Source organism: Capsicum annuum, chromosome 8, assembly GCF_002878395.1.
Source record: "Capsicum annuum cultivar UCD-10X-F1 chromosome 8, UCD10Xv1.1, whole genome shotgun sequence".
Classification (NCBI taxonomy): domain Eukaryota; kingdom Viridiplantae; phylum Streptophyta; class Magnoliopsida; order Solanales; family Solanaceae; genus Capsicum; species Capsicum annuum.
Genome location: NC_061118.1, coordinates 162,429,919 through 162,496,033, shown reverse-complemented (window position 1 = coordinate 162,496,033; position 66,115 = coordinate 162,429,919). Strand labels below are relative to the sequence as shown.

The window sequence follows — 66,115 nt, the reverse complement described above, 5'->3', positions numbered from 1 at the left end:
TTTCTCAAAGCCTGAGACTCCAGCAGCCCCAAAGCCCGAGATTCCTAGTTTCTCAAATCCTGAGACTCCAGCAGCCCTAAAGCCCGAGATTCCTAGTTTCTCAAAGCCTGAGACTCCATCAACCCCAAAGCCTGAGATTCCTAGTGTCTTAAAGCCAAAGCCCGAGACCCCTAGTTTCTCAAAGCCTGACACTCCAGCAGCATCAAAGCCCGAGATTCCTAGTTTCTCAAAGCCAAAGCCTGAAACTCCAGCAGCCCCAAAGCCCGAGATTCCTAGTTTCTCAAAACCTGAGACTCCAACAACCCAAAATCCCGAGACTCCTAGTTTCTCAAAGCCTGAGACTCCAGAAGCTCCAAAGCCTGAGATTCCTAGTTTCTACAAGCCTGAGACTCCAGCAGCTTTAAAGCCCGGAATTCCTAGTTTCTCCAAGCCTGACACTCCAGTAGCTCCAAAGCCCGAGATTCCTAGTTTCTCCAAGCCTGAGACTCCAGCAGCCTCAAAACCCGAGACTCCTAGCTTCTCAAAGCCTGAGACTCCAGTAGCCTCAAAGCCCAAGACTCCTAGTTTCTCAAAGCCTGAGACACCATCAACCTCAAAGCCCGAGATGCCTAACTTCTCAAATCCTGAGACTCCAACACCATCAAAGCCCGAGACGCCTAGTTTCTCGAAGCCTGAAACTCCAGCAGCCCCAAAGACCGAGACTCCTAGCTTCTCGAAGCCTGAGACTCCATCAGCTTCAAAGCCCGCGACTCCTCACTTCTCGAAGCCTAAGATTTCAGAAGCCCCAAAGCCCGAGACACCTAGCTCTTCAAAGCCAGAGACTCCAGCAGCCCCAAAGCCCGAGACACCTAGCTCCTCAAAGCCTGAGACTCCAGCAGCCTCAAAGCCCGAGACTCCTAGCTCTTCAAAGCCTGAGACTCCAGCAGCCCTAAAGCCTCAGACTCCTAGCTTCTCAAAGCCCGAGACTCCTAATTTCTCAAAACCTGAAACTCCATCAGCCTCAAAGCCCGAGACCCCTAGTTTCGCAAAGCCTGAGATTCCAGCAACCCCAAAGCCCAAAGTTCCTAGTTTCTCAAGTCCCCAGATTCCCAGTTTCAGAAAGCCTGAAAGGCCAAGTGCACCAAAGCATGAGCTAGCACCTGCGCCATCACCCGAACTGGTAGAACTACCGGTTTTGTCAAAGCCTCAGATCCCAAGTGTGCCAAAGTCAGAAATTTCAAAATTGTTTAAACAAGCATTTTCAACTTATCCGTGAGTACTATGGTGTTGTTCATGTGCCATGACTCATGTTGGCTAACGTACGAGTTAGATCGCATATGAGTGGATTGAAAATTGTCTAGATACGAATGGATAAATTATTCGACTCGCTGGTACTTCATAAGAATGAATAATGGATTGAATGATGGATAATATGAATATCCACATATCATCTACTCATATATTGTACAAGACTGAATTTGCTATCAAATAAAGCCAACCGCTTTCTTTTTCTTGTTATATTTTGATAAGCCAGCTTACATTGTTTTCCTCACTCTCTTTAATATTTGCTCTTTTTTTAAGTCATATCCAAAAGCTATAGTTTCTAATTAATTTTGGTAAGAAGTTCTTGGATGATACAACTGTCGATGCTAAAATTAGAGATCTTTTAATAGAATTAGAAAATAAATTACATTATATATACTCTTAGAATTTGGTAAATTAGACGCCCGCATAGTGGCAATAAACTAGAAGAATATATATATATATATATATATATATCTGCAAATTTGAATGCAGAAATAATAAAAAAGGAATTCTTAAAATCATGTATGAATTTGCTTTACTTTTACAATAACCAGTATATGCTCCCGCGCGATGCACGGTTATTTTACGTGAAAATGAATCATTAAAATATTTTATGCAGATAAAAATAACATTAGAGAATAAATATGATTTACACGACAATGTTCTCGGTATAAATAAAATTATATGTATTATATTTCTAAGTTGTCTAAGTTATTCCTTTTTTAATAAAAAATTTCATTATGTTACTTAAGTTTTAAATGGATTGTAAGTACAAATATTTTTACTTTGTCTCTTAACACTTTTTGTAAATCATTTTCTATTGCAATATTTTTATTAGTTTTCCTCATATAGAAGCTTACATGTAATTGAAATAATAAGATTATATTAATAGTGTTAAATTTGAGATTTGAATTTATCCAAAATACAAAAAGTGAAGCTTCTATTTAGATTTTTTTGTTTATTAAAAATCTACCAATTTCATATGCAATAAGATACTAAGATCTTCTTCCAATATAGAATTTGAGATTTAATTTATTTAAGTTAATTTTTAAAATTTACTAATAAATTTCCTACGGGCTACGGCAAATAAGAAAGAGTGATCCCCTATTGAAATTTATTGCTATAATAGCACCAAGTTCATTTGATATGTTTAATACAATTCATTAATTTATCAGGCCTGAAATACGCAAATAATATTATTACATATTATATTAAGTCATCAATAATATCTAAAGAAGATCATTTAGTAATTAAAAAAAAAATATAGGATATATCTTCTAGCATGCATGATTACATTCGTGTGTGGTATTGCCACAGCCATCACTGTTTCGCTTCTCAACGATTTATGACTAACGAAAGAGATTGTTTATTTGGGAAATTATTTACCATTTCTTTTTATTCCTTTGTCTTTTTGGTATTAATATTAAAGAAAAAAATAGATTAGTTAACTATTTTTAGAAAAAGAAGAAAATTAAATGATAAAATTTAAACTTTCCTTTCAATTATAAAAATATATAATTGAAAGGAATTGAAATATGATTTCTAAAACAATTTCTAAACAATTTAATAATGTACAAAATTTCCCTCTCTATATATAAACAATTTCTCTCTCTATATATAAACAATTTCTAAAATTTCTATATATACAAGATTTCTCTCTCTATATATATATAAACAATTTCTAAAATTTAATGTACAAAATTCGCAATAATTTAATAATGGTTTCTTTAGTAATATAAATTTAATACATTCGTATTAATATTTTCCATCTTTTCTTTTTTATTCCTTTGTCTTTTTTTTTTTTTTTGTCTTTTTAGGAGGGTGTAAATTGTGTATATGAATTTTTGTGGGGAAATAGAGTGCAACAGGGGAGAGAAACAACTTAGTTTCCTTAGTTGTATGGGAAGTGATCATTTTCTTGTACTAAATATTTAATAATCTACATTTTGATTTTCCTATAAATAAGGAGTAGTTGAAAATGGATATAAAAAAAAGGAAAAGAGGGAAAAAATTATAAAAAACCGAACAAATCAAAGTTGCTACTACATGAAAGTTGAAAGTATCCAATAATATATACTTGTGTGTGAATGTGATCACGCAGAAGTAAAATGAGGAAGTTACAAATGCGGGATTTTGAGATTAGTTTTCATATAGCTTTTTTTTTTTGGTCTATAATTCTTTCAATTACCTATTTTGAAAGCTTTCAAACGTAGGGGTTCAGTTTAGTAAAAGACTTCAATTTGCATTGTTAAGTAATTTTTCTATCAAAAGACTTCAATCATTTATTTATTTTACTTCAAAATGAATCACCATAAAAGATTAAAATTTGATAGTAATTAATTGAAGCTCTGAACAATAGTGCACATATTATTTTAGTGGCAACATTCATTTTTGAATCTATGTTTCTTGCATTTTCCTCGCCTCGTATATGATAAAGTTGCATATATTGACAACATGAATAGAAATTAAATGAACTGACTAATTCCAACATATGAAAAATAGAAAACACATTTTAACAGCAAACAAATAAACAACAATCACAAATGTTGCGAGAGAAATCTTAAGAGCTTAGTTGGTTAGTTGTATGAACAATTACAAATGAATTATTGTGTCTTTTATGAAAATAGATGTCTTTTTAGATTGAAGGTTGTGTCCTTTCATTACCATTTATGTTTAAATCAATTTTCTAAAAAGATGATTAAGTTTATCGAGATATAACTTTTCCCAAAAACTTTTTTCTTCTCAACTCTCTACAAATATTTTTTTTTCTTCCCTATGTGAGATCAAGTATTAGAGTTCTTGTTTTCAAATAAGATTATCTTCACTATTTGCTTGGTGCAGAAATTTAAAGGTTTATCATATCTACTAAAATTATTTGCGTGAAATCTCATAGCAATCTCGTAGAGGAGAGAGAACAAATATTGTTTTCAGAAAAACGTTTCGGGCGTGTTTCAAGCCTCAAATCTATTTTTGGTGTTCATATTATTAACCGTTTATCTTGTTTTCTTCTTCGTATATTTTTGTATGTGTTCATGGAACATATTTTCCAACACTTTTTTCTCATATTACCCTCAATATTAAATAATAAAAAAAAATAATAATAGTTAAATTTATAGTTTAAAGGCATCATTAATAGGGTTAATTGTGTAAAATATAATTTTAATTAATATTTTCTTAATAGGTGTGTTAAGTCAAAAAAAGCCAAATAAAATAAAATGAAGGGAGTATTTAAATGGCATTAAACATCAACAAATTTGTTATTTGAAAATACATTAAATTTAAAATGAAACGAAAAGAAACTAAATATTAAAATTTACTTTTGAAGCTCTAAACTTCTTTTAAAATTTATTTGAGTTTTTAAAAATAGAATATATTTAGTACTCCCTCTGTTTCAAAATAGTTGGTCCTTTTTGACTTGACACTCTCCTTAAGAAAGTATTTATTAGGTGTTTATTTTATCAAATTAGCCTTATTACTTATGATTTGAAAATATAAATTTGAGTAAATATACTTTGTTTAGTCATTTAATGTTGAGGGTAGTATTGAAAAAATATAATAAAATACTATTGATTTCATCAAAAGGAACAACTAAATTGAAATAAATATTTTTAGAAAGAGGGTCAACTAAAATGAAATGGAAGGAGTAATTTAATGCTCGAACATCTTTTAGATTACTTTTTGTCTTTTAGCCATTAAATTTGGTTATTACTTCTAAATAAATCTTAGGATTTGGAAAAAATTAAAAATGCCAAGACTTTTTAAAAAAAATTAGGGGTACTTTCGAAAGCAATTCCTTCCTTTTTTAATGTGAAAAACTAAACTTCATTTTCTTGCTTTATATGGCAAAATTTTTTTAAGTAACCCTTCAAACTTAAGTCTTTTTTTTTTTTTTTTAGGGAATGTTGTTTTTATGTTCTACGAATTATTTAACTTTCAATTGATTTTTTAATCTTTTAAACGTTATGTTCCATAGTTCAAAAACTCAATCAGTCCAGTAACTCTTGTAACTTAAGTGATCATATTTTTTACATAATTTAGAAAAGAAAAAAAAAATTAGATATATAGAAAAAAACTTAACATATTGCAAGCTATATTCGGATCACTAAATTGGTTGGATAACAATAATAGTCTAAAAAGAAAATGAGATTATGTTATCATGCATTTAATTAAAATTTTAATTAGTTGTAGGATCATTTATTTTATATCATAACTATTTGTACAAATTATTAGGACTGACTATTTTAGATATCCAAAACTATCACAATTCACATCCCACTAAGTAAAATGATTAAATTCATAAATGCTTAATTAAGAAAATAAGATGAAAAGAATTGCATTTGTTTTTTTAGAATTTTAGAAGGTATTATTAAGAGATCAACATAGTAAGGAGATAATCCATCAAAAAACAAAATCTATAATGATGAAAGCTTCCAAAAGTGGCTCAGTCAACACTAAGTTGTATGTCTTTCATGTAAATATTTCAGTTATGTCAATTTCTGTTGAAAACATCTGTGAGGTTCTTGAGAAACTGTTACTCAATAAATTGATTTATAATCCACACATGTTTAACTATAAAAATAAAATTGATTAATAAAAAATATTGACATAGAAAAATAAAATATAAGGGAATAACAGTAAGGCCTAGACTATAAAATGATCTACAAAAAATATCTTTTTACTAAATCATAAACTTTATTTATTGCAGCTTTATAGTTAAAATGAAAATAATACCTAATGAGACTATTTTAAGAAAATCGCAATACAAACATAAAATAAGAAAAGAACAAAAAAAATAAAATAAAATAATTGAATAAACGGTGAATGCAAAACATATCCTTATTAATGAAAGGATAAATAAATTCCTCGTTTGATTAATAATGAATGTTCCATCTTCCTTCCAAAAGGACACAAAAAATATTATTGAAGAATAAAAAAATCAATAAGAAAAGGAATTCACAATTTCTTCAGTATAAAACAATTAAAAAATATATTTTATTAAACAATGAATGCTCATTACAACATAACTTATTAATGAAAGGAGAATTAAAGCACTAACCATTAAGGTTCCGCATTTCTCAGAAACTATTAAAAAATATATATTATCATAATAATGTAGTTAAGGGATAAATGTTAAAATATAGAAGCAAGAGATTAATAAAACATACATAAATACGATAAATTCAATTGTTAGACAACGTTTTTAATTTGACGGCATAGTTGCTTTCTAGTTTATCATCCGAAAAATACACACTAATAATTGATGCATCATATTGCTTTGAAAATCAAGAACGAAAAAGAACTTAGAAATAAATTATTGAAGAGTAAATTAATCATATAAAAAATAAAAATAAAATTTACATTATTGTGATGAATAGCTTATCTCCATTAGTTTCGTTCTTGATTTTTTCTCTGTAAATATATTCACATATAAAAAAAATTATCAAGAACAAAAGTGCTTTTACCTTTACATGCTTGAATCTTATGAAGTCATTTTTGCTAAGTAAAGACTATTAATACGGTTATGAGGGGGGAAAAGTGGAGAGGAGAGAAAAACCTTAGAGGTACTAAGAATAAAGTAAAAAATTGAAAAGAAGAGTGAAAAAAGTTCAGAAATTATAACCATTTGAAATTCAAACGTATAATTAAAATTTATTTTAATTTTAAAAAAATAGTGTAAATCGTCTGTAACTTCTTTGTTATAATTGTGCAAAGATCTCAAAAATACTTATAATTTTTTACGAATTTTTAATACAAAGATTGTGATAAAAATATTTTCTTGAAGATTAATAGAAAGTGTACGCACCTTAACTTCGTTTCAATAAGATCATAGTTTCAATAAGATCATAAACTTCAAGGTAAAATGGCTATTTGAAGATAAAGAAAATAGAACATTCGAAACTCGAAAGTGTGTGCTTCATTGGGGTATTGTGTCTTTGTGCTTGTGTGTTATGTGAGTGTGTATTTAAAGGTGATTTTATGCCCTTTGATAGTGGAACTAGAGGTTAAGGGATGTGGGTCATTTTGGCGGATGAAATGGAGTTGTGGGAGAAATACGATAGTTTTGTTACCTTTTTTTCTTTGTTTTAATTTATAATATTCTTTTAAAGATAAATAATAAAAATACAAAGATACGAAAATAAATGAAATTAAGACCAAATATGCTTAAGTAGCATATCTCTTCTTCGTAATTATTATTTCATTTTATTAAAATATTACTTATTTTATTTGATGTTTTATCAATTTTGCAAAATGATGCTAATTCAATAATTTGCCGTGACATAAGTAATCAAGATTCATGTTCACAATTACTCCTCAAAGAAGGAGGCTATTTCACTTTATTCAAATTGCTTATATTAGTTTTTATTGGTTTTATTTTAAATAGTTTTCAATGTTGTTTATTCTTGTTAAATTAATTTTATTATTTTTCAGATAAACTTATTCAATTATTACCCCACCACTTTGTTATCGGACTTGCACGTTCCCCTAGCTTGTCATCCTACTTTTTTTTTTCCTTTTCTATGCTATTTTTACTCAAAAATAATTAATTATTTTAAATTTAAAATAAAAAGTTAACTAATACGTAACTAATTAAAACCTAAGTTTAACTAATTTGTCCTAAAAAGTAACACATGTCATCATCTTAGGCTACCACTTGGCAACAATCTAAGCAAGACTTTCTTGCTATTTAGTATATATAGATGAGAAAAACAATTTTTTTTTGTTCGCAAGAAGAATAACCCATGTATGTAAAATCGGGCAAACCAAAAATTATGTTCCACTTTTCACATACCAGATTAGTTCAGGAGCAATAACAATGATTTAATCTATATTTATAATCTATAATCTATAACTACAATATATTGAAAGTGTGAAAACCCTTAGAAAAATGATTTGAACATTTTACCCTTCATTAAAATACATCACAATAGACAAAATCGTCATTTTGCTATTTTTCTAATAGTTTTTAAAACTAAAAAGTTTATTAAAATTTAGTTATTAAACTTTTCCTTATTTGAGTTATACTTAAAATTTAGGCTTCTTTTGGGTTAGTGTTTGTATGAAAAAAGTCAATCATTTAATAGGCACCATACGTCTTTCCTTAAAAAAAAATGTATACTTTTTGAAGAACAATTTTTTTTATATTTTAGGTACCTACTTCTTTAATCTATAATCTATAATCTTTAATCTTTAATCTTTATCACCAACCTCTAATATCAAATATATTAAAAATATAAAGATCCTTACAAAAATTGATTCGAGTTTTTGCCCTTCATTAAAACATTCTGTAATAGATCAAATCATTTTTTCAGTTATGCCTCTAATTATTATTTCATTATTGATGTAATATTTAGGATTTTAAAATTAACTGAAATTGGTTATTAAAGTTTTTCTTATTAGAACTATGTTAAAAGTCCTAAATCTATATCTATAATCTATATCTATATCTATAATATATGAAAAATGTGAAGGCCTTAGAAATGTTGTTTGAACCTTTTGCCCTTCATTAAAAGTCTTTGCTTTAGACAAAATCATCTTTTCACTATTTTTCCTAATATTTAAGAGTTCAAAATAAATTAAATATATTTATGGTAAAACTTTTGCTTATTAGAATTCATCAGAATTAATGACAACTAATACTTTTTTCATTAGTTTAAGAATTCTAAATCAGCTAAAATTGATTTTAAGAAGATTTAAAAAATCTAGAAATAAATATAAAAGCGTTAGAATAATCAAACGTTACACGTACGATTAAACTAGTTTACTAAAAATTACATAAATCAACAACTTAACTATAACTAATTACACAAAATCCCATCTTTTAAAACTTATTATAGAAATTCCATTTTTTCAATTCTCTCTCAAAAAGTTCACATACATAACTTTACCAAAAATTTTTTACGATTTGTTCTCCCTGGAACACGGCTACAATCAAGGAGCCATTAGTAGCGGTTTCTTTTTTTGAATTTTCATCCGTGTTTGACTTCTACTCTTACACATTGGCATTCAATTTTAACAAAATCTCCAAAATTTATGAAATTTTAAGATCTGAGGTTAGTAAACTTTTTTTGTACTAACTCCGACTTTTTATTGTATGAAGGCTACAAATTGGAGTTTTTCGAAGTGAACAAGGTGTTGAATGATGTTCATTTAGTATTTTTTTCTTAGTTTTGGAGTTATATTTTGGTTTTCTACATTACCAATTCATAGATTCCATTGAAATAGTTATTGCATGTAATCTATTTTCTACCTTTTTCTTAGTAAATGGATGATTCTCTGTCTTTTAGTTTAGGATTTACTCAGTCGGATCATAATGAACCAACAAATCGAGGTACTGAGTTTGTTCCTGGAGAGTTTGACTACGAGGACCCTAATTTTGTTGAAAACAGGACAAAACATCGGAACGATCTCATTAAGATGAAACATTAAGATCAAGAAAGTTGCTGAATGAAGTTCAAAAAATCAAATCGAAGAATCGTCAAGAAAGTAAAAAAAAGATGATACTTCAAGGCCACGTTTATCAAAGATTTTTTTCTTTTTTTGTTTTTATTGTGATTTGTACTTGTACTGGGATATAGTATTTTTATCGTTAATGTGAATTTTTTTGAGCTTTTATTTTTGGTTATGGCTGTTAGTTTTTACAGTAGAATATGGTGTTTTCCATGTTTTAATTTGAAGCTGTCGTAATAGCTATCAACACTCATACAAGTAGTAATTATGTATGTGATTCACAAATACATAAGTAATAAGTGTTAGTTATGTGATTTTTTTTGTACTAGAATGTCATTCCACATACAAGCAATACCTTTGTATATGATAGACATTTACATAAATACTGCTATGTAGTTTGCTCAGTTATGATTTCTATAGTTGTTGTACATCCACATACAAGCAACACTTATGTATGTGGCAAACATATACATAAGTCTATCTATATAGTTTATTTGTTAGAAATTTTATATACATAAGTCTATCTATGCATTTTACATGTTATGAAATATGTAGTTAGTGCACATCCACATACATACAATTAGTAACTATGTATGTGTTGGACATATACATAAGTATTGCTATGTATTTATTCGCTTATGAACTCTTTGGTTAATGTACGTTAACATAAAAGCAATAACTATGTATGTGCTAGACATATACATAAGTACTGTTATGTACTTGACCTGTTTTGAAATTTATGGTTCATGTACAAAATAGCAGTTATGAACTGACAATATACTCTAATTTTATGATTTTGTTTTTCATTAAACACAAGGTTTGAAATATAGAATTGTATACATACAGGGACTGTGGAGTTTTTGTTGTTGGTTATGCAGAATACCTAAGTGGAGGAATTGATGTGCCTTCAGGTGATTTTGAAGCTGAATATCATCGTATGCAATATGCATCACTCCTTTGAAATTACGGTCCTCGAAAGGCAAATAAATATTATGTTAGTGACAATAACAACCCTCCAAGACCAAGGACAAAATATGTCCCCCCACCTCATGAATCTGGAATAGTTAGCATTGAATAGTCTCGAAGATGTTTATGGTGGTGATTGTTTTCTTTTCTATGAATTTTTATTGGGTTGAATTAGTAAACTACATATACACATTTTTTTTTTATAACTAACGTTAACATAATGTAATAAACGATTTCATGAAGCAAATTTAATGTACATATTATCATAGACATAGAAATTACATTCATAGTTAATCGAAAAAATATATAAACTATAAATTGGTGTATGTTTACAGTCACTTATAATATATGTTTACATATACATAGATTTTATAAGGAACATTAACTATTAATAGTTGGTCGTAATTTACATATACTTATAAACTCATAATTTCATACGTTTATGATTAAGAAATGTAAAAATCATAACAATTATATAGACTACTCATCAGCAACTGCAATTGCATATCAGTTATGTATATAAACACATATTAACATCAGTTGCAATAGTAAGCTATGTAGACACAAAAATGCACAAAAAAAACTTATTAACGCAATTGTCAAATATATAAGACAAACAATAAATATAAATACATCAAACATAGCTGAAAAAAATGAAGAAAACTGATATTTATTTCAAATTACCTTCATCTAATTCAAATTATTTAACAAATCAAAACATAAAAGTAGAAAATGTTATTTGAGTGATTAATCATCAAGAGTATAGGAAAACTACAAATTAGTTCTGCTTTGGGAAAAAGTTACAGGAACGTCTATTGTTCCCCTCATGTTCACAACGATTTGTACTTGATGAAAGTGTTTCGCTTGATTTTTTCTTTCTCCCTTTCTTAGATCTTCCTGACAGCCTTTTATAAATCGAAGGCAGAACTTCTTCCTTATCTATACTGTTAGGAACATTCCAATATAGCTGAACAATTTACAATCTTCATTGTAACATCTGATAACATAGCTGAAATAAAAAAAAAAGTAATAATATGATTAATATTTGTAGCAATTTATAGGTTTATAAGAGTTGTATGTTACAATTTTGTCGTACTTAAATTTAAAAAAAAGAACATATACAACACAACTCGTCTACTATACATTAAAAACAAATTAAACATATATGATTTTTTGTGTTACACAATTTATAAAAAAACAAACAACAGAGTAAAACCTATATTTTTACACATTTATACAAAATAGTCAATTTATATGTGAATTATTACTGATTTTTTTTTATGTATATACTATTGACGCAATTTTGGGTTTTGTCAGAGTGACATATACATAAAAATGACTATGTATATGTGACCACATAACCACTTCATCTTTTGTAACTGGAAATAAGGTTTTGTTGAATCTGTTTACATTAACATAGATTTACATAGACAAACCACTTTGAATGAATATGTTATATATCAACAAGTTTCTTCACATGAATATGCTATTTCTGTTTTTGCGACTTTATTTCGTGACAACTTTAATCTATAAAAACTTCAAGTTTCTGTTAATTTAATATAACTGTATATAAAATTGTTATAAGAACATGAAAACAATCTATGCAACACAAATATAAACATAATAATAGCATTCACGCTATAATTAACATTATATTAAGTTCGGTTATAAATTCATATATATAGTTATCAAAAATGGTAAAATTAGAATTTATACACATGAAATTTAAATAAATAATTTTATTAACAGAACAAAATAACATAATATCTTTTTTTGTCTAAACATTTTACTTTGCAATTGAATCCATGTGTCACCACATATTTCGACATCAATGAAATGAGCGTCTTTTTATCCTTATACATCTGTTTCACCTTCACATCAATACTCTTGCACATACAAAGCATATTGATTTTGTGTCTCATCTACTGAGAGAGCCATAACATCAGATTCAACACCCTCCATGCAAACAACAACTCTTGTTTCTCTATCAAACTGTATGTCCTCTGCACATTTATCAATTGTTGATATGCACAAAGGGTACATCACGAAGGATGGTTAAGATTTCTTCAACTCGACATACAATCGAACACTATTATCATCCCAGATATGAAAAGGTGATTCATTGTCGTCGACAACATAACGTACATCAATACTTTTTTGAGATTCGTCAATGTTTAATTCAGCAACAACTAATGAAATTAACCTCAAATAATTTATTGATTCTGCGACAATGTTTCCTTTACTTTTTTAATTAACATATTCTGTTTCGGTTCTTCATTGACCAGAGTACCTCAAAAGAATAGCAATATTCATCTTCTTGAATTCCAATTATTTTTTTTTTCCTCAAGAAGATCAATAATCAGTGTTGAAATTATTTTTGATGTTTTTTGTTTGATTTGATTTTTATGTATTTGTTGTTTTCAAAATTTGAATTTCAGTAGCTGTTACATATTTTAAGGAATACAATAATCCACTTATTTAATTAGTTGCGTTAATTACGTCCTTAATAGCAGGGAAATTCGTTATTTTCATTTTTAAAGAAATCCAAAAATTTGTATATACATAGGTTGCTATGTATATGTCAACTGTCTTATGTATATGATTCGGGAGAGAGAGTAAAATAATTAAAAAAAATAAAGGAGTGTAAATACTTCTCATAGGGTTGAGATTTATGTTATTTAAACTTTAATTTATGGGTTGGTCATTTGATTTTTTTCATTTTTGATCCCCTCTTTTATTAATGGATTGATCCATATTTGATTCAAATTGTTTGTCCAACCTGTTTGGAAATTTTATTTAATTAATTGCCAGCATTAATGATACGGGTACGACCACGGAGGTGGGTGAGTGCGAGAGTGAATGAACCCAAGATTTGAAGTGTACACGTAAAGTGCAAAGTAAGGCCTAACTAGGCTCCAAAATCAGTCCATACAATGCACTCCAAGGGAGCCCACTTGAAGACTTTGACTAAGGGACCATTTTGGACATTTCACACTATTCTTGTAATACACTATAAATACAACCTTCTAGGGATTCATTCATTAGATTTTGATGATTATGAATGTTGTATAACATTGAAAGACAAGTCCTCTTTCCTTGAGGCAAAAATTTAAAATTGTAACTAGGGAAATCAACTTGAGTGTGGAATCACTCGTGTTGGATTCAAGCTTGGAAACGTTGGTCCTTGGGAGATCGAGATCCCTCTTGTGCCTACTAGGAGATACGTTAGTGTTGTGTGTAGTATTAAAGGTTCAAGGGTGTAACAATTCTTGGGTTGTTAATATTATTCCCTCATTTGGTCTATCTATCTATCTTGTTCTTATTGCGCTTTGTAGATTCATAGTGGACTATTTTGTGTCCTTCTTGAATCCGAAATTTATTCTCATTGTGTTCATCTTGTTATCATTGTGTTTCTACTGTTTTTGGTGTTAAATGCACCGTTGTTATCTCGTATTGTTGTTGTTGTAGTGAATCCGAGAATGGTCTCCATCTTAGTCCTCAAATCCTTAAGATTAGTGGACTGTTTTGGAGTTGTTTCGTATTTTTCTTGTCTTTATCTTATCATTTGGTATCAAAGCCATCGTTGATTTTGTTCTAACAAGATCAATCTTGGGCTTGAGACGTGAAAACTATAAAAAAAAAAGTTGAAAACTGAAAATTCCAGAAAAGAGAGCAATCTGTCCATTTTGTGTTCTTGGCCGAAAATTGTGTTTTTGTTGTGTCTTGTCCAAGATTTTTATTGGAAGAAAGAATTCCAATATTGAAGTACCCTTCAAAACATCATAATCTTATTAGAAGAACGTATCTCTTGAATGGTCCTTGTCAACCTTGTTTGAAGCCTCATGAGTATCCTCAAACAGATATTTCTAGATCAATGCGGCGTGTCAATCATGAATAGTTTAATGATGTATGTCATGATTGGTTGGAGTATAGTGTTCGTAAAGATGCAGTCTATTATTTGTATTGTTATCTTTTAAAAGACAATAGCATTCATCAGGGTGGAGGTGAAGTATTTTCAACTACGGGATTTAGAATTCGGCATAAAAAGAAGAGTCTTGAAAAATATATTTGTCTACCAAACAGCATACACAATCAATCAAAGAAGAAATTCCAAGATTTATTATGCCAACGACAATCGATTCAATTTGAATTTGATAGGCAATTGAATCTTAAAAAAGGATATTTCATTTGCTTAACTGCTTCGGTTGAGGTAGTAAGACTTCTCATAACTCAGGAGTTTGCATTTTGAGGTCACGATGAATCTAAATCATCACTTAGTAGAGGTAAATTTCTTTAAATACTCTCATGGTATGCAAAAAAGTGTGATAAAATTCGTAACTATGTGCTAGAACATGCTCCTCTAAATGATCAAGTGACTTCTCCAATGATTCAAAAAGACATTGTGACTGCATGTAAAATAGAAACAATTAAAGCTATTCTTGAGGAATTAAATGGTGATTACTTTGCTTTACTAGTTGATGAATCTTTTGATGTATCCCGTAAAGAGCAAATGACTATTGTATTGCGATATATTGATAGAATGGGATTTGTAATGGGGCGACTTATTGAAATTGTTCATGGTCAAGATACTAGTGCTTTATCTCTAAAGGGGGCAATCGTTAATTTACTTGCTCAACATTCCTTGAGTCTATCATCCGTGCGTGGATAATGTTATGATGAGGCAAGTAATATGCAAGGTGAGATAAATGGTATTAAAATGTTGATTAGGCAAGAAAGCAAATCGGCTCATTCTATCCATTGTTTTGCTCATCAACTTCAACTAACTCTTGTTGGAGTCTCAAAAAAGTGTATTGAAGTGGAAAAACTTATAGTGTTAGTTTCAAATATTTTAAATATATTGGGATCTTCCTTTAAGCGCATGGATGAACTTTGAGATTCTCAAAAAGATAAACTTCAAGAGGCATTACATATGGGTGAAGTTACTACCGGTAGAGGATTGAATCAACAACTTGGTCTATCAAGAGCTTGTGATAATCGTTGGGGATCCCATTATAAATCCTTTAGCAATTTTATTTTGATGTTTGGCTCTATTCTTGATGTTCTTGAATCACTTGTTCTTAATGCACGAAATATGGATGAAAGAGCCAAGGCAATGGGACATCTTGAAGCTTGTTGGACATTTGAGGTTGCTTTCATGTTGCACTTGATGAGAGATATTCTGGCTATCACAAATGAACTTAATAAATGCTTACAAAAAAGGAGCAAGACATTGCAAATGCTATGCTACTTGTTGAAGTAGCAAAGAAAAGGTTGCAAGTTTTAAAGAATAATGAATAAGATTCTCTTATTGATAAGGTGTCTATATTTTGTACCCAAAATGATATTTTGATACCTAACTTTGAAGAACCATATGTTAGCTCTTTAAGATCCCGTCGTAAACTTGATAGCTATACAGTCTTACATCATTACCGTGTTGAAGTGTTTTGCAATATTATTGATTGGCAACTTCAAGAACTCAATGATCGTTTTGATGAGGTGTCGACTAATTTGCTCCATGGAATTACTTGTTTGAACCAAATTAATTCATTTTTAAGTTTTGACATCAAAAAAATAATAAGAATGGGGGAGTTATATTCAGACGACTTTGATGAATCTAATATGGGTACTCTTGAGAATCAACTTGCAAGTTACATTATTGATGTTCGTGATGTTGATGAAAGGTTCTCTGATCTCAATGGGCTATGTGAACTTTCCAAAAGATTAGTGTAGACAAAGAAACATTCAAATTATCCTCTAGTGTTTCGCTTAGTGAAACTTGATCTACTTCTACCCGTTGCTACCGCATCTGTTGAAAGAGGCTTTTTGGCAATGAAGTATATCAAGAATGACTTTCGGAGTCAAATGAGTGATGATCTTTTTAGTGGTTGTTTGGTGCCTTATCTAGAAAAAGATGTATTTGATAGTATTTCTAATGATGCTATTATTAAGACATTTCAAGATATGAAACCTCGTAGAGTACAATTGTAAATTGTAATAATGTATGTATTTACATTTTGAATAGTAAAGCTATAATGCTAGCTGAAATTGAACGATGTTCAGGAGAATCTCTTGGCTTCCTTTCTTTTTCTTGTTGTCACCTATTTGTTTAGCATTGTCTTTTGCTGTCATAATATTACTACATTGCCCAGTGTTTGAGCATTATAGGCTCCGGGAGTAATTAGTTGCTTGAATAATTGTGTTTTTTATTCCTGATTGGCTTCATGTGATCATGGGTATATTGGTGTTGACTCTTGGCCAAGATTTGCCTGATGGAAACTGTGGCGCTTTACAGAAGACGGGTAATGTTGCTAAAGATAAATTCGGTAATGTAAGTCCAAATTATACCCAAGACAATATTTTTGTAATTTTGTTTCTTGTTTAGAAGATAATTTTTTCCTAATTCTATCTCTTTCTTAATTTTAGATATTGTAGTATGCTGCTATAAAGTACAAACTACAGGACATGGATTTTGTCCTGCTCTATGAATACTCTACGGGAGTTGAATTGTCCACAGACAACGCGATTGCGGAGTACTTCTTCGACAGGATTGTTTTTTTAAATATATATATATTGACGAACTGTGTTAGAAGCAGAGCCAAGAAATTTGAACTATTTTTACCATTGTAGTGAAAATTTTTCTTATAAGAAGGGATTCATGTGTGCGTATTGAACCTCTTATTGTGACCCGACCCTCTTATTTGTGGATATTAGTAGCATCCTTACTTATGTTAAACCCCTTTGATAAAGATCCTGTCTCCGCCAATGCCTGTAAGAAACAAGCGGACTTAGTAAAGATTGCATAACAATCAAATTGATTTATAAGTTGAAACATGGAAATTAAATTATATTGAAAAAAAGGCACAAGAAGTACATTTTGTAAGATCATATCATGTCTTAAAAATAAGGAACCTGTGGAAGTGGGTTGAAGGTTGTGAAGCAAGTGTTTATGTGGAGTCATGTGATATGTAGCCCCAGAATCTAAAATACAAGGAAATACACCTAAGTGAGATGTTGTACACACATGTAGACCAACAGAATGCATGTTAGGACTACTAAGAATATTATTTAACACACCTGCAAAATTGGCAAACCCAGAATGATCTGCATCTGTGGAAACATTTGATTGTAGATTGGAAGACAAATGAGTCTGGTCAAATTAATTCAGAAGATGATGAAACTGATCATTATTTGATCCATGCTAAGATGGATGTGCAATAGGCTGGTGAATATGATCGAGAGAAGGTGTATCAACTTGGGCACATGCAGCAGATTTCTTGCCCTTAGTAAACTGAAAATTTGGTGGAAATCCATGTAATTTATAACATTTTTCTATGACATGACCATATTTCTTACAATATCTGCAAACAACATGACTATTGTTGGGGTTCTCTGGATCAAAATGAATTTTTTGGGTATATGGTCTTGCACCACTATCTAAAGGACTTGGAACATCTGATGCAATTTTTTGTGAAAGAGAAACTGTTTCCTGATTATACCTCCTACCATAGTTTTGAAAGGGTGAACCTTTACTCACATCACTATATCTAGAAGATGATGCATGGAATGACATTGAGTCATTATAGGAGGATGGAACAGTAGAGTGTTCTTTTTATTGCTCATCATGTTGGATCATAGAATAAGCGAAGCGGACTCATCATAAGTACATTTCTTTGACAAGTAGAATAGACTTCATTAAGCCCACTAACAAACTAAAATAATTTATGTTCCTCAAGGAATTTTGGCAGTGCACCACACATGCAGGTTGGTCCCACATATGCAGTGTTAAGTTCATCCCAAATAGCCCTAAGTCGAGTAAAATAGGAAGCAATATCATAGGTACCCTGTACTGTACTACCTAATTCCTTTTGTAATTGAAGATATTTGGATCCATTAGACTGCCCGTACCTATCATTTATATCATCCCAAATTTTCTTGGCAGTGTCAAACCCTATGACACTCATACCTATATCTCTGGATAGAGAATTTGTTATCCAGGAAATGACCATGTCATTGCATCATTCCCAATATGGGTAATAAGGGGATTCAGGTATAGGTTTAGGGTTTTTACCAGTGAATATCCCTAATTTATTTTTAGCGGAAAGAGAAATCATCATACTTTTCCTCCAACTAACAAAGTCATTTCCATCGAATGGTACAGTTGTGAGTTGAGTACTAGGGTTATCCGATGGATGCACATAAAATGGGTGAGAATAATCGATAGAGAAAGGTGTAAAACCTTCAGTAGATGTGCTACCAAACAAATTATCCAACATTGTTCCACAAACATACACAACCAACAACTAAGAGAAGGATATTACCGTATTTCTTCTCAAAACCCGAAGAACTAGGTCTTGCGCAACTAAAATTAGGGAAATAGTTGATACAAGGTAACACAGTGTTGATTTCACACCGAATAAGGAAAACCTCACGATTTTCATCTCAACACCGCCATCGTAGACCTTAACATCGTCGTAGACCTCAAATCGTCGTCGGAGACCTTAAAATCGCCTTCACAAAGCCCTAAATTCACCAAAACTCGAGTTCCCCTATGTCATTAGCCTCAAGAGCTTGAAACTCTTTACACATGGCATCCTGCCAAGCAGATATAACAGCAACCTAATGATAATGTTGGGGTTCATGCAGGTGAACCTCAGTAGATGAAAACTTGGATGTAGAATTTTCAGGGGCATGGGAATGAATGAAAGAGCAGGCATAATATTTTAAGTAAGCAGGTCTATGAACTGGTCGAGTAGAATGTCTAGTAGGAATAGGAATGAAGGGGGTCAGATTAGTTGGAGGAGGCGAAGTAGAAGGAGGAGTTGGATCAGTAATAAGAGATAAAATTGGAGGAGCTGGATCAGTAATAAGAGATAAATTGGAGGAGAAACAGGAGTTGAGGAAGATATAACAGGAACATCAGAATAAGAAGAAGGAGGGGTAGGAAAGAAAGAAGGAGCAGGGTAGTTGGAGTTGTAGGGGAAGATATGCTCATGGAATACCATATCCCTTGAATTAAAAATAGAATGATTGTTGAGATTTAAAAGTTTATAGACTTTCTTTCCAAAGGGATACCCCAAAAATATAGAAGGGATGGCCCTTATTTGAAATTTGTATCTACCAAATGTGGGAGAAATGGCAAAACATAGACACCCAAAAGATTTTAAGTTCGTATAAGAAGGAGGAGACTGATGAAGCATTTCAAAAGGAGATTTATTACTGAGAACTAGTGAAGGGAATCTATTAATTAGATAAGTTGCAGTCAACACACAATCACCCCAATATTTTTTGGGTAATTTAGATTGAAATAATAAGGCTCTAAATGTCTTAAGAAGGTGTTTGTGTTTTCTCTCAACCACTTCATTTTGTTGTGGAGTGTGAGGGATGGTAGTTTGATGTATAATGCCATTTTCAGAAAAAAAAAATTGAGATGCAGCAACACCACTACCTAATTCAAAAGCATTATCAGATCTAAAACATTGAACAGTAGAATGAAACTGACACTTGACCATTGAGGTAAAAGTCTTAATGACAGTCAAAGCATCACTCTTGGAAGACAGGGGATGAGTCCAAGTAGATCTAGAATAATCATCTACAAAAGTAAGGAAATACCTAAAACCATTGTAAGTTTGGGTATTATATAGGCCCCAAGTATCAATGTAGACTAATTGAAATGGTTTAGTAGTATGAATACTACTTTTCGGAATTAGGAGTCTTTGTTACCTAGCCATGGGGCAAATAGAACAAATAAAAGATTGTTTGGGGGACAACTTATCATATAAGAAAGGAATACTATGCATTTTATAAAAGGGAATATGTCCAAGTCTTTGATGCCAAAACAAATTATTTTTATTGATGTTTGATAGAATAGTACATGAAGAAGTGGGAAATACATCAGGAACATTAGGAACAGTAGCACAAACAGAAGAACTAACAGGCTGAATAGTAAGAGAATGAACTACAGAAACTGAAATATGTGTGGAAGTAGAAACAAAATCTGAAACTGCAGTAATAGAAGTGCTTGGTGAGGAGGTGACAGATGATAAGCCTGGAATGCAGGAAGCATCAGTTGATGAAATGCTCTCTGGACATAGGAAGTACAAGCCTCTCTGCCCGTACCTATCATTTATATCATCCCAAATTTCCTTAGCAGTGTCAAACCCTATGACACTCATAGCTATATTTCTGGATAGAGAATTTGTTATCCAGGAAATGACCATGTCATTGCATCGTTCCCAATATGGGTAATAAGGAGATTCGGGTACATGTTTAGGGTTTTTACCAGTGACTATCCCTAATTTATTTTTAGCGGAAAGAGAAATCATCATACTTTTCCTCCAACTAACAATGTCATTTCCATCGAATGGTACAGTTGTGAGTTGAGTACTAGGGTTATCCGATGGATGCACATAAAATGGGTGAGAATAATCGATAGAGAAAGGTGTAAAACCTTCAGTAGATGTGCTACCAGACAAATTATCTGACATTGTTCCACAAACATACACAACCAGCAACTAAGAGAAGGATATTACCGTATTTCTTCTCAAAACCCAAAGAACTAGGTCTTGCGCAACTAAAATTAAGGAAATAGTTGATACAAGGTAACACAGTGTCGATTTCACACCGAATAAGGAAAACCTCACGATTGCCGTCGCAACGCCGCCATCGTAGACCTTAACACCGTTGGAGACCTCAAAATCGTCGTTGGAGACCTCAAATCGTCGTTGGAGACCTTAAAGCCGTCACAAAGCCCTAAATTCACCAAAACCCGATTTCTGCTGCACTGTTCAAACACTGGAGTACGAAATTGGATCCCCTCTCTGATACCATGTTAGATTTACGAAGAAAACGGAATCTAAAGATCAAGTTGAATTGAGATTAAGATGAGAGAAATGAGAAAAGGTACATATATTTGAAGTTGTACAAATGAAAAATATCTATTCTTCTCTGTTCTAGAGAGCTCTCTCTCTATATATATACATGATTTTATAAAAGGAAAGCAATGTAAAAATATATACAGCATCAACTAAATTGGTTCGGGTCTACGTATCAATAATTGGGCCTGGGCCTCGTGTCCATTATATCGTAACAATTGCTGCTAAAATACATATTTCTTACCGCTAAAACTTACTTACACGCATCCGAGTTTGAACTTAACAATAAAGATGATGAAAATCATAGGGATTATGAGTGATTGGAAGGGGTATAGTTATAGTCTAAACCCTAAGTAACGTCTAGCGCGTATTCCGCCCATCATAATGATCATTGTAATTATCTGCACGTTGAAGTCATTAGTACGTTGGAATATAATCGTTGGTGTAAATTTCCAAAAAAAATTCAAATGGATCATTTGATGAAGCATATTATCAAGACTGGACAGACATCACCTTGCGGTTGCTTTACTCTAGTGTGATGTAATCAACTTCATAATCTAGCTAGTCATATTTTGCTTATACCATATTTGCAGCAATCCTTTTTCTTAGTTTCTCATCGATGTATTGATACAAATCAGTCCATCAAGATGCCAAAACAGTCCACACAAAACATCAGAAGAACAAGCAACACAAAGGGATACAAGATGACAAACACAAAAACACACAGATCTGCAAAATAATGAAAGGATAAATAGTGAAACCAAGATTATTACAAGGTTAAAAAACAAGTATATTTCAACATTAACCTCTAATGAATGTAATAATCAAGACCACACTCTTACGGTGACCGTCAAGGTAATCGACTCACCTCAAAATCCACCGTTTCCAAGCAAAGAACAATATTGGATTTTCCAAGCCCTATACTAAGGATGACTTTTTCAAGTCCTAACTAAGATTATACTAAGGTGGTCTACTCTCAAGAGAGAGGATTTCAAGTGTTTCAATTTTTTATCTTTCATAAATTAACTAGCAAATAAACTATTAGAACCTATTTATAATCTAACTTATTACATAACAAAATGACCACAATACCCTTAATGAAAAGGGGGGGTCATGGAGTGTTACTTGGACAAGGTTAAGTAACCAAAATGTCCTTAATGAAGGCCCAAAATCGTGAGTCTTCAATCTTCAATGCTCCAAGCAATCTTTCACACGTGGGATTGCTCTTTGGTGTACTCAAATCGGCCCCTCCATGTAGGATCCCATTTCCTTAATGCGACCAAAGCTTGATGCCCCACGTACTGACTTCGAATGATGTCATTGAAAGCTAAGGCGGCCATTTGAATCGTATCATGTATGGTACCTGCTTTCAAAGAATGAATATCCTAAATTAATATATATATTCTACGGGTTCAGTGTTAACTACATTTAATCAATCATAATTTTTGAATTTATGTGCTCAAACATGTTATTTATTGAATTTATTCACAAATCTATACTCCACATTATTGAAACTTTGTCCATCCAAATTAATGTCTATCCGTCTGGAACAGTTTGCTTGTCGATCCTCAATGAAGATAGAGGATGGAGACCAGCCATGCATTAACAGATACATAGATACTACTGGTTGGTATATATCCAGGACTTGTTAGATGATCAGCCAAACCCTGCTGATCCTGCCCAAACTGATCAGGGTATCGATCATATATATATATATATATATTTATTCTGGAGTACCGAAAGAGGGTGCATGGGTACATGGAATATAATCTGCCAGCTAGTGATCGATGCTGATCGAATTGTATTTGTTTAAATGGAGAAGTTAATATTTATAACTACACGATTTTATATTTGATAGTACTGCCTTTAATTTCTTTCCTAGTTTCCAGAGAGTATATGTGTAGAACAAGCACAGCTGCAAATTGTTAACTAAATGTTGGAACCATGACAAACAATACCATATAAAATAAGAAAGAGAGTTTATAAATTTTTTTATCTTAAAAAATATTTAGTCAAATATTAAAGTATTTTAGTAATTACATGGAGGAACCATGTCAAGTTCTAGTTTATTTTGATTAACGCATGAAATGTCTCTCCTATACCCACTTCTTATCTGATTTGATTCAAATATATATAAAAGCAACAAATAAAGAAAGGACATAAATTACATTGTGATTGACAATTTAAAGGTATTTAATAAGTTTAGTAAATTTTTGCTTCCTTAATATTGTCAGATAAGCTAGTAGATCAAACCATTCCTTTATTATAGCAATATTCAAGATATTATAACATTGTTATCCTAAGACAAATTCTAGATACTATAATATTGGCAGACAAATAGGTATCAAATATTGAAATCCTCTTTTATGCGTGCTTTTAAAAACCCATATTTAGCCCAATGAAAAACCATTAGAATATCACAATTAAATTTGCCCTCAACAGATTTTTCTCTTATTATCATTTTGCATCGGCAGAAAAATGGCTTGGAATTACAACTTATCCTCCATCTTATTGCTTGCATTTCTCTGCTTTATGCATGAGCAAATGATAACCACTACAATTGCAGAATTCCCAAATGCTCAAACCTGGTCAAGGATCGGGATTCCTAGTTTCTCAAAGCCCTCGACTCCTACTTTTTCAAAACCAGAGATCCCTAATTTCTCAAAGCCCGAGATTCCTAGTTTCTCAAAACCAGCAATCCCTAGTTTCTCCCAGATACCTAGTTTCTCAAAGCCTGAGACCCCTAGTTTTTCGAAACCTGAGATCCCTAGTTTCTCCAAGCCCTCCACCCCTAGTTTCTCAAAGCCACAAACCCCTAGCGTCTCAAAGCCATCGACCCCTGGTTTTTCCATGCCCCAGATTCCTAGTTTCTCAAAGCCGCCGACACCTAGTTTCTCAAAGCCATCGACTCCTAGGTTCTCCATGCCCCGGATAATCCCTAGTTTGTCAAAGCCCGAGACTCCTAATTTTTCAAAACCCCAAACTCCTAGTTTCTCATCAAAGCCCGAGCTACCAGGTGTGTCAAAGCCTCAGATCCCAAGTGTGCAAAAGTCAGAAGTTCCAAAATCGTCTAAACCAACATTGTCAACTTCTCCATGAGTAACTACGGGTGTTCATATGCCATGATTATTGCTGGCTAACAGATGAATTAGATTATGCATATGGGTGGATTGCAAATGGGTTAAATGAGAATGGTAAAATGTTTGGCTCCTCGGTATTTCTTGCGAATAAAAAAATGGGTTGAATGATGGATAATGAGAATATTCATATGTTATCTACTCATATGTTGTACAAGACTAAAATATACCATCAAATAAAGCCAGTTGCTTTCTTTAGTTCTTTTCTAATTTTAATAAGCCAGCTTATTACATTGCTTTTCCTTACTCTCTTTGGTGTTAATTTGCTTTTTCTTTTTTTAAAGTCATGTCCAGAAGCCACGGTTTCTAATTTTGGTTCGAAGTAAGTGGATGCCATAAACCGTAGATGCTAAAATTAGCCATCTTTGAACCAAACAAAAATATAAATTATATTATATGCACTCTATCTTATAATTTGGTATGAATGCACACATGGAAAAAGAAATTCTTAAAATCAAGCATGAATTTGCTTAATTGTTACAACAAAATATATATATATATATATTCTGTCCTTCTTTTGCACATTCCAGACTAGTTCAGGAGCAATAACAAGGACTTATGGATTAATCCACACTTTATCCAAATTGATTATCCAAACAATTTTTAAATGGACAGAAATTTTATCCAATTTGCCAGCATTAACCATGACACATAATTTGTTGGCACGACATATATCAAATACTTTCTGCTAGAACAACATAATTATTCATTGTTTAGTATTTGATACTTTCTTTCATGATTTTTTTAGCATTATTTGATCTCCAATGTACTTTCTTTCATGATTTTTTTTAGTATTTGATCTCCAATGTTCTTTCTTTCATGATTTTTTTTTAGTATTTGATCTCCAATGTACTTTAGTTACTTTGATATATAAAGTTCACCATCATTGTTTGTTATCGCCTCTCACCGTCGTCAGCCACAATCCGGGCAAAGCTCTAATACCTACAAATTAAACATTGCGTCTAAAGTACATGTTTATTTCTACTAAAATATATATATTTATTGTTACTAAAAAGCCTTTTATATTGTAGTGTACTTTAAGGACTTGATTATAATGATAATTGAAATAATAAGCTAATTAAGTAACCAAAAAAAGTTAAATCAACATAGCTAGAGAACAAAGAAATTCTGATTCAGTAATTTGTTGCAATAAAGTTTTCTAGCAGTCTGATCTCGGGAAACTAATTGTTTGTGTGCTTGTTACACAGTATGAGCTAATAAACATTAAATATAATGACAATAAGATGAGTTACAAGTGATTGGAAGGAGTATAATTAGAGTCTAAATCCTAGATAACATCTTACATGTCTTCGACCCTTCAATCTTCATAATGATCATTGTTATCTGTAGGTTGAAGTCATTAGTAAGTTGGTATATAACTATCGGAGTAAATTTCCAAAAAAATTTTGTAATCGATCATTTGGTGTAACTTCATATATATCATCGAGTTTATATAAAACATGCACAAATGGTTTTATACCTAGATGTGATGTCGAATGCTGACCGGAGTCATCTTTGTTGAACATGTGTCATTTGTTCATGATATGTCTGTTGTGTCTCCTCAACTCTCTTCTGCCTAAGTTTTATGACTTAACCAGTCTATAAAATGAGGATCACATATAGAACTGTTAGAAGTTCATTTTGTTTTCTCCTTGGTTCTTTTTTTTGTCTTCATTGGAAATTTTTTTTCTTATTTGATATAGGATCAGGTGAAGCTTGCTCATTATTTCTCCATCATTTTATCAGCAGCATTCACTGCTCCCAACGATTTCAATAATCTTTAAATTCAAAAACAAATACATATCAAGAATTGTTTAATTTTAATTATATTATAATAAAAGTGGAAGTTCCTTACTCTAAAGTTGGACTACGATTTACCCTTACTATCAACGAAAATATTATATCTTATCTAATTATTTACTACACACACTCCAACTTCACGGGGCTCCTATTTTAGCGTATTTTTGTCAACCCTTTTAGCTGATGTAGCACCTTTTTAGCTAACGTGACACCTTTAACGTGAATCCCCATTTTTATGTAATAGAGGTGTCACGTAAGCACAAAGGGGTGACAAAAATACACTAAAATTGATTTCAGGGGTATTAATAGGACCGCTGTGAAGTTGGTTGTGTCGTAGCAACTTTGACCATAATTCAAGGATGTACTCGATGTTTATCTCAATATTAAACTGTATCATTTTAATTACATGGATGTGGAATGACTCTTTGATTTATGACCAAATTCATTTGATTGTATATGAATAGTTGTTTCTTCATTAATCTACTTTAATGATACAATTTAAGGAACTGTGTAGGATTAGCTATTTGAGACGGCACCTTTTCAAGTTGTAAATTATTTTAGAATTTCTTCAAAGTCTTAACATTGATGAAAACTTTGTTAATCTACGTTAATTGTTCTTTTTTCCTTTCATATATAATTTTGTAATCTTTTTGGTATTTCGTCCCAATAATAATTTGTTTCATATAATTTTATTTTCACAAACTAAAAATTTTGATCTGCTTTTTCTTCCATTTGTATGATCAGCTAATTGGTTTTTCAGTTGATTGCTGAAAAGGGAAATTTAATTTTCTCTACACGAATCTTTACATTAGACGGATATGCGAATGTCTGATTTACATTACTATCATATATCTTTGCTTTGGACCATATATATTACTAGAGTTGAGAATTCTAAAAGTTGAAAAATATTTTCATAAGTTAGCCGATTATTTGTACTTTCTTAATTGTCCAGGCCTTTTGACACATTCATATTCATAAACATTCAGAATTTATGATTATTTTACCAAAAAAAAAAAAAAACAATTATTAATTGATACCTTCATCTAGGGTTGTGCAAAAACCGAACCGACCGATAAACCGACCCGAGAAAAATGTTATTGGTTATCGGGTTAACGGTTTTTTATTGGTTTTATAAAAAATTTTATTGGGTAAACGGTTCGGTATCGGTTTTAGCTTATTAGGTTATCGGTTAAACCGATAACCCAATAAGGATACACTAAGTTATTGTTTTATCCTATTTATGTTATATATTTAAATCTGTCTCTCTCTATATATATATGTATACATAGAGAGAGATGTGTATGTATATAGATTATATGCACTACTAATTCATAATTCAGTGATTCACAAAGTATTAAACTCTTCAGAGCAACAAAGGCACAATATAAAGTTTGACTATTATCGTAATAAAAAACTTGAATCATTTATAGCTTCCAACAATTAGGATTCAATTTTTTTCCTAACTAACATTTTGTTCAAGTTTGAAGATTCTTATAAATAAAATGCATTGCATAGGTTTTGGCGGTAATTAAGATTCCATTTTTTTATGTTAGTTGATACTATTTCTATTTTATAAGTATTTTCTTATTGGTTAGACCGAAAACCGAACCGTTAAGGATCAAAAACCGATAAACCGATAAGAAAATATCTTGGTTGGTTATTAATTTTACATATTTAAAAATCGAAAATCGATAAATCGAACCAATAACACGTAAAACCGAACCGATCGATGCACACCCCTACCTTCATCCTCTCAATGAGCAAATCCTAATCTACAAAGAGACTTGGTAGTACAACGTTATAAGCTCTTTTCTGGTTTTACTTGATAAAAATGTAGTAGATTAATTTAGATGTACTGTTAAAAGAGTTTTCCTATATGTATTTTTTTAATTTGAGAGTGACATTATAATTTATAAGTAATATAGATTGGGTATGCATGTGTGCAAGCGGGATTGTATCATGATTCATGTGCTCTGTGCATGAAATTATACTACAGTAAAAAAATAATTATCATATGAATATGCATATTGATATTTTTCACCTATTCCATCTTTAATAAATGTATAAATTTAAATTTACTTATAGTGCTTATAACCGCATGAAGGGCAGCTCACTTCACTAGTTTTCTTAATATATGAATGTATAATCTAGCTAGTTAAATTTTACTTATACCATATTTTTAGCAGTCCTTTTTTCTTGGTTTCTTATCGATGCATGCATGGTACCTGTTTTCAAAGATTGATCATAAATTAATATTCTATGGGTTCAATTTAATGAATTTATTCACAAATCTATACTCCATATTGAAATTACTAGGTTTACATACTACGACATTCGCTTCTGGCTACTTAAGATTTTCGCCCCCAATGGTTACTATATTTCCACGGTCCAAATTCAGGATAGATGAAATGTCTTTATGTCTCTACCACAATGATTGATGATATCTCTGTAGTAGTCTTTATGTCACCATTGTTCCATACAAAGTCCAATGCTACATGCAATCAATACAAGTGAAGTTTATTCATCCCAAATTATATTTGACTTTTTTTTTTCTTTTTTTTTTTTGGTAACAATGGCCTATCCTTCTGCTTGAGAGAAATTAAAGTTCTAAAGGAAAAGAAAGATGGAAAAACCCAAATGTTATCGCAATTTACGAATAATAATAATAATATTTTATAGAACGTTGATTACAACTTTTATGTATTTTGATGCAATAATGTTTTCTCCATCAAGTTAACTTATCAATTATTATTTTAATATTTTTAGTAATATTATAATACTTGTACCAATCTAATATTAAGACGCGTCATTTAGTCAAACAATACCTTGATAAAAAAGACTTAAGGGATATCATATTTTTCATTTTAAAAAATATTCAATCAGAAGTTTATCAATTTTAGTTATTACATCGAAAAACCAGCGGTGCCATCACTATCGTGATAGAGTGGTATGGGAACCATGTCAACTTCAACCATATTTGATTAAGGCATGAGGCGTCTGTGTTATACCCACTTCTTATTTACTTTAATTCAAGTAGAAAAACAACAAATAAAGGAAGGAAGTAAATTACATAGTAATTGATGATTTTAACATGCTTAATAAGTAGTTTTAGCTAATGTTTGCTTCCTTAATAATCTCACATAAGATAGTAGATCGGGGTATTCCTTTATTCTAGCAATATTCAAGATACTATAATATTGCTATCATAAGACAAATTCTAAATACCATAATATTGGCAGATAAATAGGTCAACTAACATATCAGATATTGAAATCCTCCTACATGCATGCTTGTAAAAAACTATATATAGCCAGATGGAAACCCATTAGAATATCAAAATTTCATTTGCTCTTAACACATTTTCTTCTAATCTTCTCTAGCATCTGCAGAAAAATGGCCCAATATTACAATTTGTCCTCCATCTTGCTGCTTGCATTCATCTACTTAATGCATGATCACATGATAACTACTACAACTGCACAATCTCCCAGTTTCTCAAAGCCCGCAACCCCTAGTTTCTCAAAGCCATCGACCCCCAGTTTCTCCATGCCCCAGATTCCTAGTTTCTCAAAGCCACAAACCCCTAGTTTCTCAAAGCCAACGACCCCTAGTTTCTCCATGCCTCAAATTCCTAGTTTCTTAAAGCCGTCGACCCCTAGTTTCTCAAAGCCGGCAACCCCTAGTTTCTCCATGCCCTCAACCCCTAGTTTCTCAAAGCCAGCGGCCCCTAGTTTCTCCATGCCCCAGACTCCTAGTTTCTCAAAGCCGACGACCCCTAGTTTCTCCATGCCCCAGACTCCTAGTTTCTCAAAGCCGTCGACCCCTAGTTTCTCCATGCCCCAGACCCCCAGTTTCTCAAAGCCATCGACGCCTAGTTTCTCAAAGCCAGTGACTCCTAGTTTCTCAAAGCCATCGAATCCTAGTTTCTCAAAGCCATCGACACCTAGTTTCTCAAAACCAGCGACCCCTAGTTTCTCCATGCCCCAGACTCCTAGTTTCTCAAAGCCATCGACCCCTAGTTTCTCCATGCCCCAGATCCCGAGTTTTTCAAAGCCATCGACACCTAGTTTCTCAAAGCCATCGACCCCTAGTTTCTCCATGCCCCAAATTCCTAGTTTCTCAAAGCCCTCTACTCCTAGTTTCTCAAAGCCCCAGATCCCAAGTGTGCAAAGATCAGAAATTCCAACACTGTCTAAATCAACATCGTCATCTTCTCCATGAGTAACTACGGTGTTGTTCATGTGCCATGATTATTGCTGGCTAACCGAAGGATTAGATCGCATATTGATTCGACTCGCCGATATTTCATGCGAATAAAATGGGTTGAATGATGGATAATATGAATATAATATTTACATATATTATCTACTCATATATTGTACAAGACTGAAATTTTTCTATCAAATAAAGCCAGCCACTTTTCTTTTTTAATTTTGTTAAGCCAGCTTACATTGCTTTTAATCAATCTCTTTGATGTTTGCCTTTTTTTTAGTCACGTCCAGAAGGCATTGTTTCTAATTTTGGTTTGAAGTTATTGAATGCGAAAACTGTAGATGCTAAAATTAAAGAACTTTGAATCAAACAAAAAAATAAATTACATTATAAATACTCTTATATATAATTGGGTATTCAGTTAAATAATACAGGCGCACAGTGGCAAAAAAATAAGAGGAATATATATATATATTGTTCTCTACACATATGAATGCAGAAATGAGAAAAAGAAATTTTTAAAATCAGATATGAATTTGCTTTAAAACTTGGATGTTCATAATCTATTCATGGGAAAGATGAATTAGCACCTCATGAAGGAACAGAGCATGCAAAAACGACGTTGCAAGAGATTCATCCAATAATAGGAGTAGAGTAATATTTACCTACAGCGAATGATTAAACCTCGAAAACAGTCTATACCCTCCTTTACAAGGTAGGGTAAGATTATATACACGTCAATCTTTTCAGACCTCATTTGTAAAGCTAGATTGGATACGCTATTATTATTGTAGCAAATGATTACACCAAATCAATGCAACTTACCTAAGTTAAGTGGTTCCATGAAGTATAATATTTAATGTTAGCAATGTCATTATCAGTTTATTAAATCGGAAAAGAACTGGACGACAAAACAATGATAATTATGAATACGGAAACATACGTGTGATATGAAATGGATAAAATGGAAGTCTTAGAGAGTCCATCTAGGCAGGTTTGAAATGAGTATCATGATCTTATTTTATGTATATATGCATGGTCAACCTGTAAACTACTGGTTTGGTGGAAAAACACTTAAATCCCCTATATTCTGAACAGAGCAAAAAATAAAAGAAGAGCCATAAAAATGAGGACTTGAAAGTGGAAATTGTTTGCAAAATGCAATGATACTGTGTATCAACTTCAATTCGATAGAGAGATATTTATAACCTCATCATCATCTTAGTCACATATATATTTATGTACATGTAGTTTAATATGTATAAGTATGGGTACGTGAATTAATTTTTTTGCATATGTATAATCTGCACTACAAGAAAACATGGAATTAGCAATCGACAAAATTATGCAGCTAAACAATAAAAACCCCATGCTAATTTCATTTAGCTACGAATTAGTGATGGATTATAAGAAAATTCAATTAGCTAAGAAGTACAGACAAATATCGTATGTGTTTCCACTTTCCAGTAGTAGTGTGCAATTAATGTCGTTGAACCCACAAAATTTGCACTAGATCTCGAATTTTCACAAAGCTATTTTTCTTTTGTTATGTGCTTCGACATTGTTCTCAAAGTAGATGTAGCACTCTGTATACTGTTTAAAACAAAACCTTTTTAATGCTTTAGTTGTACAAGAAATAACTCGATCAGCTTCCAATTTCTGTGCTCTAATTCATTAACTACTCACCCAACTGCTACTTTTTTTTCTTCCATATATTTATAAGTACTCCTATTATTCTTTGGTAATAATTGAAGGCATAATAATCATGAGAGACTAATAAATTTCTGTTGCCTTCATAACGCTCAACTGCATTACTGCTTTTGGAACAAACTAATGTGAAATGGACAACTTGGGAGAAAAAATAGTAGTAATAGACAAACGGTGGTACTACTCTTATTAATTAGTTTGTCCAAGGAGTTCGTGGTATGTCCTTATTGGACAACATTTTTAATTGCTAGTTTCCTTTTCAAGAAGAAATAAACAAAGACTAACTCTTTTTCAACCAACCAATATGTACAAAATGATCAGACGAAAATGGTCTTTTCAGATCTCTTGTAAAACTAAAAATAAGTTTGTAAATTACAGATTATTCTGAGAATAGTGACCAAATAGGCAACCATAGTATAGGAGGACCCAAGATACTAAGCAAAAATGAGTATTGTAACTATAAAATAATTTTATGTTTTAGGATGATTCAATTATGTACATAGTTTTATGATTCAGTAGGATGCAGGTAGTGGTTGGTCTACATTCAGTAAAACAAAGCATTGAGTTTTAGAACGTGAGCTGTATTGTGTATGAATTTTGCTGGAAAGACAACTTTAATTTAAAGGTTGTATGAAAATTGATTTCTACCCATTGTTGTGGTTAGTGGGACGGTTGTAAACTTTTTTTTTTGCTTACCCTGAGTCCCTAATGCATCGAGTAGAGTTCTAAAAATGGAGAATTACTTGATAAAAAATGTTGCCTGACGTGAATCTGAACTATTCAGACCAATAAAAAGTTAATTTCTTCTTGAGAGATCGGTGCGACTCTTTTTCCATTTTATCCTTTCTTTAGTCTGAACTATTCCTTTCGGACAACCTTTGATTTTCATGTACTACTTGGTTGTCGTTGAAACCAATTTAATGTCATCAACGCTCAACGAATAAGAACAGCTAGCATCATTTAAGAAACCAAAGGATTCATCAACAACAAAAGCTGCATGAAACTTTACAATATTGTAAAGATTAACATTAGAGAAACTTTTTGAAAATTTACAATATTTATGCAGGTGATAAATAATGTTTACACTTTAAACATCATTTACTAGGAGTACTATGGTAAACCAGCCATGTTATTTATTATTTTTCTTAATAGCTGTGCCATCCCAATTTGGGACGAGTAAAATGGGTCGGAAGGAGTAATTAATTTTAAGGACAAAATGAAAAAATCTTAATTAATTTTATCTTTTTTGATAAAAAGTAATTTGGGACAAATATTTTTAACGATGCGAGTTGTACTCAGTTAGAATAATCGAGTTGACAACGCGTGGAATTAAGGGGAGACGGAGAGAGGGAAGGATTTATTATTATGTCCTCAACCACATAGGAGGGTGAACAAATTGAATGCTCATTATGTTTCTATTCCCTCGTATACTCCAAGTCTATATAACCACCCAAAACCCCTGCACATATACTCACACCAACTCAACAAGCAAATTAACCAAAAAAGACTTGCTTACAACAACCAAAAGAAGAAAGGGAAAAAAAACATGGCTTGTTCATCCAAGATTAATGTCATCATGGCTCTTGTTATGATTGTAACATTAGTGTCAATTGGACAAGCCACAGCAGCTCGTCGTCTTCAGCAAGCTGGTGGTCTTCCTGGTTTCCCCTCATACCCTTTGCCTACAACCCCAGGTTTTCCTACTCCATCTGTTGGTGGCTTCCCCTCATTCCCTATGCCTACAACCCCAGGTTTTCCTACACCATCAGTTGGTGGCTTTCCAGGCCTCCCAAGTTTTCCATTCCCTGCTCCATCTGATCCCAATGTTCCTGCAAAAACCACTACTCCTTGAAATGCTACAGGGGACTCTGTACTATCGACCTCTTACTATGCAATAGTGTTACAATGTCTCCGTGTTGAAGGCCCTTATGATTAACTTCTAGTTATCTAGTTAATTACGTGTGTTTCTATTGTTTAAAATTGCTTAGTGAAGCATTTGTTGGCTAATGTTGTTGTTTATGTAACTAAGCTCTGTACTTGTTAATCCTTTCAATAATCAATACTACTAGTTTGATTGTCATACATGAAAAAATAATTGATGTTTATTCTTGCTTCTTCTATTTCTTAAATGAATTTTATGAGTAACGCAACAACATTTTTTTTTTCTTGAAAAACAATAGTTTGGGGCAAGGGACAAAGGGATTATAATATAATGTGGGAATTAAGCCCTTCCAACAAGTTGAAAGTTCAAGTAGTCAATCAACTGAGCCAGTAAAATTTCCCAACTCATTAACATTGTCTTGTGGATAGGGCGACCTTTTCTCCTTTTCGCCTAACCCAACATTTCCAAGTTGAGTCTACTGTTCTATTTTCTCTTTAAGGAAGAAAAACTAACAGAAAACTAATAAAGGTCATTAAATAGCCAATAAAAGGAATGATTCAATTGAAGATCTAATGCAACTGTTTTCATATCACATCCCCCACGCCACAATTTGATCTACCATTTTTAGAAACCAATTTGGATATTGTTAAAAAAAATAAAAAAAAATGGACTTGCTTAACTAACTTTCAAAAGATAGTTCATGATTCATGAGGTAGAATTGCACACCACCAAAACAACATAATATGAAGTTCCAAGTCTAACATAAGAAAGAAAATAAAGAATCGAGATGGATATGAATCTAACGTCATGTTAATAAACTAAATTCTAGGTCTAAATCAACCTTAAAAATAAGTTCATGAGATGAGCTATGCTCAAGAGCGAAAGAAAGTGTAAAGGAACAATGGCCCATTTCATCAATTAATATCATTTGACTAATCATCAGACGTTGCCATGATTATGACAGCCGAAACTAAAGGGGAAAATATTGCTTGTGAAATTCCTTCACGTGATTTGTGAATCTATAGTACATTATTCTGGAGTTTAACGATATCTTATGGTGATAAAGTCGTACCTCTTCTTGTCCTATTCTGATCTATCTTAGCAATTTGGAAAAACGTAGCAAATCAAGCAGTAACATGTTCTGTTTCTCAATCAGTATTAAGTGCCACGTGCATAAACTAATTAACAGTTTTCATTTCATTTTGAGCATTATTTTACCAGGACTATCAGGATAGCAAAATAGTTCTAATAATTGGTTATCTGTTATGAATGGGCCGAAAACAATTATGGTAAAGCAGCTCAATACCAATTATAAGTGGCTATGTGTCGGATACGGGTTAATAAATAACACATTCTAGGAAGAATAGGCTTGTGCAAATGATGATAATTGAAGCTATGCTTCTCATCCCCAATTCTCTCTAGTCCTCTCATCCCCTTCTGCTATTATTCCTCTTCTTCATACTGTAATTTCTTCTTTCGTATTAATTAAAGTTGATTAGTTTTGTTCACTTGATCGTTGAGTTGAGAATTCGGGTTCGTTACATCATCCTACTTATTAACTTTAACCCTGTTAATCTTTCCCTTCTTTTATTCCGTGCAAAAGTTCCAATTGAAGCAACTAATGATTAAACAGAATCCACAAAAGAGAGATTGAATTTATTCATGAATAAATCACACAACAATGTTCATGCCAACAACGTCGAGAAAAACATAACAAAAGCAAGCAACCATGGCTCAGACGGGAAACCCAAAAGCCACTGATGGCATACATGAAATGAATAAGAAATTACCAAGAGATTGAGAAAAGACAAAGCTAAACCAAGTTCCTTAGATTCAACTCCACCATTGGTGCACAGCAACCCCTTCATCAATCAACTTCCCATACAATGTCAAACATTGCCAGTAAGCCCTCCTTTGTGGGTGGCTTCCATTTTCCTCTCCATCATCATCATTATCAACTTCCAATTGGTTTCCGCAGTGCAAGAACAACTCATCCACCAAACATATTGCCTTTTTCTTGATCATTTCCTCCACCACTTCCGCTTCTGCTTTCATCACAACATAGTCCTCTTCCTTCACACTTTTGCTCAACCATTCTGATGCCCCAAGTAAGGGTACTCCGTCCCCTGATTCCTCTGAATCTTCAATTTCAACATCCAAGTTGTACATCTCAAAATCTTGATTATTTGTAGGGTAATTCCTCTTAAACCATTCTGCTACCCCATTTTTCTCATCAGAAATAAAGACTCTTCGTGGGTAATTCTCGAGTGAATCACCTAACAACTCAGGAAGAAACTTCATCTTCCTTGGAAATGATTTCATCGATGCCCTTCTTGGTGGCTCTAAATACACATCCTCTAATCCTTTCAATGCAACTTTCGTAGCCTCAGGTGTCCTTCCACAAGAAATGTCCTTTTTTGGACAATTCAACTCCTTAAGTACCCCAGCTTTCCTAATTCCCACCATCGTCTTGTCAAATCGTCGAATATACACGATTCTGTAGTTTGATAGAGCTTTAAGCTCAGCCAAAGGATCATTGTTGAGTTGAGTTACAACAATGCCACCAATCTTGAGCACCCGATCGATGAACTTACTGTTCCATTTAGTCTGTGCGATCGCAAAATCGAATGCCTCATCTGGAATTGAATTCTTGTCATCCATATCCGAATCGAGCACCAAATTAACCACATTGTCATTCAACAATTCCAAATCTGCCGCAGAATGATCATTCTTAGAACTCAGAATGAGGCCTTTATGACCCTTTTTAACAAGGCCTTCATCTCCCAGATCATGAAAAATATTATGCAACACATTGAAATCCATCTGGTCATCAGAAATCACGTAAGAATCGTCAATTACGTCGAATGACGAACCTCTTAGTATAGAACCAATTGACGGCAATATAAGAAGAATCATTGCCAAGAACAAGGACCGTGACATAATCCTTAAAGCCCTCGAATCAGGTAGCTTAATAATCAAAAGGGCATCTTGATTCAACCCAATTTTAACCCCGGGGAAACGATTCCCCTTAATTTCCCCCCTTTTGGGGCAATAACCACGTCCAAAATCCATCACTTTTTCAATCAGCAAACAAATTGCTTCCACAACAAAATCCAATTACTTTTGAATCGCACTTTGTTCTCCTATAGTTGTACGTCAAAATCCAACTGTTCGGACACAGCAAAAAAGAGAGAGAGAGAGAGAGAGAGAAAATCCAGCGGTGGGAAAAAGGTGAATTTAGCGAGTGCAAAATCTGGAGGCGGTGTGGTTTCCACCCACAAGAGCTACACTGGTAGATCGTATTCTACTCCAAAGGAGCATCAATTCTCTAATTCTAGCTATCTCCATGATGTTTTTACTATATTAACAACCTCAATTAAATTAACGTAAAGATAAACCTCATGGAATAACACCCAGAAATAAAAAGAATTAGATGATTAAAAGGGGGGAAATTTAACTATTCTATTTTATATTTATTTTCTTGGAGTTGAATGAAGGAAAAATGATTAGATTGATAATGAAGATGATGATGGAAGAGGAGATGCTGAAAATAAATGGAATTAATAGGCTGTTTTTGCATGCGTGTGGGGGACCTAAGGGCCGTTGGTTTTTTTTTTAGTTACGTGCTACTTTTTCGCTTTACCTTAACTTAAAGTTACCGGTATATGCTTAGTTACGGTCAAAATTTAAGTTATTTTATTGTAAATGTGGTTGGTATGATAAGTAAATGAAAATTATAATTCTTTCAATTTCTTCTCTCTTCTATATTTTTATTGAACTTGAAGGAAGAACTAGTGTGAATGTTCCTTTGTGTTCTTATTGCGATTTTCTTTTTCAGAATTAAACAACATATAAATTTTGATCAATTTTTTAAGATATAATTTTTCATTATATTGATTTGCCCAAAATAGTAATTTATGGTCTTTTTTTGTAAAGTTTTTAAATATTTAAATTGCAACTTTAAAAAGTATTGAATTAATTTTTCTTAATTTTACTTTAAAATTAATTAAACCAACTCTCCGTGAGCAAAATGTGAAAACTAATTTGGAATGGAGAAAGTCTGCTCGGATTAGCTTATCATGAACAGAATTCAAAGTGTGTGGACGAAAATGCTCGGATGTTTGGCTTCTTCTTAGAAAAATATTGCTTCTTTTTGTTTCAAAATCTCCTATTACTATATACTCCCACCATTTCAAAATTGTCAGTAACATTTTATTTTCTAGAGTTAAATTAACTAGTTTTTAAAATTAGATTGGATTAATTTAATATTTTAAAATTTTAATTTAAATATTTAAAAATTATACAAAAAATACTATAAAATGTAAACTTTTTCATATTAAAGAATGTGCAACTTAAATTAAATGTGACAAATAAGAAGTATCTTTTTAACCTTCAATTGGACAAAAACAAAAACTTTTTTCACACTGAACAAATTAAGCGGTTAGCCATAAAAGTAGGAGTTGTATATTAGATCATGCAAAAAAAAAAAAAAAAAAAAAAAAATTATCAATCAATTCCTTCAACAACTACTCTTGCTTTTTGGTTTGGACACTAGTTGAGTTTCCCTCCATCCAAAATGCTTTTATTAAGGTGGAAAATGATGATATTAAAAAACATTTATATTATTAGGCAACTTAATTAAACTATGAATTGAAAATTCCCTTTAACATTCTTCTGTAATTAAACTAGATTCAATGAATTGATCCAATAACTTTATGCCTATTTGTTCACTAACAAAATCCCTCAAATCCCCTCCATGATTGCCATTATCATTTTTAAGTTGTCTTCTCCAAAGTGTTCTTAATTCATAGGAATTCGAATTGGAGCTTCGAAATGAAATCGTCTTTGACGGGTGCATTTTACTCTTAAAGAAAAAATATTTTACATGAATTTGAATTAGTCGAAATTCTAAATAAATATAGCATTTTTTTCCGATAGAAAGACTACATATAAAATTAATGAAAACAGTTTTAGCCATCCAAATCAAATCAGCAGCACGTGTCACAACTCTTTAATTAGTACCTTAATGTTACCAGTGTCGGTGGATGAAGTGTAAGTATCACGTGATTGAACGAAGATACTCCCTATTATCAGTTTGATTGGTCTGTTGTTAGCACGAAATTTAAGAAAATAAAAAAAATAATTAAATTTTATGTTTTTAAACACTTGATAGAAAAAGTTTGAGATTAAAGAGTTGCTAAAAAGAATAATCATTCCATATGAAATGGACTAAAGAAAAAGTCATTCAAAGAACTAAAAATAACATAAATACACAACTTATATTTTCAATATTATAAAAAATCCCAACTCCCTAAACATATTACAAAAATTTCAACATATACACAGAATGTTATGTATATTAATAGGAAGAGAGAGTAAAGTAATTTAAAAAATGAAAGAGAGTGTAATTAGTTTTAAAAAGATTGATATTTATGTTATTTATTCTTCAAAGAAATTGAAACAAATGGAGCGTGCTAAGATTGCTCACATGACTATCTATCTGATGGACCCAGGTCCGATGATAGAGATACCTCAGCCCGTTTGCTATAATACAGCATGCACAGACCAGCAGGCCCATTTCCAATTTGGCTCTTTCTTATCATCAAAATGGAACTTGCAATTATTTCGACTTGAGGTTCTAACTGGGGAAGGAGTATGCTTCTTCAATTATTTGAAAAACAAGGAGATGTTGATTCTGTTGAAGGTATAGTAAAGATGGCTGAATCGCTATGGGTTCATCTATATGTTCCATAACTTTTTATTCTTTAGGTCTATCCAAATTCCATAATTTTAGTTAGAGGTAGAACTAACTTGTTTTGCTTTAAAATTATATCATACAAATACAATACATGTTATTTATTTACTTATATAAATTTTAGCCTAGGGGTGTCAAGTGGGACGGGCCCGGGTCAACCCGTAATCAGCCCGTGAATGTTAGTCGGGTTGTGGGCCGGTCCAGATCCAGGCCGGTTCAATTTCGGGCCCAACAGTATTTTTTAAAAAAACAACCCAGAACCGGCCCACTAAACCCAATCCGGTCCAATCCACCTAAACTCGGTCTAAACTGGTTAAAAATTCGGTCAAAACCGGTCAAAAACACAAAAAAAAAAAAATCTCCAATATACACTATATATACCCACGTATACATTTTAAATACATTAAACAATATATATACACTATATATATAGTATATACTACATTAGAATTTAAAAAAATATATACGTATATACACAATTACACATGTAATCGTATATACGACTATACATTAGTTAAATATATATATTACTCTAAATAAAACATAAACTACAAGATATATACTACAATATAGTGATATATATAATAGTTTATAAAACATATACACATGTATACGTTAAATATATACGTCTATAGAAGATATATAAACATATATACGTACCATATAATATATACGTACTACTTTAAATAAAATATACTACAATATATACACACACACTATATATAGTTATATACTAATTTATAAAACATATACACATGTATACGTTAAATATATACGTCTATAGAAGATATATACGCATGTATACGTACTATTCAATATATATGTACTACTTTAAATAAAATATACTACAATATATACACACACTATATATATAGTTATACACTAATTTATAAAACATACACACAATTATACATTAAATATATACGTCTATAGAAGATATATACACATATATACGTACCATATAATATATACGTTCTACTTTAAATAAAATATACTACAATATATACACACACTGTATATATAGTTATACACTAATTTATAAAACATATACACATGTATACGTTAAATATATACGTCTATAGAAGATATATACACATATATACGTACCATTTAATATGTACGTACTACTTTAAATAAAATGTACTACAACATATATATATATATATATATATATATATATACTACAATATATACACACACTATATATATAGTTATACACTAATTTATAAAACATATACACATGTATATGTACCATTCAATATATACGTACACATATAAAATATATGTACTTCTTTAAATAAAACATATGCTACTTAATATAATAAATTAATAATACTTTATAGTAAATTAGTAATATATTAAAACTAAGTATTTAATTTAAACTAAAAATTCAATTTAAATCATTAAATGAAAAAAATTACAAAGTAAGGACTAAGGAGTGAATGAATGTTGAATTTTATTGATTGCAAAATTATCCAAAATTTATAATTTACATGGATGAAAAATCTACAAATTTTGCATCATTTTTTCTAACTCATTCATGTTAATATTAACGGGAACTCGCATAGGATAGTCAAAGTCAACGGGGGCAAAACCATGCATTGGACTTGATTCTGCTGAGTTCTCCCGTGAAGTGATAATTTCTTCAAGTCTCTGCTCGTCGTTCGACTCCATTTTCATTCCTTGACTTCTTCGTTCTGCTCTAATCCAATCTCTAAGGCAAACTAGAACATTCATTGCATTGCTTTCCAATGAATGTCGGTTTTCTCCAAGCTACTGTCGTCCCTGACTAAAAGCGCTCTCCGATATAACGGTTGACATTGGAACATTCAGGATATCTCTAGCTAATCTTAAAAGAACAGGATATAGTGCTTCATTATTCCTCCACTAATCCAACGTGTTGATTTGTCGTCTGCGATCCTCTAGCGGCGATCGGAGATAATACTTCAGCTCCTCCCAATAAGTTGATGTGTAAGCTCCCTCGTCAACACTGTTCCAACAAGGTAAGTCATAAAAGTGATCAGGAAAATCACTATGTACCGTCCTTTTAGAAAATGATGACTCCTCGGGAGGACGAGGGGCGGCAGTTGGAGTTATATTTGTCGGCATAGCTAAATCAACTAAATCAGTATAGTGGTTATATAATTTATCTATGTAAGTGTTCGCATTGTCCATAACCGTTCACAAATCAGGTTTTTCTTTTTCTTCATCATCAGAATCATTGTTAGTATTTATTTTTAAGTTAGCATAAATAAGAGTACTAAAGTGACACATAGTATTATATTTCATGCATGGATTTAGCATAGCACCAACCAAGTAAATAGGAGAAATCGGAGAAAAATATTTTTTAAATTTAGCAAAGATGGCACCAACAACTTCTTTGTAACCTTCTTTATTTTTATATTCTTTGAGCAAATCAAGAATATCGGCTATATATGCCAAAATATTACAAACAATAGGATAATAAGCACCAAAAAATTCAACCGTAGCTATATAAAAAATTTTCAAAATCTTAACAAGATCATTAATTACAGTCCAGTCAGAATCATGTAGCATGCAGTGGGCAGAACCAGCAAACGAACCACAATGTTGGTTAAAAGATAGTGTAATAGGAACTCTATATTTATAACAAGTTTTTAAAAAATCATACGCAACATTCCATCTAGTATCACATTTTTCAGGCATTAATATCGGTGTAAGTCCATTTTGTTCACATTTAAGTTTAAAGTCTTTAATTCTTCTTCTAAGATTATTTCCTTGAATAAAACCAACGGTAAGCCGAATTTTTTCAATATAAAGTTCAAAAAAACTCAAAACCATCTCTTACAATTAAATTATATGTATGACAAACACATTTAACATGAAAAATTTCAGATAATGGCGGAGATAACTTAGATTTTAACTTTGTTATAGCAGTCTTGTTGTTAGAAGCATTATCAAAAGCAATACATAAGATTTTATTTTCAATACCGTAAAATTCTGCAACTTTAACAATCGACTCATTAATAAAATCTCCAGTATGTTTACGATCCTCATCATATAAAAAAGCAAGAATACATTTTTGCATAACAAAATTACTATCTATCCAGTGACAAGTAATGGTTAAATAATCATTTTTATTTACAGCACGACCAAGATCAGAAGTTAGGGAGACATTCTACATTAAATATTTTTTAACAATGTTGATAAATAAAAATAATATTGTAAATGAAGTCTAAAAATATCGGCCCTACAAGTTGCTCTAGGAATACCATTAAACATATGATTATAAATTACTTGAATATAAAGAATAAAGGCATCAGAAGAAGAAAAACTAGAAGGCAAACAACCCACAACTACCATTTTAGCTATTTCTTCCCGATCCCTCAATTTATTATACTTCTTCATTACCTGACCGGTTGCAGGATCCATTCTAGTTTGCGTTGACCCACTAACATTCGCACCACCTCGTGCAATATTTAACTCTCTTTCGTGATTATCACTTATATGTCTCATTAACGTACCCGTACCCCCTTGTTTGCCTCCTCTTTTATGGTTATATATTTGTTGACAAATATTGCATTGCACCTTAATATCTGATATACATTCAAAAAATAGTCATGCAATACTAGTTGGTTTACGAGCTCTTGGGGCATGGGGAGGACGGGGAGGGAGATTAACCGATTTGGATCTAACATTAGCATTTCCTACTGTGGGTGTCACACCAATATTTTCATCATCTTCGTCTAAATTAAACGCATCTACTTAATTTTCTTCTTCTATACCATAACTTTTCTGAGCTTCTACATAATTCATATCGTGGGCACCTACATCTAAAGGTACACCTACTTCTTCCTCAAAAGGTTGACTAAGCGGTGCCGAAGGTGTTGACACCTAATTTTTGTCCTCAACGACTACGTTTAATCTCGAGTTTTTTTTATTTTCAAGTAAAATCACAACAATTATTTTTTTCAAATTTTTTGAAATAGGTATTTGGGCTAATTTTGTCATTTAAGTGATAATTATATATTTTTCGTATTTACATATACTAGATTATATAAATGATGTCATTTAAATGAATATTTTTCATCAAAATTGGACTTTAAATTAAGGATTATTTGGAAAATAATTTTTATAATTAAATCTTGATTTAAATATAATTTATTCTTACAAATAATCTATTTGAAGAAAGACTTGTTTGATTTTATTAAACCAAGAAGCTCGTGATTGAACAAAGGATTAATTCGCATCTAATTTCAATTGAATTTAGTCAATCTAATTAAATTTAGGCCTTAATTAAAATCTTTCGACCATAATTGCAATGCAATCGGTCGAATGGGTTTTAATTAGGTTTGGTTTTAATCACGATTGTCTAGGTTTCCCCTTTTGGCTATTTAATGAATGACCCAAATAGCCTAGCTTGCCTATACTCTAATTTAATTGGGGTTTGTTTTAATAACCCTCAATTCCAACTCAGCAGCCCAATTACAATCAATAACCTAGGCCCAATCTCCCTTAATAAAATCTCCTGACCCATTTAGCAGCATCACTAACGTTAACCACTACCAACTCCCAAATAGGCCCAGTTCGAAAACTACCTACCCGGCCCAAACCTCTCATCTTGTCCTCTTAACCTAGCAATCAATAACAGTCAGCCCCAAAATTCGATCGACTTTTAGCGAACAACTAGCCAAAATTTGACCAAAATCCAACAACAATTTCAACCCGACTCTAAACCACAAAATCGACCTGTTCTCAACCAAAAAATGACGCGTTCCTCATCTTCCCGCTCTCATCTCTCAGAAAACCCTCGAATCTTCCAGAAGGTCGATGAGTTGTCCTCTCCAATGGTCCAATCCCGTATTTCTCGGGATAATGGTACGATTTTCATACATATTTGGTGGGATTTCATTGGTCTTGGAGAAGGAGGGATTTTCACGAATTCCTGTTGGTCCACCCATCCTGATTTAGCCAGAAAAAATCCAAATTGGTGGAGGGGTTGAAAACCCTCGTTCATTTTTCTATAAAAAGAAGAAATTTTGGCCTTCCACAGGGGATTTTTTGGGTTTCTTCTCTCCTCTTCTTTCCCTTCGGAGTTTGAAATTTTAGAGGCCTTTGGTTTTGGTTCGGGGGTGGGGTTTAGAATTTTTGGGAGAAGAAAAAAGGTCTTCCTCTAGTTAAATTTTTAGTGAGACGGTAAATTTTTGAAGCGAAAGAAGTTCTGGTAGTGGTCGCCATTGCGAGATTTTGGTGGTTAATATTCTGCTGATAGCTCGAGGCCTGTTTTGCTGCTCCGAAATAGGTAAAACTCCACTTCCCCTTTGTCTCAATGTTTTCTTTTCATTGATATTTTAGCGTTTTAGCTTCATAGTCCTATCACTAGTAATTGTTAGTTGCTGAGACGTGCTGAGAATTGTCTGGTAGATGGCTCACGATAGCAGTAGGTTTCATTCATGATGGCCACCACTACGTTGATACTTGATTCAATGGGTTTGATGCCGATGCTTAATATCATTGAAAACAAGTTCTTTTAGTCGTTAAAAGTGTTGCCCCTGAATCCACTATTTTTATCTGTGAACGGTTCTTTAATTTAATTCATGGCAGTTGTGTGACTGAATTAAGGTTGTGGGTTGAGCTTTGATCTAGGACTTCCACTTTGTATGCTGGTAAAGTTGAATAAGCTATTTCTCGTAGTATAGTCGCATACTTTGATTTGTTTCGGGCTGCTAGTATCATGCTAAGGTTGGTTACGTCATTAAAATCTCATACTTTGATTTTTAATTAGTAGTTTTTGGTCGTTGGTATCTTGTTATACCTGATCCCATGATTAAAGTTTCGTGCTCTGATTTTGCTTAACAAGTTTCAGGTAGATGGTGCCCCACTGTAGCTGAGGTTTTGTTAAAATTTGGTGTTTGGTTAATTTTTAACTGATTGCTTGTTTAGGAGTAGAATAAGGGTTTGGCTTAGGATAAATCAGTTGAATCTCTTTCTTTTACTGTTTATAAGAAAGGCATGTAATGTTTGGATTATGTGTTATTTTCTTGTTCCATAGGCTTGGTGCAATTAATTCTGTATTAGCTTGTCAGATTTCTTTTGTCAAATTTTACTCCACTTTGTCTAGATTTTCTCTCTATTGTTGTTTTCGTACCATTGTTATTAAATAGATGAATACCAAATACGTTTTAATGTTCTACTAAGCATTATAGCTAGATGGTTTCCTGCATGTTGTATGAAATTGCCACTATATTGATATGGATTGATCTATTAGTTATTATGTTGTAATGTTTACGTATAGATTAAGATTTCTTTCTAAGTTATTTTTAGTCGAATTATTTCCTAATCATCATCCTCCTTCACCTTTGTTTGCATGAACCTACCTTCGAGTCCAAACGAACTTTATTCCCATTATTGCATTGTCAATGTGGGCCATTGAGACCCACCCCTCATGAGTCAATTTTGAAGACCTTAAGGAGGAAACCTCATAGTGCACGAATGCAGGGAGTCAAAAATAAGAACAAATGGATTAAAGTCTTGTCATTTGTAGCGGCTACGAGACCCCAAAGTCTCATTTATTATTCTGTTTATTTATTTATTGTCATTTTTATTTATTTATTTATTTCCTTATTTATTCATTTGGGCCTCGAAGCCAAAGTTGTACTTAATACAGGTGAAGCGAGACTCGAGCTAAAGGCTTGAAAATATAGAATTAGGACAGGTGGAAGACGGGCTAAAAGCCCAATAGCTAGATTAGGACAGGGTTGTCGATTTGGGCCTAATGGCTCAAGTCCTTCTGCTTCTACCCTTTCCCCTTTACTTTTGCTAATTTGTTTTATGAGTTTTCTTGCGAACCTAGTTAAAATCCCTAACTAAGTCACTAAAAACTGGTTTTGCATAAACCTTTAAAATATCTCCTAAACAAATTACTTTTTCCAACAAATCGATATTTTTTCAAAGTTAGTCAAAAGTGTTTTCAAACAGACCGGATAACCGCAAGTTAGCGGAACGTTTTAGGTGCCTAACACCTTCCTAAAACATGAATAGGAACCACTTATTCAGACTCTCTAACTTAAACGACTTTCCTGTTTTGAATCGTCTAAGTAAAATCCGAAAGGTTTCTTAATTCCTTTTCAAAATTAAGTGGCGACTCTATTTCTAAAGTCAAAAATTTCCGCAAAACAGAAATGATGACTCTGCTGGGGACATATTTAACTAGGTTCTAACCAAATGTTTGATTTCGTATTTTTGATTAACTGTTTATGTGTTTATGTGTTTTGATTCTGTAGAGTTTAATTATTGCATCGCATGGCATCTTCCTACATTATTTAAACTGTTTGGGGTTTCGTGGGTATCCCGGCCCCTATTGATTAATTCCAAAAGTGTGTTGGAAATACAAACTGTTTATTATCATGTGAGTCATCTGATGGTTGTTTGTATTTTCAAACTCAAGTTGTCCGCTTGAGAACCTATGTTCAAACCCACTCTAGACACCGAGGATAGAACGAAACCAAAACCCTACTTTAGGCATGAGTCTAGGACGACTCAATACTCAATCGGGGTATTGTGCCCATTAGAAAACCTGCCCTGCGTCTATTGACCTCGAGTCAATTACAGACGAATCATATTTATGTGTTGAAGAAATATATGCTTGTCTAATTCAATCCATTACCCTTTGGTGTACGAGAGAAGGCTTATCTTTATTTGCTTTCATGTAGGTATGGCTCAACTACATTCCTACGAGAAGTTCAAGATGGTTACTAAACCCTACGATTACCTAAAACTATGGTGGGACTATATGAGCATATAAGAGAGAAAAATTGTTAGAACACACATCGGATACCTGCCTTCATTGATCGAAATAGATGCTTGGCCCGAAATGATCCACGTGCTTACCACTTTTTGGGATGATCAGAACATGGTATTTCGCTTTGGGGATGTGTAATTGACTCCTACCATCGAAGAATTGTTAATTTTCTATGAGAGTATTGAAATGTGTTTCAAGAGAAAGGAAAAACCTGATAAGAACATTTTAGTTCCTGCCGTGTAGGACCGTCAAACAATCAAAGAGGCATTTTTAACTGACGAAGACACCTGGCTAGGGGAACGTGATAGAGCAAATATCTCTTTTTGGGAGTTGTATCATCGGTTTGGAAGATTCAATGTCTTCCACAAATTTGGACATAAATTTGAGTTCGAAGCAAAATGGAAGGAGATGAGAGCCTTTGCGTTTGCGGTAGGTCTACTCGGAACCATGGTGTTCCCACAGGGGAAAAATGACACAATTCATCCAAGGGTTGTTACGGTGGCCCATGCACTTTTCTTTAGAGTAGATTACGATTCTACCAAGGTATTTCACAATTTAGGTCCCATGATTGTAGCTGACATATATCGAGCCTTGGGAAGATGTCAAGTCAAAAATCGTTTCTTTTAAGGTTACAAACTTATATTATAATGGTTGATGATGAAGCATTTGGTAAAGGATTCTAGAACGGTACAACCTGATCATAAAATAAGGGTGGATATACTGGCTTCGCACGACATGTGGTTGTTTCTACACAGGTTCAAAAGGGAAGCATCTCACGAATTTTGGTTTGAGACTTTCGGGGAATTAAGAGATGACGATGTGCAATGCTTCATTAACTCTCTTCGTTAAGGGAAATACACCATTCGAGGGGGTAATTGGCCTTTCCTAGTGCTTCCCGGTCTCAGGGGGACCCGTCCCTACAATCCTGACAGAGTTCTTAGGCAATTTGAGATCAAGCAGGAGGCACCACAAATAGATTCCATGCTTAGGTTTTTCACCGAATACGATTAAAGTGAGTCTCCACTCAAAGACGGCATGATAAATGGATGGAGACGAAGAAGGTGGACGGAAATGACTTTTCGTATAGAGCATGACCCTGAAGTCAGCGACACTTACAAGGAGTGGTTGAAAAAGAGTCTCCCCGGAGCATTGATTTCGAGACCAAATGTGCCCACTCGGGTTGTGAATGTAGAATTCGAGCATCAAATTCAGCTCCACAGGCTACAAGATGAGTTCCAAAAAAGTGAAATCACGAATCGGCAGATGCACATGGAGGACGCTTTAACCATACGTATGTTGAGGGAAGAGTTGAAAAGAGCTAGGCAAGACGCTGATGATGTCAGGAATATCTAATCGATTTGGATGATAGCATGGCCTCCCAACTCGATAGTATAGGGAAAATGACTTACGACTGCAAGGCAAAATTATGCGGGAGTCATCTTATCATCAATAGGTATCAAATGGCACAGGAGGTAAACAAGGCAAAGAAGGCAAAAACAGACGAAGGAGCCTCCAGTAGCTAGTTTTTCTATTTCCCCTGCGTGGGAACTTATCTTCTTTCATGTTATTTCCCTTCTTCCCTAAAGATTGTATCCCTTTTTCGTTATCTTTTGTAGGCATTTACGCCCTTTTTCGTGTCTATATATGTTGGGGGTTAATGGATTGACTTCGAGGAAGCATATATTTTCTTCAAAAATAGTTAGGCCTGAACCCTTGCCTCAAAAAGGGTCACCCCATCTAGGATACGCGTTATTATAATGTTTTTGTGTGATATGACTATTTTATGTGCTTATGTACATTTGTTTGGATCAAAGGCAAGTTTATCCATTATGTCTTATGGATGAACTTCATTATGACTCAAACAACTCTATGTGGTTATTTCATGTCAAATATTTTGCATTACTTATCATATACGGAAACTAACACATCTGCCTTTGAGTTGTTTTACTTTACAGATATTAGAAATTACTCCGTGTTGATAAACTGGCAGAACATCCCTACTTCACCTGATCGAAAGCGCAGAAAATCCCATCCTCTTACCATCATTCAAAAATAACGGGAAATGACGAAGAAAGTGCACTGACTATCCGGGATGATGTGATAGCGAAACAGAATGAGATGATTGCGGAACTTGCAAAAAAGTTAGAAATGCTTCAAGAGGAAATAAATCACACTTGAAATTTGTCTAACTTGGCCATCACCATCAATACCCCCGCTCCAGGAGGACATGGGACTCCACTCCAAATCCCTCTCCTAAGCATTCCTATTCTCGGGGATCAGCCAAATAACGTATCATTCGTCTCCGCTTCTCCATTTTTCCAAAATACTAATCGTGAAAATAACCCAGACACCTACCATCCATAAAATCTATCTGTAACCCCACAGAACCCGTCTTCAAATCCAATTCTGGATCCTCAAAACACATTCTGAAATCAACAAAACGCATTCCCAAATCCGCAAGATTCACTCCCAAATCCACAAAATATGTCAAACCTACCTTTGAATCCACCAAATTCATTTTCAAATCCGCAAAATCCCTCTCATATTCCGCCAAACTACTCACAAAGTCCATAGAACCTTTCCAATTTCCAAAATATCCTCCCCACTTACCAACCAAGTTCCTTTCCTCCGCAAAATCAAGCCTCCCTTCCAAATCCCCCTAAAGCCATCAAATCCCCTGATATTCATGAACCCCCTCCTATCCCTGAGATGGAACATTACGAGAAGAAAGAGAGAGAGTAAAGGACCAGCATGAAAGGAATTTGCTAGCTATGCAGGAAGAGATCATGAGGATCAAAGAGTCTCATGGAGCCAGAGACCACGACGGTTTGGGGTATCACGATTTATGTGTTCACCCTGGAGCAGACCTACCAGATAGGTACAAAGTCCCAAAGTTTGAAATATTTGATGGTACCGGAAATCCAATGGCCCATATACGAAGGTACTATGAGCAACTGGTAGGGATAGGGAAAAACGAGGCATTATTGATGCGCCTATTTAGTTAAAATTTGAGTGGCGAATCCTTGGAGTGGTTCATGTCTCAGGAGCCAAAAAAATGGACTGGTTGGAAAGCATTGGCCAAGGGTTTCCTTGACCGGTTCGCATTCAATATTGAAATAGTCCCTGATCGATATTCACTAGATCGGATCAAACAGAGAAATGTTGAGAGTTTTCGAGACTATGTTTTTCATTGGAGGAAAGAAGCTGCCAAAGTGAAACCCCCCATGTCCGAGGAGGAAATGGTATCCATGTTCTCTCACGCTCAAGAAGGAGAATATTATACCAGGATGGTGTCTGTTGTCAGGGCAACCTTTGCGGATTTGGTAAAAATGGGAGAATCATTGGAAGAAGGTATTCGGATAGGAAAAATTTTCAAGACCCCAACATCGTATGGAACTGCCATTTTTTCTAAGAAAAAAAAGGAAAAGGTAGGTATGGTTTCTGCTAATTTTGTTACAAAATCGAAACAACGATTCAACTCTAGAAATGTTTTATCTTCTCCGCCGTCACCTAACCTTCCGCACGCATTCTACGCCTACCCCCAATACCAAGCTCCACTCTCAAAGGCCTAACCTCAGTACCAAACTCCACTCCCTAACATTCAATCCTCATACCAAGCTCCACAACCAAATATCTTTCCCCAATACCCAGTTCTACCTCCAAATTATCAGTCTCATTTCTAAACCACTCCTTCAAATAACCAAAAAAATTTTCAAACGCCTCCAAATTATCACTAAGTACCCCCTCCTACAAACCTAAGCCTGTATAACCCCCAACATCTAAACCACGAAAAGAAACCTCCCCAAAACTTCACCCCACTAGCTAAAAGTTGCACCCAATTGTTTGATAGATTAAAGAATGCTAGTCATTTACAACCAATACAGCCAAGGAATATCAATACCAACTCTCAATTTTTTAATGCAAGTCAACATTGTGCTTATCATTCGGGGGCAGCGGGGCACAGTACAGAGGATTGTGTCTACTTGAAACACAAGATCCAGGATTTAATCGATCAAAAGGTCATCACGCTCCAGGCTCCTAATCCAAATATTAACAGAAATCCATTGCCCAACCATAGGGGATCTACAGTTAACATGATTGAAGTAGAAGGCGAATAGGCATCTGGCAAGACCATTACCCAAGTGAACTCTAAAAAGCGCAAAAGAGTGGAAAAGGTAGGAAAGATAGAGAAGGTTGTGGCTGCGTTAAGTATCAACGAGAAAGCCCCATTTATAGTGATGACGGCCCCGACTCAAGTGTACGCTCTCCTACCAATAAAGGGATTTATTGTGCAAACCACTGCTGCCCAAGGGATGACGTGATCGGGACGATGTTACATCCCTGAGGAATTGACCAACAAAAAAGATTCACAGAAAAGGCCAATCAATGAAGGAGAGGCTGAGGAATTTTAGAGGCGTATGCAACCAAAGGATTACTCAATTGTCAAACACTTGGAGAAAATACCAGCCCAAATCTCTGTCTTGGCACTATTAATGAGTTCGCAATACCACCTAAAGGCTTTATCGAAGGTCTTGGAGGAAGCATATGTTCCCGCAGAAACGAGTGTTAATAATCTGGCTGCGATGATAGGGAACATTGTAGGGAATCATCGCATATCATTCAGTGATGAAAAATTATCGTTTGAAGGAGAGATGCACAACAAAGCCATGCATGTCACCGTCATTTGTTACGATTATGCGATTAATCAGGTATTAATAGATGACGAATATGGTGTGAATATTTGTCCCCTCTCTACGTTGGTTCAAATGGGCTATGATTTAGGAAAAATTTGTCAAAGCCACGTAAATGTGAGAGCATTCGATGGTGGGCAGAGAGATACCATAGGAGAGATTAATTTGCACATCCAAATGGGGTCTGTTGAGTTCAAGACTAAGTTTCATGTTATGGATATCCATCCTAGCTACAACCTGCTCTTGGGAAGACCATGGATACACGGTGCAAAGGCAGTTTCATCACCCCTTCATCAATTATTGAAGTTCATTTGGGAAGATCATGAAGTAGTCATCCAAGGAGAAGGAATTCGAGTGGACCGTCCCAATGGTTATGTGCCGGTGATTGAAGATGTTCCAAAAGGTAGTAGTTTCTATACAGTGGAAATTGTAAATGCTGCGGACAGAGATTCGACGCCCAAAGTACCAATGCCTTCTGTCTACAAAATGATTGCAACGGTTATTTTAAGAAATGAGTTCGAACCTGGTCGAGTCTTGGGCAAGAATTTATAAGGAATTATCGAGCCTATTGTGATCCCAGAGAGAGACTCTAAGTATTGGTTAGGATATCAGCCTATCAGGAAGGATAGGGTTAAGGATAAGCCAGAGAAGAGTCTGTTTGGGCCCTTGCTACTCATGTTCCAGTCATTTCCTGTACGAGAAGTGTCAGATGATGATGGTTTTGGGGATGGGATAGGAGATTTGTTTGAAGGATGCAATTCTGTACCAGAAGATCTCCCAAAGACCAGCGGGGTAAAGCAGATTGCGCAGGGGAGGCCTTGCAAAATTGGACCTTCACTCCACTCATAACCCGTCGCCCATCGTGGTAGATGAAAGGGCAATTACTGATAGTTTTTAAAATTGGTGATGATCCGAAGGAGGCCCCGCGATCCACCTTTTATAACTCAAAACTTCCTTTTCGTATCTTACTGCTTTAAAAAAGGCATGGACTTGTATTTGCGCAAGTCATGAGCCACGATTTTGTAATTATCTCCCAAATTTCAATGAAAAGGCCTTCATTTATTTAGAAAATTCTATTATTTCTAAAACACTCCTAGTCATATATTTTGTTATTATCTTGTTATCATCTGACTTGGTTTGTTTGTCCATTACAGTAACAGTAGCTTAAAATCTGCCAACGTCGTGTCATGTCAAAGGTTGAACGACCAAAATGAGCGGAACAATAATAATTGGAAGGACAATGATGAGGAACGATTAGTTGAAGATATGGAGGAATTTGAGAATCGCGAAAAACCTAATTTGGAGGAAATTGAAACAGTCAACTTGGGAGATCATGATGAAATCAAAGAGACAAGTGTCAGTATCCACCTGGCGGCAACACAAAGAAAAAAGCTCATCCACCTATTGTGGGAATACATCGACGTGTTTGCTTGGTCCTATGAGGATATGCCAGGGTTGAGCACCAGCATTGTGTCACATAAGTTGCTAATAAATCCGGAGTTTGATCCAGTCAAGCAAAAAATGCAGAAATGCAAGCCAGATTTAAGTCTAAAGATCAAGGAAGAAGTGAAAAAACAAATTCAGTCTAATGTTGTCGAGGTCATAAAATATCCGATGTGGTTGGCCAACATCGTCCCTGTGCCGAAGAAGGACGGCAAGATTCGAATTTGTGTTGACTATAGAGACTTGAATAGAGCTAGTCCTAAAGATAATTTTTTGTTGCCCAACATCCATATTCTCATCAATAACAGTGCAAAATATGAAATGTAGTCATTCATTGATTGTTTCTCCAGGTATCATCAGATATTGATGGATGAAAAAAATGCAGAAAAAAATGGTTTTTATTACACCCTGGGGTGTTTATCATTACAGGGTAATGCCGTTTGGTCTCAAAAATGCGGGTGCAACATATATGAGGGCTATGACAACGATTTTCCATGATATGATTCATAAAGAGATTGAGGTGTACATGGATGACGTAATTATCAAATCCCGCGAGAGTTCAGATCATCTGACTCATCGGGAGAAATTTTTAAACAGATTAAGAAGGTACAGTTTGAAATTAAACCCTGCTAAGTGTGCTTTTGGTGTGCCATCAGGGAAGTTGCTGGGGTTCATAGTCAGTAGAAGAGGCATCGAGTTAGACCCATCCAAAATCAAGAAAATTCAGGATTTGCCACCGCCGAAGACTAAGAAGGAAGTTATGAGTTTCATGGGTCATTTGAATTACATTAGCAGGTTCATCGCGCAGTCAACAGTCATATGCGAGCCAATTCTCAAGATATTGAAGAAAAATGCATTGAACGAGTGGGCAGAAAAATGTCAGAGAGCTTTTAACTGCATCAAGGAATACTTGTCTGCACTGCCGGTTTTGGTTCCACCAAGAGAAGGAATTCCATTATTGCTTTACCTGTCAGTCTCAAAAAATGCTTCCAGATGTGTCCTCGGACAACATGATGAGACCAGTAGGAGAGAGAAAGCCATTTACTACTTGAGTAAAAAGTTCACGCCATATGAAGCCCGTTACACTCTTGTAGAAAGGACATGTTGTGATTTGACTTGGACGGCACAAAAGTTGTGGCATTATCTGTCGTCCTACACAACATACCTCATCTCGAGAATGGATCCATTAAAGTATATTTTCCAAAACGCTATGCCTACGGGAAAGCTAGCCAAGTGGCAAATGTTGCTGAGTGAGTTTAACATTGTGTATGTAACCCAAAAAGCAATCAAGGGGCAAGCCTTAGCAGATCATTTGGCAGAGAACCCAGTTGATGAGGAATATGAGCCACTTCGAACTTACTTTCCAAATAAGGAAGTTTTGTTCGTAGGAGAAGACATTATAGAGATTTACCCCGGATGGAGGCTATTTTTTGATGGGGTGCTAAACTTCAAAGATTCAGGAATTGGAGCAGTTTTGGTGTCAGAAATGGGCCAACATTATCTGGTAACTGCTAAGTTACATTTTCCATGCACCAATAACATGGCTGAATATGAGGCTTGCATTCTGGGTCTCAAATTGGCACTTGATATGGGTGTTCGTGAATTGTTAGTCATAGGGGATTCAAATTTGCTGATTCACCAGGTACGGGGAGAATGGGTGGTAAAAAATCCCAAGATCACTCCTTATGTGGAGTTGGTGCAAGAATTATGTGAAAGATTCAAGGAAGTTGATTTTAGGCATATCCCATGGATACAAAATGAGTTTGCTGATGCTTTGGCCACTATATCTTCCATAATCCAGCATCCGGATCAGAGTTACATTGATCCTTTGGAAATAAGCTTGAAGGAGCAACCTGCGCATTGTGTACACGTGGAAGAGGATCCTGATGGAAAGCCTTGGTACTATGACATTAAAAGGTATTTGGAATCTGGAATAGATCTTGAAGAGGCTAGTAACAACCAAAACAAGACAATCTAGCGTTTGGCAAAGATTTACTTTCCAAGTAGGGAAATTCTTTTAAGGAGGACTCCTGATTTGGGATTCCTAAGATGCGTAGATGCTGCGGAATCCAATAAATTGATAAAAGAGGTACACACTGAAATTTATGGGCTCCACATAAATGGGTTTGTCCTTACCAGAAAGATCCTGAGAACCGGTTACTTCTGGATGACTATGGAAAATGATTGTAGTAAGTATGTGCAGAGATGTCCAAAATGTCAAATACACGAAGATCTGATTCGAATGCTTTCATACGAACTTCACACAATGAATTTTCCTTGGCCTTTCATAGCTTGGGGCCTGGATGTCATCGGACCAATAGAGTCATTAGCGTCGAATGGGCATAGATTCATTTTGATTGCCATTGATTATTTCACTAAGTGGATCGAAGCGGCTTCGTATAGAGCCGTCACTAAGAAAGTGGTTGCGGATTTCGTCAGGAATAACTTGATTTGCCAATTCGGAGTACCGGAATCGATCATTACTGATAATGGGTCAAACTTGAACAATCACTTGATGAAAGAAATTTGTGATCAGTTCAAGATTATGCATCGCAACTCGACTGAATATCGTCCCCAAATGAATGGAGCTGTGGAAGCGGCCAACAAGAATATCAAGAAGATCTTGAAAAAGATGGTCGAAAATGATAGATCATGGCATGAGATGTTACCTTACGCTTTGCTAGGGTATCGCACAACATTTCAAACCTCCACCGGGGCGACCCCCTATTTACTTGTCTATGGGAATGAAGTTGTGATACCTGCTGAAGTTGAAATACCTTCCCTAAGGATTATTCAGGAAGCTGGACTAAGTAACGAAGAATGGGTTCGTGCTATCTATGAACAACTCATGTTGATTGATGAAAAGAGAATGGTCATTGTATGCCATGGTTAGTTGTACCAACACAGGATAGTTCGTGCCTTTAACAAGAAGGTAAGAGCTCGGGCATTTAAAGTGGGGCAACTGGTTCTCAAATGAATATTCCCTCACCAAGAGGATTACAAGGGCAAGTTCGCTCCAAACTGGAAAGGGCCATACATAGTTCGCAAGGTGCTATCTGGAGGAGCTCTGAGTTTGTCTGAGATGGATGGCACAGAGTGGACCAAAACAATCAATTCCGATGTGGTAAAGAGATATTGTGTTTGAAAGACATTCTAGCTTTTGTGTTTCTTTAGTTAATTTACTTGTAATCGCCTTTGTAATAATGTTGTTTTCTAGTGTGTGACTGTCTAGAGTCCCTTCCTCTTATGTACGAACTACGTTTGACCTGAATTCCCAAGAAAGGGATACGTAGGCGGCCTATGTCGGCTTCGGTCAATCCCCTAGGATAATTTATCCTTTTCTCTTATGTACGAACTACGTTTGACCTGAATTCCTAAGAAAGGGATACGCAGGTGGTCTATGTCGACTTCAGTCAACCCCTTAGGATAATTTATCCTTTCCTCTTATGTACGAACTACGTTTGACCTGAATTTCCAAGAAAGGGATACGTAGGCGTCCTATTCCAGCTTCGGTCAACCCCTTAGGATAATTTATCCTTTCCTCTTATGTATGAACTACGTGATGACCTGAATTCCCAATAAAAGGGATACGTGGGCGGCCTATGTCGGCTTCGATCAACCCATTATATTTTCTATATATATATCCCTAGCGTAGTCCTGAACTACGTTTGAACTGATTCCTGCTTCAACGGGATATGTAGACGCCCCAACGGCTCGATCATATAACCCTAGGAAATGGAAACTGGGGTAGAATTTTTGAGAAGGAATCTCAAAATTCACAAGAGAAGATCAATATCCAACAAAGAGAATGAAGATCAACAGAGACTTCAGACCCATCCGGATTGGTATCATCTCAAACAACTTTAAACTGGGGCAGAAATTTTGAGGAAGGCCTCAAAATTTCCACCAAATGCCAGAACATATTCCAATTTCGCCAGCACCACCAGAGGTTAAAGTCAAGCTTTGGAAGCCATCGACTGTAACAAAGTCTGGGGAGACTTAATTTTTGGCTATGATAGAACTATTTGAAGAAACCCTCTAACAATGATCATGAGTTTTGGAAACCATCCGTCGGATATAGTCAAAACCATGAGGAAGACGTTCGTTGAGCTAGTACATGACATGACTGGCAGAGATTTTCTAAAGTTTTACAGAAGTTTTTGAAATTATTTTCAAAAATTTAAGACTATTTTCAAAAATCTTACGACTCACTTATTTAGTACTTGCCTAGACATCATTTGAGATGGAGTGTCAGGGTAGAAGTCCCAATATGACGGAATACCCAAGAGATGGCAAGGAGCAAATCAAGGATCGAAGAAGGTCAACATGGAGTAATTTCATTCAAACTAATCATTTTTCTGTGGATGCAGGGATCAATACACAAAACTGAAAGTCTCTTTCAAAAATTTCCGAGCAAATTAGGAGCCACAACAGATCATTAATGCCCAAGAACGGTATTTTAGGGTAGCCCTAAAATGGGTTAACAGCTATTTATTGAGGACTTTTTGAATTGTCCATCTCATTTCTTGAGATCATAGGCGACAAACAAAAGTGCCTAGTCTTCTTTACAAATATTGTATTTAGAAGTTTCCTAAAAATAGTCGCTAGCAAAAGTGACGTTGTGTCCACTAATCACCTACCTTGAGCACAGGTACATGCAGAAAGCAAGATAATGACAGATGAATTCAGGTAAAATTATTTTTATCATTGCCTCAAGGGCCATTATATATCATTGCCGCAAGGCGTTGCTCCAAGGGCCATTACATATCATTTACATTTCATTGCCGCAAGGCATTGCCTCAAAGGCCATTATATATTGTTGCCGCATGGCGTTTCCCCAAGGGCCATTACATATCATTTCCGCAAGGCGTTTCCCCAAGGGACATTACATATCATTGCCGCAAGGCGTTGCCCCAAGGGTCATTACATATCATTGCCACAAGGCGTTGCCCCAAGGGCCATTACATATCATTTCTGCAAGGCGTTGCCTCAAGGGCCATCACATATTATTTCCACAAAGGCCATCTCATACCATTGCCCCATAAGGCATTCAATATCTGTTGACGCAGTAGACAAAAATGCTGGCATTGAGGATATCATCATTTAGTATCTGTTGGCATGCTAGATAGAAATGCTGGTGTCGACGATATCTCATCATTTTATGAATCAGCATCTGAATGCATCGAGAGCACACGATTTGAAGGGACTCCTTTAAGTCGCTATCTAAGGATGAATGATATATAAGATTTCTTAGAAATTGACAATTTGAGTGTCATCTATAAGTCGTATTATTTGAAATAAGATAGTATGCAAGATCACCTATGAGTTGATAGCCTATAGGACATCCGTAAGACACAATAACATCCTAACCGGATAGTGTGCAACATCGCCCGAAAATCGATAGTTCAAAGGTTATCCATAAGTCGCAACTAAATCCTTATCGGAGAATATGCAAGATTGTCAAATTGATACGTCCAAGGGTTCTTTATAAGCCGCGTCATATCCAAGATCGATTATGTGCAGGATTACCCAAAGACTAATAATTTGAGAGATTATCTATAAGTCATATTGTATCCAAGGTCGGATGATGCGCAGGAACACCAGAAAGCTAGCGATTGGAGGGATATCTGTAAGCCATATCTTATCCAAAGTCGGATAAGGTGTAGCATTACCTAAAGGCTAGCAATTCAAAGGATGTCTGTAAGTCGCCTCGTATGCAACTTCAAATAACGCAAAAGATTATCCAAAGATTGATAATTTAAGGAAAATTTATAAATCGATCATCAGTTATAACCGAAGAGGTTATCATTCCACGTACAATAAGTGATATAGGTAACCAAAAGTGTTGCCACACTAGCATAAGATTACACGATTGTAGGGACCGTTCTACATAAAGTATCGCCGGTGTCCAAAAGGGCTACCCCACTTTGAAGACATATTCAACCGACAAATGTCATAATTATACAACAACCAAGGAGGTTTTTGTGTCTATTATTGCGATTTATTTCCTATCAAACAAGTACAAGAAAGGATAACTTCGCTTTTTAGACAACAATTCACACGTAGATATGGTAAAATACTATATACTTCTTTCGTGAATTGAGCTTATCACTAATGATGTTTGTATGAGAAATTGTCGAGAGCATCCGAAAAGATGAAAATCTCAAATCAAAACCACTGGTGCGGACGTCTCCAAAAAGGATGCAACACAACGTGGACTCTTTCTCAGTAGCAAAATGGGACATAGTCTGGAGAGGAATGTCAAACTCTCTAGACGCGAGCTAAATGATGATCACCACCACCATCTAACCATGCCTCTATTAGAAGGAATATGGATATTTTGGGATATTCTGGTCTCAGCTTTACCTCTGAGATGTTTTCTTAACTCATACCAAGAGGAACTATCTTTTTCTTTCAAAATTGGGTGGCAACACACTTAGAGTTTTGGAAATTATGTCCAGGTAAGTTATTGCCTATGGATGTGAAGAATACCACATTCATGGTTAAGAGGTTACATGCCTCTTTTCCATAACTCGATCAACTTGTCACTCATCCTGATACAAGGATTGTCTGAAAATAGAAGACTATCTTTTCTACCGATAGAGTCGAACTACGAGCAGTATGATTTCCTAAAATCTTAGGGATATGTATGATGGGATCTATGTATAAAAATCGACTTCATTCCAATCTCCCCCTATTCCCTTTATTCCCCAGCTTCTCGATTTAACCAAAAACTCTAAAACCATGATAATTAGTGAATTTTGTTGAAAATCATGCTTAAAATCAAGCTTTATGAACTAAAAGTGGCCTTAATTCTCATGAAACTTGAGATATGTAGGAAACCTGACATCGAGGTTCGGCCATAACTCCATGAAACTCATGCAGAAAATCGACCTCCCTTAGATACAAATTTGTTATTGGACAAAAATTAGGAATGTCAACCTCTCTTTGCCCAGGATTACTTGCATCCATCCTACCCAAAGGGAGGGGGCAGTTGTTGACACCTAATTTTTTCCCTCCACGACTACGTTTAATCTCGAGTTTCTTCGATTTTCAAGTAAAATCATAATAATTGTTTTTTCTAAATTTTTTGAAATAGGTATTTGGGCTAATTTTGTCATTTAAGTGATAATTATATATTTTTCGTATTTACATATATGCTAGATTGTATAAATGATGTCATTTAAATGAACATGTTTCATCAAAATTGGACTTTAAATTAAGGATTATTTGGAAAATAATTTTTTATAATTAAATCTTGATTTAAATATAATTTATTCTTACAAATAATCTATTTGAAGAAAGACTTGTTTGATTTTATTAAACCAAGAAGCTCGTAATTGAACAAAGGATTAATTCGCATCTAATTTCAATTGAATTTAGTCAATCTATTTAAATTTAGACCTTAATTGAAATCTTTCGACCATAATTGCAATGCAATCGGTCGAATGGGTTTTAATTAGGTTAGGTTTTAATCACGATTGTCTAGGTTTCCCCTTTTGGCTATTTAATGAATGACCCAAATAGCCTAACTTGCCTATACTCTAATTTAATTGGGGTTTATTTTAATAATCCTCAATTTCAACTCAGCAGCCCAATTACAATTAATAACCTAGGCCCAATCTCCCTTAATAAAATCTCCTGACCCATTTAGCAGCATCACTGACGTTAACCACTACCAACTCCCAAATAGGCCCAGTCCGAAAACCACCTACCCGGCCCAAACCCTCTCATCTTGTCCTCTTAAACTAGCAATCAATAACAGCCAGCCCCAAAATTCTATCGACCTTCAGCGAACAACCAGCCAAAATTCGACCAAAATCCAACAACAATTTCAACCCGACTCTAAACCCCAAAATCAACCCGTTCTCAACCAAAAAATGACGTGTTCCTCATCTTCCCGCTCTCATCTCTCAGAAAACCTTCGAATCTTCCAGAAGGTCGATGAGTTGTCCTCTCCAACGGTTCAATCCCATACTTTTTGGGATAATGGTACGATTTTCGTACATATTTGGTGGGATTTCATTGATCTTGAACAAGGAGGGATTTTCATGAATTCCTATTGGTCCACCCATCCTGATTTAGTCGGGAAAAATCCAAATTGGTGGAGGGGTTGAAAACCCTCGTTCATTTCTCTATAAAAAGAAGAAATTTTGGCCTTCCACAGGGGGATTTTTTGGGCTTCTTCTCTCCTCTTCTTTCCCTTCGGAGTTTGAAATTTTAGAGGCCTTTGGTTTTGGTTTGGGGGTGGGGTTTAGAATTTTTGGGAGAAGAAAAAAGGTCTTCCTCTCGTTAAATTTTTAGTGAGACGGTAAATTTTTTAAGCGAAAGAAGTTCTGGTAGTGGTCGCCATTGCGAGATTTTGGTGGTTGATATTCTGCTGATAGCTCGAGTCCTATTTTGCTGCTCCGAAATAGGTAAAACTCCACTTCTCCTTTGTCTCAATGTTTTCTTTTCATCGATATTTTAGCGTTTTAGCTTTATAGTCCTGTCGCTAGTAATTGTTAGCTGTTGAGACGTGCTGAGAATTGTCTGCTGGTAGATGACTCATGATAGCAGTAGGTTTCGTTCATGATGGCCACCACTACGTTGATACTTGAGTCAATGGGTTTGATGTCGATACTTAATATCATTGAAAACAAGTTCTTTTTGTTGTTAAAAGTGCCCCCCCTGAATCCACTATTTTTATCTGTGAACGGTCTGTAATTTAATTCATGGCATGTTGTGTGACTGAAATAAGGTTGTGGGTTGAGCTTTGATCTAGGACTTCCACTTTGTATGCTAGTAAAGTTGAATAAGCTATTTCTCGTAGTAGAGTCCCATACTTTGATTTGTTTCGAGCTGCTAGTATCATGCTAAGGTTGGTTACGTCATTAAAATCTCATACTTTGATTTTTAATTAGTAGTTTTTGGTCGCTGGTATCTTGTTATACCTGATCCCATGATTAAAATTTCGTGCTCTGATTTTGCTTAACAAGTCTCAGGTAGATGGTGCCCCACTGTAGCTGAGGTTTTGTTAAAGTTTGGTGTTTGGTTAATTTCTGACTGATTGCTTGTTTAGGAGTAGAATAAGGGTTTGACTTAGGATAAATCAGTTGAATCTCTTTCTTTTACTGTTTATAAGAAAGGCATGCAATGTTTGGATTACGTGTTATTTTCTCGTTCCATAGGCTTGGTGCAATTAATTCCGTATTAGCTTGTCAGATTTCTTTTGTCAAATTTTACTCCACTTTGTCTAGATTTTCTCTTTGTTGTTGTTTTCGTACCATTGTTATTATATAGATGAATACCAAACACGTTTTAATGTTCTAATAAGCATTACAGCTAGATGGTTTCCTGCATGTTGTATGAAATTGCCACTATGTTGATATGGATTGATCTATTAGTTATCATGTTGTAATGTTTACGTATCGATTAAGATTTCTTTCTAAGTTATTTTTAGTCGAATTATTTCCTAATCATCATCCTCCTTCACCTTTCTTTGCATGAACCTACCTTCGAGTCCAAACGAACTTTATTCCCATTATTGCATTGTCAATGTGGGCCATTGGGGCCCACCTCTCATGAGTCAATTTCGAAGACCTTAAGGAGAAAACCTCATAGTGAACGAATGCAAGGAGTCAAAAAGAAGAACAAATGGATTAAAGTCCTGTCATTTGAAGCGGCTACGAGACCCCAAAGTCTCATTTATTATTCTGTTTATTATTTATTGTCATTTCCATTTATTTATTTATTTCCTTATTTATTCATTTGGGCCTCGAAGCCAAAGTTGTACTTAATACAGGCGAAGCGAGACTCGAGCTAAAGGCTCGAAAACATAGAATTAGGACAAGTGGAAGAGGGGCTGAAAGCCCAATATCTAGATTAGGACAGGGTTGTCGATTTGGGCCTAATGGCTCAAGTCATTCTGCTTCTACCCTTTCCCTTTTACTTTTGCTAATTTGTTTTATAACTTTTCTTGCAAACCTAGTTAAAATCCCTAACTAAGTTGCTAAAAACTGGTTTTGCATAAACCTTTAAAATATTTCCTAAACAAATTACTTTTTCCAACAAATCGATATTTTTTCAAAGTTAGTCAAAAGTGTTTCCAAACAGACCGGATAACCGCAAGTTAGCAGAACGTTTTAGGTGTCTAACACCTTCCTAAAACGTGAATAGGAACCACTTATTCAGACTCTCTAACTTAAACGATTTTCCTGTTTTGAATCGTCTAGGTAAAATCCGAAAGGTTTCTTAATTCCTTTTCAAAATTAAGTGGCGACTCTATTTCTAAAGTCAAAAATTTCCGCAAAATAGGAGGCACACATCCGCTAGTAATTCATTTTTTACTACCACTACCACTTCCGGGACAAAAAATTTTAACACCTTTAGTAGCGAGGTTTCTTAATTTATCCATAATATAAATTAAACTAAAAAAATCAAAATAAACAAATATAATAAAATTAAATATTCAACAATTAATACACTAAATAAAAATTAAACGTAAGAGATGGAACGCCAATATCAAATTTTGGAAGTATCCGAAGGTTGCGATTTTAGAAACTTCCACTCGTACTTTGTAATCGCAAAATTAAAAACTTAAAGTGAGCACTTTAGGAAATATATAGAATATTTGAGTATTGAGATTTGAGAGAATGAAAAATTGTGTGGAAAATGATTTTAAAGTGTGTATTTATAGGAATTTTTTTGGGTTTAAAAAAAAATTTTCATTGATTTTTTTTAAAAAAATTAAAAATGGCAAATTAGCCGTTTTTAGGGCCCAAACGGTAATATAGCCGTTGGGCCCAACGGGCAAAAAACTGAATAAAAAAAAAAACCGGACCAGTTACCCGGCAGGCACAAAACCAAAAATAATCTGACCCGGTACCCTACAGCCCTGGATTGACCGGGTCGGATCAAACCGGGCCGATTTTCCTAATTGGGCCGGGTAGCCCGTTTGACACCCTTATTTTAGCCCCACTACTGGCTTTGGACATTTGGTTCCGAATCAAAGAGGAATAGTAAAACAAAGTAGTTGTAGGTTGGTGGTCTTAATTTTAACTTTGTTCATCATTGTTCAAGTTTCGATCTGTTAATTTTCACAGACATTTTGTTATTTCGCTCTGTATAATGAAGTATGATGGACTACATGATTGATGAATCAATTCATGAAAACAAATTAACATTATACCCTACCTGATTCACTTAAATTAGGTACTAGACTAGCTAAGACGAATCTATTAATTAAAGATTTGAACAAATATAGGCGAATAGTTTGTGGATCATAATCACTGATAGCTAAATCTCAACATACATATTATTGATGTCTAAATTAAATGCCTTCATCATATGCTGTCCAAATTCACATCCGAAATTTGTAGAATACTATTCCATCCTTTTAGGCAGTAGTAGTTTAATTCAACGTGTCTCACACGGGTAATATTTTATTATTTAAAATTAAATAATTTTATTATTGCGAGATCTTTAATGGAGTGTAAAAAGTTTTAAGTACTTTTCAAAGATCATTCACACTTTAATATATTAATGTAAACAAAAACATATATTTTAGTGTATACATATATATTTTACTACCAGAAGTTTCAAGTGATTGATGTATCATCACTTTTGCATGCATTTATCATGCAATACCTCTTTTCCCTGCATTTACCATAAAATACTATTTCCCTTACTGCTAGAGGCTAAGAGCAACACATCAATTTGAATCATATTTGTGGTACGATTATTTTTTTATCTATATATAAAAAAATTCTTGTTTTAAAAGTTAAATCGTTACAAAATCATTGATTATATTTACGTATTAAAATTTTTCAAAAAAATGGTACTTCTTAAATTTTTCTTATTCTAATGTTCTTATATTTATTTCTAGATTTTTTAAAATCTTCTTAAAATCAAATTAAGTTGATTTAGAATTCTTAAACTAATGAAAAAAGAATTTGTTGTCATTAATTCTGATGATTTCTAATAAAAAAATTTTTTACCATAAACATATTTAATTATTTTTTTAACTATTAAATATTAGAAAAAAATAATGAAAAGACGATTTGTCTAAAACAAAGACTTTTAATGAAGGGCAAAAATTTCAAACATGTTATGAATTATAAATAAAGAACAAGAAGACTATAAACAAGAACATGAATAA

At 33.9% G+C, this 66,115-nt stretch overlaps 6 protein-coding genes across 6 annotated transcripts; 5 read left to right on the top strand and 1 right to left on the bottom strand.

The window, feature by feature from the left end:
- Nucleotides 1-6: 6 nt before the first annotated feature.
- LOC107879445 (protein PELPK1-like) lies at nt 7-1,497 on the top strand. Its single transcript, XM_016726480.2, has one exon. It carries the CDS (start codon nt 605-607, stop codon nt 1,253-1,255), a length of 651 nt encoding a protein of 216 aa, XP_016581966.2. The 5' UTR covers nt 7-604; the 3' UTR covers nt 1,256-1,497.
- A 14,131-nt stretch (nt 1,498-15,628) lies between these two features.
- LOC124886703 lies at nt 15,629-16,428 on the top strand. Its single transcript, XM_047395630.1, has 2 exons — nt 15,629-15,954; nt 16,107-16,428. The coding sequence occupies exons 1-2, from the start codon at nt 15,629-15,631 to the stop codon at nt 16,426-16,428; spliced, it is 648 nt and encodes a 215-aa protein (XP_047251586.1).
- Nucleotides 16,429-23,964: 7,536 nt separating this feature from the next.
- On the top strand, nt 23,965-24,904 carry LOC107879444 (protein PELPK1-like). Its single transcript, XM_016726479.2, has one exon. The coding sequence runs from the start codon at nt 24,048-24,050 to the stop codon at nt 24,666-24,668; it is 621 nt and encodes a 206-aa protein (XP_016581965.1). The 5' UTR covers nt 23,965-24,047; the 3' UTR covers nt 24,669-24,904.
- Nucleotides 24,905-29,832: 4,928 nt separating this feature from the next.
- LOC124886463 (proline-rich extensin-like protein EPR1) lies at nt 29,833-30,934 on the top strand. The gene has a single exon (XM_047394945.1). It carries the CDS (start codon nt 29,900-29,902, stop codon nt 30,725-30,727), a length of 828 nt encoding a protein of 275 aa, XP_047250901.1. The 5' UTR covers nt 29,833-29,899; the 3' UTR covers nt 30,728-30,934.
- A 3,037-nt stretch (nt 30,935-33,971) lies between these two features.
- Nucleotides 33,972-34,277, top strand: LOC107879442 (non-homologous end joining protein Ku-like). The gene has a single exon (XM_016726478.2). The coding sequence runs from the start codon at nt 33,972-33,974 to the stop codon at nt 34,275-34,277; it is 306 nt and encodes a 101-aa protein (XP_016581964.1).
- Nucleotides 34,278-36,140: 1,863 nt separating this feature from the next.
- On the bottom strand, nt 36,141-37,379 carry LOC107879441. The gene has a single exon (XM_016726477.2). The coding sequence runs from the start codon at nt 37,377-37,379 to the stop codon at nt 36,141-36,143; it is 1,239 nt and encodes a 412-aa protein (XP_016581963.2).
- Between the last annotated feature and the right edge of the window lie 28,736 nt (nt 37,380-66,115).

Excerpts from the sequence above, each read along its gene's own strand:
- LOC107879445 (XM_016726480.2), top strand. The coding sequence starts at position 605 with ATGCCTAACTTCTCAAATCCTGAGACTCCAACACCATCAAAGCCCGAG.
- LOC124886463 (XM_047394945.1), top strand. The coding sequence starts at position 29,900 with ATGGCCCAATATTACAATTTGTCCTCCATCTTGCTGCTTGCATTCATC.
- LOC107879444 (XM_016726479.2), top strand. The coding sequence starts at position 24,048 with ATGGCTTGGAATTACAACTTATCCTCCATCTTATTGCTTGCATTTCTC.
- LOC107879441 (XM_016726477.2), bottom strand. The coding sequence starts at position 37,379 with ATGGATTTTGGACGTGGTTATTGCCCCAAAAGGGGGGAAATTAAGGGG.
- LOC124886703 (XM_047395630.1), top strand. The coding sequence starts at position 15,629 with ATGGGTGAAGTTACTACCGGTAGAGGATTGAATCAACAACTTGGTCTA. Across the intron at positions 15,955-16,106 it reads ATGCTATGCTACTTGTTGAA|CTATACAGTCTTACATCATT; the intron begins GTAGCAAAGAAA and ends TAAACTTGATAG.
- LOC107879442 (XM_016726478.2), top strand. The coding sequence starts at position 33,972 with ATGGCTTGTTCATCCAAGATTAATGTCATCATGGCTCTTGTTATGATT.